Below are 69,643 nucleotides of genomic sequence, written 5' to 3'. Positions count from 1 at the left end.
GTCTCTGCCCAACCAGTTTCTCACACCCTTATAGCCAACTTAACTCACTTGCCCCTTTTTTTGACTTTTGCATTCCTAAAACTAAATTTACATTAGAAATGCAGACTTTGAGTTGGAACAGACAAAAGCAGTTCTGCTAGGTAGTGGTTAAGGAGGAAAGAGAGCAGAGAATTACAGTTAGAGAGGAGACAGTGAGGAAATGGCCTGATACTTAAATGGTTCCTGCCAGCCAAGATGGAGCCATGGGGCAAGTGCAGGTTCCAGCTCAAGTGCTCCTGCAAAAATTTTCAGAGAACTTTCGGTTGAATATGATTTGAGGAGGATTTCCATCCATGCCCTGAAGGCAGAGACTTCTTTAGCACAGGGGCAGCAAAAGAGACAGTAATGGAAACATCTCTGCCGGGATGTGAGGAAGGAAAGTGCTGGAGAACAAGTTAGAGCAAGGGTGTAAACACAGTGAAGCTGGACAAAAGGGGAAGGAAAAAGGACTCAGGGGCAGCCTGGCCCAAGTGGCAGGAACATCTGATGATTTCACTTGATGTTGATACAGTCTGGAGGAGTGAGATGAGAAAACTTCTCTTGAATGGGTTCATTCCATCATTACTTTTGTTCTGGCCTGAGCTGGTTACATCCTTTATTGTATCCATGGGGGAATCAGGAGGGATAGGGTGAATCAGGGGAGTGTATGGAGATGAGACTGGTGAGTTAAGGAAGGCCTTTATAAGAACTCATTCCTTTACATTTTTATCTAAATGTGTCATTTAACTGTAAGCCTATATTTAATTTGTACAAATAAAGCCATGGGTGTCCTGCTGTTCCTGCTGGAAGATGTTCACAAAACAATAGCTGGACTTGGGGAAAGACATAAAGGTATGGTGGAATATAAATGTGTTGTGCATCAGCCTTGCTGAGCTGCAGCTCCTGCAAAGATGAGGTAATTCACCAACGTTCCTATGGAGAAAAATACTTCAGCAGTGCCTCTTACCTGCTTTTCACTCCAAGCACTGACTGGTTTGTATATGTACAGCTGGTTATAGGGGAAAGAAACTTCACTGAATCCTTAATTGCTGATCGTGAGCTTTTGCCTATGGAAAATATTTCTGCAAATAAATTTCTGCAGCAAAAATCCCATAATAAGATGTTGTTTTAAACTGTCCTGTATGGGAAGCAGTGTGTCCTAGTGATATTAGATTCCTTCTTCACATAAAAATACATCTTAGAGTCTCCTGAGCACCAAATCTTGTTGCTGGACACACTGTTAGAGGGAGCTTGCTTGGGCACTGAGTGTGGTGCACTCCTCAGGAGCTGCAGACATCACTGTGACTGCATCCTTATTAGGGCTGGGAATACCCAAAGGACAGGGATTATCTGAGTGGTTTTGTCAAGGGAGATAAACATCAACATTGAAAATGAGGATTTACTGACAGCAGTGTGTTTTTATGGAGGTTTTTCTTGTCCCTTGACTTTGTTTTTATGCTCACAGATGTCATCCAAGGACTGCTCTCTGTAACAAGTTGAATTTCTATTGTTGTTTGGTTTATGTTGGTACCTCAGATTAAAGTTGGGGAGCCAGTGGGTTGTGCTGGCAGTGAGTCTCACTTTGAAAAGAGAAAGATGGCAAATGTTTTTTTAAACTGCATTATAAAAATCTTCTTTACCCTTCAGGATGGATTCCCCATTCGAATAAAGGCTGTTAACATAATAAATGAGCCTCGCATATTCAAAGGCATTTTTGCAATCATCAAGCCTTTTCTGAAGGAAAAGATTGCAAACAGGGTAAGGTGTGATTTTAATATCAGTATTAATGTTTGTAAGTTCCTTGCATGGCCATTCTTAAAAAAAAAGAAAAATTATAATACTTGACAGTTAGAAAAATATTGATGCCATTTTACTTTCTACTTTAATTTTCAAAAATATGCCTGTTGGGAAAATTCTCTGTGAGACAGAAACTTTGAGGAACTCAACACTGGCAAAATATTAAAATGGAACTTGAGTACATGTGCTCTGTATCCAGGACATCATCCCTGGTTGGATTATTTGGGCCAGTAGCACTTTGTTCATGAGGTGGTGTCACTGGAAAATTCTGCTGCCCCTTCCTTGCTCTTTTCCCTTATGCAAAGGTCCTGTGAGGCACAAGTGTCCTCTCCACAGGACTGGTTACCAAGGATGATTTTTTTCCCACAAGGATAAGTATCTTCAATCCCATGAGCAAACTTGGGGATGAACTGAATCTGGAACCTCAGCCCAAGCACATGTGAGGTCTCTTGTTGGGATTTAATCTGCACAAGGTGTGGATTGTCTCAAGACACTGGTGTGTCTGACTGCATTTGCCCACTGTTCTGTGCTGCCATCTGCCCATGAACACATCACTTCTTAAAGCTGCTCTTCAGCTCAAAATAAGCTTGTTAGCTGACTGTTCAGCAGTTTGCTGTAAAGTGTTTGATGTGCAATTTTAAAGCTCTTTTGCTTTCTCCTTTCAGTTTTTTCTTCATGGCTGTGATCTGAATTCCCTTCACCAAAACATTCCTCCAGTGATCCTTCCTGAAGAGTATGGTGGCACTGCAGGCAAGCTGGACATCTCTGCCTGGAATGAGCTGCTGCTGGCCTCTGAAGAGGACTTTGTGCATGATTTCTCAGAGCTGGTGCTCCCCTGTGACAGCTCTCCCCACGACCTGCTAGTGAGTGGGGATGCTGATGAAAAGCAGTGTGATGATTCCCTGCGAGGGATGAAACCTCAGCTCTATTACTGTTACTAACAAACCACTGGAGGGAAGTTTTCCAGCACAGTTAAGATCTGCTCTGCTAGGTGATGTTGTGAACTCTGCCTTACTCCTAAACCTGCAGTTTAGGGACAGACTGCTGAGGCACTTTACACTGTAGAACCAAAGGAAGCTGGAGAGGGCACAATGGGGGCAGGGCAGAGTTCGGGGAGGGTAGAAGCAAAGAGCACAAGTTATGCAGAAGACTTGAGGCTCATCAAACTCTATGTGAATGGTGCAAACTGGCCTATTCTTTCCAATGATAAAGGGAAAAAATTATTGCAGGTAGGTAAGCTTGACAATTTCTTGTCCCCCCCCCCCACAGGTGATAAGTGAGGATGATTTAGGAGCTTTGTGATCATCTGGTCCCTTCCCCTTCTGCAAACACCAGTAATCCAAGACACAAAAATGGCTTTTGAACCCTTCAAAATATAATTCTGTAGTGAAGATTGCTTAAAACCATAGAAGTCTAACTTGGCCTGTCCTCTGTCACGTGGTTCAGATTGTGAGTCGGTGTTTCTGAAATATCTCAGTGAATATTTGTTCAAATTAATACAGAACAAAATTTATTCATGAATACCTGTATGTAGGTCTTATCTTAAACTTCCTCACAGTTGGAAGAACTGTGACTGATGCATTAAACTGCCATAATATCCATACCAAGGTTTAGACAGCAGGTGCAATCTTCATTTCCAGATCATTTACTAAGGCTTTTGATTGGACAGGAGCTTCAAATAATGAGGTTCAGGACCAAATAAAAGAAAGCTGTGTCAGCCACCTTCCCACATTGCTAGTTCTTTTCTGGTTGAGATAAGGAATTGGATAAGTACCTCATACCCAGGATGTGTGAGGAGGTTTTGTAGCAATTGCCATGTGATATATAGAAGGCAATACTTCATTAAGACAGCAAGGTCCTGCTTTAGCTTGTTACTTTGGGCTGATTTTGAGTTCAAAGTCTGTGAAACCAAATGCAGACAGGCTTTTTAAAAGCACATTCTTAAATTTCCTGATATTGTAGCATTTTGTTCACTGTGCTTGTCAGCTCTTCTGTGAAGTGTTACAACTTAGTTTACAACTTTGTTGACCTCTTTTGTCTTTGGTTGTCATGTTCCTGTATGAAGTTAGACTTGAATCATCTCTGTGATATTTACCCATAACTTGTATGCCTGTGCTTCTAGGTCTTTGTCTAGAGACAGAACTAACATTGATGTCAAACCCCAGGGTAAGATACCTGTGTCTAAATAAGCTGTTCCCACTCCCCAAGTTCATTTTGTTTAATGGTCTTGAATTAGAACCTAACTCTCAGCACACTCTTTGCACACATTCTTCTGCACTGTTATGGTGTGGAGATGGGAAACCTCACTAGGACGAGGAAAGCACAGTCTGTTACGTCAAGGTGAAATAATTCACTATGTGGTGGAAAAGAACATCCCTTCTGATTGGGAACTTATCACTAGAGCACTTTCTCTGGATGAAATCTTGATTTAGTGCCAAATGTGATTATAGGCACCAGTTATATTTCTGTAAATATAAAACTAAATTATCTTGAGGATCTCAGACATTCATTTTTCAAAGTGCCAAACTCTGTTTTGAATGTCTTTCTTCCTCTCAGCCCCCTTGCAGCATGACTGCACTGCCAAAAGGAGGCTCCTCTACAACTGTGATGACTGACCTGGCAGCAGATCTCCTCCTGGAACTAAGGGTTGGCAAATGCCACACCTGTCATCCCAACATTATAAAAAGAGACTGGGTACTGAAAAGGGGTAAAACAATGAAGCTTTTTTTTTCTTTCCTGGGTAGCAGTTCAGAATCTGTAGGAGCAGAAAACTCATCACATGAACAGTTGTAGATTAAAGGTGGGAAGAGATTAATTTTCCTTACGTTTCTTACATTTAGAAGTCAATTGTAACTCCTCTTTGGTAACTACTACCTTTAGTGCAGGGAAAAAACAAACTGCCATTTTCATCTACTTAAATAAGGTAAAAGAGTACTGCTAAGCAGCTCCTCCTTTGTGACCAGAATATGCTGTGTTTTGCAGAAGTTAATTCAGTTTTTTGCCACCTAGAAGCCAGTAGCACACAGCACCAGGACTTGGACAGATAAGTGGCTGCCCACACTGCTAAACTGCTAGAACAGAGAGAGTGGTGCCTCTGTTGTTTTAGTGCCTCTTAATTCCAGTCACAAGGTACAACTGAAAAAAACAGGATGGACCATTTTACCTATAAAGGCCTGACTGATTAGACTTTCCTTAATTGTGTTGCTGGGTTAGAAGAGGGGGTATACTGATTCTAGGAACCCTTATATAAGTACTAGAGGGGGAGACTGGATGTTCAAAATTCAATTTAATGTCCTTCAAAAAGAAATAAATCTAGTGGTGTTCAGCAGAAGGCTGAGGAACCTCTACTAAACACCCTTTTCCAGGCTTTTACATTTTCTTGCATGCCTTAAATAGTATGCAGACTAGATCCACCCTCTTCTTTCCTCTGCTCACTAATAAAGAATATGATTCAAACATAATAAATGAGGTTATATGGTTGTGCTGGGTTTGGCTGGGATAGAATTTTCTTCACAGGAGTCAGTGTGGCAGCCATGGTGCTGGCTGAGGTTAGAGCACCACAATTTCCAGTGCTGAAAAGTGCCAGTCTTGTGGCAGAGCTACTGCAGAACTTCTTCTTCTTAAAGCTAGTCCTGGGCAGTGGATGTCAGGATGCTGAATTAAGCCAGGTTTTATCAAGCATCTGTTATTTCTAATTTGCTGTTCCTTGGCTTTAGAACTCAGCCAGGAATTGCAGCTTCACTGAGCTGTGTTTCTAACCCTGAAGTCACTCTGACCAGTGCTTGGCATGTCTTACAGAAAGCACAGCTCTGGCTTCTGTGTGTGCCTGGCTACAGAGCTGGGAATGTTCTTTGAGCTTTAGCACTCAATAGCAAAGAAATGAGTTTGTTCTCAGAATTTCTCATGTCAGCATTTGGAAAATAAACATTTGTTGTCAAGTATAGCATCTCCTTAGCTGCAAGTGAAGAGGATAGCTAGAAAAGCTTACAGGATGGGGTTGTCTTTTTTTGCTTAGGGATTGCTTGGGTTTTTTTACAGCTCAACAACTACTTTGGTCCTTCTTCCCACTTGAAATAACTTTATTTTCCAAGGTTGGATGCCTTTCCCAGTACATCAGCCATCCCTGCCAATTCCAAAATGTTATAAGGAAGGATACTTGAACTGCATTGGCAGTAGGGGGCACAAAAGGTAGCTGCAAACTGTACATAAAAGTACTTGAATTTATACTCTTGCAAATGGGTGTTAGGAGGTATTTTCAGGAACTGGCTGAAGTATCGTTTTTGTTACATCTCATTTTGGCATGAGTTATTCATTGTGTTATTCAACTACTAATTTTGCCTTCTGTTAGAATTCTGGTAGGGCTTAGAGGTGTTGGGTAGTTAAGTGTACATCTTATTTTGATAAAATTTATTTTTATATTGCATTTTATAAAACAAAGTCGTCAAAAATGTGTATGTTTATGATGCATGACTGGGTGATTAAACACAATGTAACAGCTTCTCATTTGATATTTTCAATACCTTTGTCTCGGGTCATGTTGGGATATTTTACTGTAAATGTCAATAACACACAAGTTCCACACTTACAGTTGCTACTACACATAATCACCTGAGCACTACATTAGCAAAAGATGTTGCTTTCTGTTGGAGAGGTAGAAATTTACTTGAACTGAGCAACTTCAAGTAACAGGATTTGACACTGACAGCCTCATGGGGAAGATACTGTTTGTTTCAAAAGAAAGATGTCACTTAGTATTTACTGCATAGAGCAAACACCCAGTCACCCCCAGCTGGACAGGGCAGCAGCTGATCACTGCAGGTGCTGTTTTCCACTAGAGAAGGAACTGCTATTTCTTAACACTTCACCAGAGCTGGGCCACTTTCAGTAGTTAGTCTGCTTTATTCAAATGAGTTTACAGTGCAAATGCCTTAGAGCCAATAATAATAATTCCATGCCTGTTACTTTTATTAAACATATTGGACAACTGAAATCAATCATTAAGCTCTATTTTCCAACATAATCATAAAGTTGATTAAGCTACTCATACACTTACCACTCTATTTGGCAAACAATCTAAAAAAGAAGTTACCATAGAAATTGCCTCTTAAAAAGAATTAAGAGTTAACCAGTTTTTCGACTTCAGTTCTCATCTTTTGGTGAGGAATAAGGGTGCTTTTTGCCACAACACAAAGTTAAGTCATTTAAATAAACTTTTCATGTAAATAAACTTTAGCAGTGGAATGTAGAAATCAAGCAGCATGGCTTACACTTCCAGAAACTGAAGCATGAGCGTAGTAGTGCATTATGCTGATTATAATTGTTCTTTAAAATATATTACTTCATATTTAACTAAATGATAACTTCTATTCAGTAGAAGGTTGTGGCTTTTGGACAGAATAGATAATTTCTTTTGTGCTTTGACAGCACAGCTGTAGTGAATTTTAAAAATGCAGTAGTAAGATAACCCTGGGAACGGTTAAAATAGAAAGATAACTGATAATTTTGATGCTGCATCAAGCATTATGCAATATGTAACTATCCAACTGCATTTTAATACCAACATAAGAAACAGTAACTAAAGCAATAAATGAACATTTTGGCTTTTAGCAAAGAGTTCCTCACTTTTGTAAGTTTAGACAGGTGCAGGAACTTAATTGAAGTCTCTATTAGTAAGGACAAGAGGAGCCACTAAGGTCCAGAGATAGAGAAGCAGACAAACCCAGCTGGAGGTTATCTTCACCCACACGGCTGGCCACTTACTTGTCATGGTTTTGAAATCTGCATCAGGGCTAAAAAGTAAAGAAGTCCATTAGTAGTGACAGAAAGCACCTCCCAGTATTCCTTGGTACCTCTCATAGGAATCTGAAGTGAGGGCAATCCTTTGGGACACTCCAGTGCAAGGCCCTTTGTGAGAACATAGTGAGACAACTAAACCAGCAGTTTCCTGTTGCTCCTTCACAGGCTCTTGGAACCCAGTTTTCAGTCCTGCCTGCCCATGCTGATGTGCTGCTGTTCAAGGAAGTATTTGCATGAGCTGTGCAATAGACTCCTGGTGGCTTCTGATCTCTAAGTGTATTTGCTAATTAATAAGTATTAAGAATTAATACTGTCCTGGGGGCAGTGGTTTGAGCTGCAGCAGCAGAGGGTATGTCCACGTGTTTCCAACAGATGTAGGAAATCATATCCTTGATAAGCAGCACATCTGGCTGTCCCTGCACATGTTTCCCAGGATGAAGAGCCACTACCAGCAGGCTGGCTTCTAATAAACTTTGCAGGAGACCACCTGAAACCAGTTCCATGGGTATCCTTCCTGCTACTCATCCAGCTGAAGAATGGCAGCCACAATTTCTGCCCTTTCAGCTCTGAAGTAGTGCCTTGGAACCACAGCTGCTCCCTGTGCTGTGCTCACATTTTAGTTCAGCAACACTAAACTGAGAAGGCACAACTCTAATGCAACTGGCACAGGGACAGCACCTTCACCAGCTTGGCAGGAGTAGGTGGCACAAAAGGTGTCCCCACAGGGCAGGAGTTTCCTATCTACATGGAAACACTGGCACACAGAACCCATCGCTTCCCACCTGGCTCTTACCTGTACCAGTTTGTCAGTGTCATCATGATGTAGAGAGAGGCAAGGAAGAGCATGAAGTGGAAGAAGGTGTAGCTGTACTGAACCCCATCCTTCTCATTGTCCGTGACACGGCGCACTTCTCCATCCTCGGCAGCCCCGCTGCCTGTGCCCGCCGTCTCCTCCAGGATGGCAGTGTCACTGCCAGACAGCGTCAGCTTGTTCACCTGGCTGTTACTTGAAGAGCGGATGCTGCAGCGGAAAGAGAGACCTGGTTAACAACTCCTTTTACAGTCAGGTATGTTTGCTAGCAAAGCAAGCAATGGACCACACAATGAATGTCTAAGACTAGCGAATAATATTTTTTAAAATCCATTTGGAAGCCTCCAATTGTTTTTATCCAAGCTTTTGTTAACTTAAACAGCATTCCTAGTCCCAGATCATAGAAAGCTGTGGTTTGGAAGGAACCCTAAAGATTATCCCGTTCTAACCCACCTACTGTGGGCAGGGACACATTAGACCCTAGACCAAGGACAACAGACCAAGTTGCTCAGAGCTCCATCCAGCCTGGCCTTGAACACTTACAGGGATGGAGCAGCCACAGGTTCTCTGGACAAACATTCCAGTGCCTCACCATCCTCACAGTGAAGTTTTTCCTAATATCTAATCTAAACTTACTCTTCCAGTTTTAATCCGTGTCCTTGTAAAAGTCTCTCTCCATGTTCCTTGTAGGCTCCCTTCAGACACTGAAAAGGCACAATTAGGTCATCCCAAAGCCTTCCTTTCTGCAGGCTGAACAAACCCAGTTCTCCCAGCCTTTCCTCACAGGAGAGGTCCATCCCTCTAATCATCTTGTAACACACGTTGTTCTATCGATTTGGCTTACAAGGCTTATCCTCATGCACAAAGCAAAAGCAGTTTATGAGCCACATTTGGCCTTGGGCCTGAGACAGCAGCTGGATGTGAATAAATGCAGGTACACCTGGACCCAGATCCAAACCAAAGAGGCAGACAAATCCCAATTCTTTATCACTGGTTATCCGTGCAGATCCTACCTGGAATACAAGAGGCACAGGACAAAGATAACCAGTCCAACAACACTCTGGGCATCCCACCACTGCAGGGACTTGGGTGGAGCAGGAGTGGCAGGTGGGACAGTGGCATTGGCTGGAACAGCTGTGGGTGCAGCTATCTGGGTGATGATGTTGAGCAGACTTGGGTTACAGTTTCTTTCTGAAAGGAATTTTAAGGCAGATTAGAGGGATGAGCTTTGCCAGCATGTAGCTAAGAAAAGATGACAGGTAAACGTGCAATTTTTCATTCCCTTTAACTGCTGATCTCTTCAATTCTCCAGAGGCAGAAATTGCCTGCAATATTTTTCCTGCCTGTGAGCTAGACAAGGGCATAATAAATAAATAACATCAGAATGCCCTGACACTGTTTCTTTTTCCCCTCTTACAAACACCCCAGTTTAGTTCTGCAAAGAGGCAGTTTGATGGTTTTGGTCAAGTCAGCTTTTCAGCCTCACTGGATTTGATCTGGACAGATCAGCAATTCCCACAGAGTGATCTGTAATAACCATCAGCAGCTTCTGCTTTGACACCAAAATATGTGACTGGAGACAGCGTGTTCCTTACCAGGCTCATTGGACATGGCTGCCCAAGTGAGGTACATGGTGTAGAGTGTGATGACAGAGGACTGGAGGAGGCCAGAGCGAGGCTGATGTTCCTGTTTCAAAGCAGAAGAGCCAGGTCAAAAGGGCAAGTTTTACCTAGAGTTGTATAGTTTTACCACTGCCACAGAAGAAACAATTACTAGCATGAAAACTATTGCTGTAGAACAAAGCTCAATGCATTTCTATGTTCAAAAGACTGGAAGAAACTCCTTAGAGTCATTTAATTTATGCAAAAAGCAACTCAAACACAGAAGGAATAAGCAAACCAAATCCATTTTTTTTTTGTGCCCAAGACTCAGTTATGGGCTCTTACTGAGTTCATCTCAACCTTTTCAAACTATTTTGTAGATGTGAATCTAGCATGTGATTTGAGCAATCTCAGTTCAGAATCGAGTAACATGCAATTTTCCCCTTATGTTAAACAAGCTAACCCCTAATTTCAAAGCCACAGTATTGAGCAAATAAATCTCCAGCTATTTTCCTACTCCCTAACAGATTTCTCTGCTTTGCTAGGGCCTTCACCACTAAAACCATGCCAGCAGTCTGCCACATGGAAACAAAGTCCAAAACCATGTTAGCTCAAAAAAGCCTCTCTTCAGAAAATATGTCACTATGTAGTGCAATGGTTTCAGAGGAAGATTTATTTTTTTTTAAGTTCCTAACTAGCATAGCTTTTATAGCCAAGTTTTAAAGTTCTTATGTCTGACTGAACTGGTACTACATCCTTCTCACTTCCCTGCTTGGTATGTCAGAAGGAAAGAACAGATAAAAGTAATACCTGAACTTTTGGAAGGATAGAAACGATGGAGACAACAATGCACAAGATCATGTTAAAGCTTATGAAGAACTTGTTCTCAGTGCAGTCATCAGGCTTCGTGTAGAAAACGTAGAAGAGAACGACAAAAATCAGGGACAAGGCATAGAACAAGCTTGTACAGGACAACAGAGCTGGAGGAAAAATAAATTTACATTACACATATAGTTTTAATAGTCCATCTAAAGTGGCTTAATGTCCAGCTAACACTGGAATAAGACAGGTTTGCTTCCTCACCTGGCAGTCTGAGTCACAAAACCAGACTAGCTGACTGAATTTTTGTAAGGTCTGGATATATTTCTGCTTGGGGTCACTAAGCAGCACAGCTCAGAGAAAGGCCAGTGCTGCCATCAGGGGAACAGGACTTGCCTTTCAGCAGCAGTTTAATTAGTTTAACTGGTATCAGGCCACAGTGGCATAATGAGAGAGTGCTTTTTGCACACTTCTCATGCACATTTATGTGCCCTGGATTCCTGTGCTCGAGGTCACCCATTCTCATTTCCACTCTGTAAGAAGCTACAAAATGCTGCTGTAGCATTCTTAGCTATGAGCCAAGAACCACAACAATTAGCACTTTGTAATTAATGGCCAGCTGGGGAGCAGGCACCAAGGCACACTTGGTGTGGTACTGCAGCCACTGTCACAGACACAACTGAGTTCCTGGGGACACAGCAGGGGAGGGGCAGAGCAAAGCTCAGGTTTGAAGAGAACCAGGCTCCTGGTTTATTAGGACTGTCAGATGTGCTACTCACAGGCCTAAAATATTCTGCATTGTAATGAACAAGAAAAAGGAAACCCTGCTGCTATTAATTCCGGGTGTTAACAGCAGTGACTCAGGGACAACATGGAGTTTAATTCTAGCTATGTCTGCAAACCAGTAAATGATATTCTGAAGGGTACTGGCCAGTACAAACAAATCCCTTTACAGGTTAAGATTCTTACCTGCATACCAGCATTTAGAATTCCCCTCTTCCATTTTCTCAACCCAGCTCTCATTCCAAGAGTGAGCAAAATCCACAAGTAGAACCAACTGGATAAGAATGAAGCAGAAGGCTCCAGAAACACCAATCCAAAACCAAGCTAGAAAAGGGTGCAGGAGGAAAAAAGGTTAGCTTTCATCATGTGCATGCTACCTCCATTTAAAAACAAAAAAGCTCCCAATTATACTACAGACAAATAATGAAAAAAACTGAAACTAGAAAATCAGATGCTGTTCATCACTTTGGCCTCAATCTGGCAGGAGCATGGGAATGTTTACCCCAACATGTATTCAGAATGAAGGCAACATCTAGCATGTGGCATCTTTGTGTACATAAGTGCCATCATGCCATGTTTCTTGGAGGGTCAACAACCCTGAAGCTCCTCTGATGTGACCAGACAGTAGAAGTTTCCCCCACAGATTTTTCAGAGACTCTAGTGAAGTATTTAGCACTTGTCAGTGTCCTGAGCTGCCCCCAGTCCAGTGCCAGAAGACTCAGCTCAGTAGTGACTGTCTCATGAAGTAGAAAATTATTAATAACCAAAACTTAGGCAGTTGAAAAGGGATTTCTTATTGCCATAACTTCAGCTGGTCACCAAAATGCTGGATGAACCAAGGTATTCCAAGAAAGATGAGCAGAAACTGCATCTTCTACAAGAGAACTTTCACTGTTGCCTAATAAATCTGTGAAAATGTTTGAGCTTATACAAGTCAGATTTCCATGATGAACATTAACTGTACCTCTTGTGAAAGGCCCTTCAGGGATATAAAATGCTCCAACCATGATAGCCACAATAGCAGCTATTTTGAAGAACCAAAACCTTTAAAAGAAGATAGAAGTCATAAATATTAGTCTTATTCTACACACAGTTCACACACAGTAATCATGTGCTACATGATCTGTAAGCAGCTTGGTCCTGCTCCAACCAAGGCTTTGGATCATATGATCCTGTTGACTGGGGAGGTTGAGGACTTCCCACTACTGGAAGTATTCAAGGCCAGGCCTGGATGGAGCTTTGAGCATCCTGGTCTAGTGGAAGGTTGGAGGGTTGGAAGTGGATGATCTTAAGGTCTCTTCTAACTCAAACCATTCTATATTTTTATGATTTTATGCTCTCCAAAGGTCCCTTTCCAATTAAATTACTCTAAACGATTCAGTCATCTAGCCCAAAACTAACTCAATTAAATCAGGCAACTGGAAATCAGAAACCAGTTTCTGCTGGTTCAGTCAGACTGGCCTTGAGAATGACCCAATGAGTGCCAGAGGCTGCACAAGGTTGGAGATATAAACTAGCTGCAATCTGACATCTCTATGGAAACACAGAGCACTGCCCTTTTGGCTACCCCACCTCAGAGTAGCCCCCTCAACCAGGACACTGAACCTCTTACATAAATAGGAAGTTTTTAAGGAAACCAAAGCACTACCCTGTATTGGGTCCAAAAGAAACCCGTCCTTGTATGCATAGAGGAATTTCCCCAGTGTTCAGCAGAGAAGCTGGAGGGAGGAAAGCAGCTGAAGGGCAGCCAGCTGGCTCACACATACCCATTGTGAATGGAGGCTCTGGGGTCGTTGCTTGTTTTCACTTCAATCATGAACAGGGAGAGGAGGAAGAAGAACACAGCCATGGCAAAGCTGACCCGATAGACAGCTCTGTATCCCACAAACACATCACAGCTGACAAACCCATCCAAGTGGGGGATCTGAGTGTGAAGCCCATCATCACAAAATCCAGGTATCTGGGTAAAGACACATTTCATTGGGAATTTACATCTATATTTGCAATTACATTTTCTAAGTTCTGTAACTTAGAAAGGCTTTCAGTCAAAAAACTTATGAGAGATCAGAGAACAAAAGACCTTGTGCTCACACCTCATTATCATCTGTCTCTCCCCATGTCAACACTTTTCACCCAGGAAGGCTAAGATACCACAGGCCCCTGATAACAACTGACTGTCTCCAGGTCTGGTCAGATTTCAGAGACCAGGCATGTACTAAAAAAGGAACATTTGCTGAATTTGCTGTTTCCACCAGAAGCCATTCAGTACATGCAGCATCTTAACCCAGGAACAAGGACACTCGGGTGTTTGTGTCTCACGCATAATCCATTCCAAGAAAAGAAAATCAATAGTCACTGGCACAAGTAATGACATTTAAAACAGCCAGAAGGAGGTTTTTTGCCCTCCATACCTTTTTCAGCTGCTCTTCCATGCCTGGTGCCAGCATAATGCAGGCAAGCACAGTACTGAGGAGGAGGAGGAAGGCATAGATAAGACGTGTCACTGTCGAATTCTTGCTGTTGGGGCAACATCGGCACAGTAAACACGAGGCACCGCTGCACAGACAGGGAATCTGAAGGGCAGAGACAGGAATAGTAAGGGCATTCCCCTCGCAGCTGACACCGGCGCATTAGGCGACAGCGAGAGGAAAACCCGAACCCCATTTAGAGACACTCCACTCCGGAGCGCACAGATAAATCGCTAATCGGCCTTTCTGACTGACAGCGTGTTTGCGAACAGCCGGAGATAACCGGGTTTATCGGCCTTGGGCTGCCCCCGGGGCCTCCCCAGGGCGGGCCCGTCCGCCGGGCCCCGCGGCTCCGGGAAGGGCACGGACGGCTCCAGCCGGGCACCGCTCCGCTCCGAGGGGCTGCAGCTCCGGCGGGACCGGGACCGCGCCCGCGGGGACTCAGAGCGCTCCCCCGCCCCTGGGCCGACCCGAACCGCCAGCGGAGGCACCGCACCGGGCAGGGCCGGCTCCCCAGGATAACAGGAGAGGTTGGGGATGTGAAGGGGCAGGTTTGGGGTAGGAGGGGAGCCCCGCACTCACCCAGCTGGCCACTGAGCAGAGCCCCAGCACGGCCCCCATGGCGCCGCCGCCGCCCCTCCGCCGCTTCCTGCTTCCGCCCAGAGCCCGCGGCCTCAGGGGGCGGTGTCAGCCCGAGCCGCCGCCATCGCTCATTGGCTGCTTTCCAGCCCGGCGGCGGCCGCCAGCCAATGAGAAGGCGCGATACAGCCGGGCGCCAGGGGGAGGCGCGGGAGGGTGGGCGTGGGCAGGGCGATGTTGTTTATAACACTTGTTCCGTCTTCGCCGAGGGAAGGGAGGACGTTGATTGGTCAAAAGATCAATGAGTGGGCGGTTCCTACAGCGTGACAGCCAATGAGTGACGCCGCGAGGGAGCCCGGCTGCTGTTCCATCCCCGCCCGCGGCCGCTGGGGGCGCTCGCCGTGCCCGGGCGCGCGGCCGTTGCCATGGCAGCAGCGCGGGCACCGGGGCGGCACCGGGGCGGCACCGGGCCCTGCCCGGCATTGTGGCAGAGCGCACCGCCTTTCCCGTCCCCGGGGATCCCGCAGGACGCTCGTGGGCCGGGTGACGCCGAGCGGGGTGTGACCCGGCGCGGTGACAGGCGTCAGGGCCGTGCGAGTGACACCGCGCCACCGCTGACCTCACCGGCGGCACCGCCACCAGCGGGATGCCGGAGCAAGCGGGCGGGCAGCCTTCTGCCACTTGATGTACATCTGTCCGGATCGTGCTGCGAGCAATGACAGTGGCCCAGGGGCTGGCGACACCGCTGTCACCTGCCCTGCCGGGGGCCGGCGGCCTGCTCAGCCTCTGGAAGCTGTTTGACCGGGGCACAGTGTGTAACTCATTCCCCTCCTGAGCGATACCAGACACGAGTGCTTGTGCCCCACAACTCCCACCACACACAATGCTCCAGGCTGGAAGAGATCCATCAGGATCATCGGGACCAGCTGGCAGCCGTGCATGGGAGCACCCCGAGAGTCCCACCGTGTGCCCGGGAGTGTGGTCAGACACTCCCTGAGCTCCGGCAGGCTTGGGGCCCTGACCACTGCCTTGGGGAGCCTGTTCCAGCCTGTCCTTCAACCTTCGGATGAAGAACCTTTTCCTAATATTACTTTGCTTTTCCTTTATGACTTGTTGAGCACTGAAGGGTGTCCATTAATTTTGCCTGTGTGGTTAAACCAAACTCTGGGTGGAAGTGAGAAAGCTTAGGAGCTTTTCAGAGGTGGAATTTCTCAAGGAGACACTTCTGCAGCAGCTCACCTGCCTCAGTTCGTACTTGGAAGGTGCACAGCTGCAAAAGCTGCAGATGGCTCCTTTAACGTGGAAGAAGAGGAAGGTGGAGGAGCCAGGTGAAAGGAGATGTTGTTTCACAGCTGCACAGGGTCCTCCCTGCTCTGGATTCCCAGCACACTGCACAGGTTGCAGCCTGGAGGAGTTGGAGAGGGATAGCTGAATGATTTCACTCCTCCTCACAAAAGTCTGGGAGCAAATGAAATGGATGAGAGTTGGCTGTGATGATGTAACAGCACAAGGATTTGACAAAAGTTTGCACAGAGGTTTAGGAAAGCAGTTTGCATTGGTTTTACTTGTCATTAGTGTTGCAAAATATCACAGGACAGGGTCAGAACTGACCAGCTCAGGTTACAGGATATTTTCTGGCTGTAGCAGTTCCAGCTGTTGCACATCACTTTACACTTTGTCAGACCCTTCACACAGTCCCTGTCCAAAAAACCTGCTTCCATCACAGAAAGGCACTAATAATCAAAATGACAGCTTTACTGCCATCTAAAATTGCCAAGAAATGACAAAGAGCATCCAGTAAACCTGCCACTTATTTTCCACAGCAGTTTTAACACTCAGAATATATGAACACTGTGTTAGCAGTATCATCTCTTGCAATCAGCCTTATTCATGAGGACATACAGGCTTCTTTCAGAAAGAGGTCATTCCATAAATCATTGGAACTGTGATGCTTTCAGATAATAGATGAGCCTTTACTTTATTGCTAATGTATTTTTATTACCCTTCTGGTTGTGCCAGCTGGATCTCTGGGAAAGCTTTTGCCATATCCCTGCTCCTTCACTGTTTGTTCCAATGAATATACGCAGAATAAAGGCACAATCACAAGTTCTGTGTTCCCAGTGATTCTGGGCAAATAATTCAAATATATTGGAATACTGTGTATTACTAATGCAGTGATGAATCTTATCTAAATCTTAAACCTGCAAGTGTTTTCTTCTTGAGAAATTTATGATACAAATTGTTTTTTTAAGTACTGGTGATCCTCCACTGGGTTATGCTGGGCAGAGACAAGGGATGCAGATAAAAAGCTTTTTCCTTCCACTGTCCACATCACAAGAGATTTCCAAGTGCTCCTTTTACTTCCCAGCATAAACCCCTCTGATTCTGCATCACATCACCTAAACCCCTACATGTTTAACAGGAGATAAGGATGAAGTCAGCCTAGGGACTGTCAGCTCTGGGAACAAGACAGGATATGGCAGGAGGTTATCCTGGTTTGTACAAAAATACCCTGCTCTGGTTTGTTAATCAGCTCTGACAGCAGAAAGAAATGGTGCATCCCTTCTGTATCTGTACATTACATCCCATACATATGTCAGTTGAAATGCCTAGAATAAACCCCTTGGAATTAGGTAATATTTAAAGGAAATGTGTCAGATTTAGTCATTTGAAGGCAGTTCTCTGCAGTTCCTTTGTGCAACTGAGCTCATAAAAAAATGTCACTCAAGCTTGTGCGTTAGTGCTATTCTTGTTACTCTCAAGGGTCTCCTTTCTGTGATAACAAAAATGCAGAATTTTTCCTGATGTTCCCCTGAGTATTTGAGGGCTCCTGCTTTGCATGGGCTGTGTTTTTGCAGGTAATAGATCACACAGACACATTATAATTCAATACTCCTTTAACCATCTGGAATCTTTTAATCAGGCAATGGGACCTGCAAATTGGAATGGCTATGCCAAACTGCCTGTAAAAATTTAAAAATTGTTTCTACAGTAGCATTGGCTTGACTCACATGCAGGTATAAACATCTTACTGTCTCTGGCCTGCATAAACTTCCAAATTTAGATGTATCAGCATCACCTTTCTAATATAATCCTCCTAATTATTTGACTTCTGCAAAGTTTAAACTACATTTACATCTGTGCTTTGATCTGAGCTCCAGAGCATAAAGAATTTTGCAGTTTTCTTGGGACAACTGCTTTTCCAGCTGTTTAGTCCAGAATCTAAGTTGAGCTCTGCCCAACCATTCAGATTTTAACCAGTGCTTTGAGAACATCTGTCAAAGCCCTCATCCATGAGGAGGTAAGTCATGAGCTGATGGGCAAAATACTGCTGTGGCTGGCACCGCCAGTGCGTTTAATTAGTCTTTAAACGTTCAGAGTTAACAGCTTCTACAAAATCACCATGTACCAGCAGGGTAGGAAGTCCTGCCAAGTATAAATATTGTTAAGTTTGTGGATGGCTTTCAGTGGTGTGTGATCTCACTGTGTGTACAGGGGCTCGCTCAGCGCTGCTGTGCAGAGACCAGGGCCAGCTCTCTGCTGCCATTCCCTGGGGACACACAGGTGAGGGGTGCCAGTGGCCTGGCTCATCTCTGCACACAGCCTGCCTTCACACTCACCCCCTCCTGATGTGACACCAAGAAAAATCAACCCAGTCCATGCCCTTGAGCTGATTTCTCTGCAGTCCCTTGCTCATGATTTTATAAATCTTTTCTCCCCCTGACTGTGTGCTCTGTGACTGTATTAGCACCTGCCTCTGCACTTCTTAGGCTCTCTATTTTCCTATCATGTCATGGATACGTGAGTCATCTTATTTGTGATCTGCTGAGCTGAGTGAGAGTCATAGTAGAGTTGTGTGCTTCAAGGCCATTAGTAACGCAGCTAAAACTTGCATAATATATTCTTCTGTGTCTAAATCCCTGAGAGATTGAGTAACTGTTTTCTTTTTCACCCCAAGTGACTATGCAACAGGATGAGTCATTGCTGTTATGATAGAAGAATTGTAATCTCTGTGTCTTTCCAGTTCTGTTTGGCCAGAAATTTCTTTTATAGGACACCTTTGTTCAATCTTCTCTAAGTCTTTATGTGTCACCAGAGACCTTTTCACTCTCTTCAGTTCACTTAAGATCATGTGCTCTGGTCTGGAAACTACATTAGTTTAGGTTATTGGTGAAACAGATGGAGAAAAATGTTCACCTTAATCTAATACCATGGAATGATATTACTGAGTTCTTTCATCTCATTATTTATGGAAGCATTAAAGAAACTTAAATGTATTGAAAAGTATTTAAATAAAATTAAATAAAAGCTTATATAAAAAAAACCCATCCATAACAATAAGACAAACAGAGATAGATTGGAGGGAATATTTTGCACAAAAGATCTGCAGTGACATCTGTGAATGAACCATGGAAGGCACTAGCAACAGATGGCTGGTGAAAAGGAGGAGGGAGTGAAGAGTTTCATGACAGGTGAATGTGGTGCCCTGTAAACAACACAGGGTGCTCAGACAGGGCCCCCAGGGGTGCAGGATCTGACCCAGACAGGGCTGGCACTGTCATCACTGATATCAGCTGCTTGTACCTGTCCCAGGAGGAGCCTTGGAGGCAGAGGCATTGCTGGAGCTGGCACCTTCCCCATCCCAGCCCAGCAGAGCCAACACCAAGCCCTGCTCCCTGACAGAGCTGGTCTGGGCTCACCTCTGCTGCTGGAACACCCCAGGCTGTGCAGGGCATTGAGCACCACGCTTTTAAGTAGCCACTTCAAGAGTGGGCCACAAAGTGAGCCAGTCTTCCACTTGAGCATTGCCAAAGCACACTTATGAATGTTGCAGAGTTTATAGTTTCAAATGGTTTCATGCCTTTTCCTTACTTGATATATTATCTTTTTATTAAGGCAGGATTTATTTCCCCTCTCTCTGTGACCCCATCTCTCCCCTGAGAGCCTGCACTGAAATCCAGCTGGCCAGCCTTTGTGTATCAGCAGAGCAGCTTCTAGTGAAACAACAGTGGGAGGAAAAGTCAGGAATTTCTTGATTTAATCCTGCCTTGAGCAGCAACAAGTTGTGTGGCTTTAGGTGAGCTACCAGTCTATGTGAGTCAATATGTAATGTGAGAAAATGAGCATATCCCAGAGTCATGGCAGACTCTGTTCATTCATCTTTAAATGCAGCTTAAAACCCAATGAGTGCCTGACCCATTTTTTTTCTTGCACTAAAAAGAACACTACAGAATCATACTGGCCATGATAATTTCTCTTAGCTGGAGACTTTTTTCCACTTCTTTTCCACTGTCCCCCCCACTGCTGCTTTCCAAGATGCTCTGAAGCCAGTGAAATAGTTCTTTCTCATAAATCTTTTAAATCATGTAAATCCTCCCAGCATACCAGCTGACATTTCAGATGTTGCATTTTTGCATTTGTGCCAGGAAGCTTTGAGCATGTTACAGTTGCTTATGTTGTTATATTTTTTTAAAGGAGCCAAAACAGTTCCTTCCTCTTGAGTCTCCAGCAGAGACTGTTTCTCCTTGAGAAAGGAGTTCACATGATCATATAGATGCGTCAGATAAATCCCTTCCCACGTTTGATATTTGCTAAGTTGAATGATTGTTATTCCAAAGCCATAGCTGGGATGGTTGTGTGATTTAACATCTCCAGAGCAATTTTTTCTTCTATTCACAAGCTTTAAAGAAATAGTCTAAAAACAAAAACCTTCAACTTAGAAAGACTCAGTAATTGAACACTCTCAGCCATGTTATCTTCACAAATATTTCTCCCTGTTTGTTTGTTTAAAGTTGGCCAAGAGTTCCAGAAATACTTTTAAGATAACCAAAATGGGTATCCAGCTCAGACAGGAACTCTGTATTTAGAAACTCTGAAATACGACTGGGGGGTGGCTGTGCTGTTAACTCTTTTCTGGTTGTCCTGAACCTCCGTGGCATTGGGGAATGACTCATGACATTCTTTATCTAACTGTTTTTCCCATCCTAGATGACTTAGAAGAAAAAACACGCTGGGGAAGTCTAATAATACAATGCCATGCTAGTCACATCTCTGGGGTCAGTAGGGCTGTTGCCCAAGAGGGTGTAAATCAAGAGGTTTGCAGAAGGCAGCACAGGGCAAGAACTAACAAGGCTCAGCATTCACAGCATCCACGTGCACTGGGGGCAGAAACAGCCACAATCTTAATCCTGGAAGGGAAGGAAGGGGAAGAACTGAGGGCTGAGTGTTGGTTTATCAGGGGATCTTACAACCAGCTTCCTGCTGCAGAACACACTTGAGAAAACTGAGCTGCAAATGCACGCAGTCGTTTTGAAGTGCAGGTTAAGTGTGTCGTGTTCCTGCGAAGCCGAGCGTGTCCATAGGAAACAAAAGCAGGTCACCGTGCTCAGCGTGACGTACTCAGGTGCTTCAGTGGCAGAAGCAGAGTCATTTCCCCCTGTTACAAATAATAGTTCAGTTCTGAATTGGTTGGCTTTTTTGAGGTGATGGCAGAAATTTCTTCAGACTCTACAGAACAACTTAAAATATTTAATTAAAATGTGTGCTGGTATAACTGGATTTCTTACCTTGTTTTCCCAGGCTTGTGCAGAACCCAATGCCTGGACAGGCACACAGTACAATTCTTCTGGGTATTTTCTTTACAAAGCTCTTTTTTTTTTTCAAACATGCATTTTGTATCATTACAGTCTTCAAACAATTTAATGCAAGATCCATCGAAGCAATGCCCCTGTGTGTTTCAGTATGCCACACTAACAGTGGGTTCTGGCTGAGAAGAACTGAGCTCTCCCTCCAGCCAGTGAAGGTGGACAGACAGGATGAATTTCTCTCTGATACCTGATCTACCACCGTTCCCTTAGTCCTGGCCTCTATTTACTGTCACGGGAACTTTCATGTCTTATTTTTAGATGAGCTTTTGTGGTTTTAAAATTAAAGTCTGATTGTAGCTGGGTATTAATTTCAGTGAAAAAAATAACGTGGAAAACCTGACACATGCTGGTCAGCAAGAAACACACTTGAAGAAAATTACCTGTAGGGTTTCAAATTTACTTAGTGTTTTATGGTTAGGCACCAGCTGATGTGAAGATGTTGCTTAACTGAAGAGTCATTATTTACCATTAATAAAACTGATACCATGACAAATTCCTTATGGCGTAGATGTGCTATCATATCTTGGCAACGGTAGCAGAAGAAATTATTCTGCCTGGCTTGCAGGCTTGTCTTCATTGTAAAAAGAAAAATAATGAGGCTGTAATTACCCAGCTTGGAACTAAACGAACCCAACTGAAAGTGCTGAATGATTAAAGATGACTCCTAACTGCTTCCCAACTGTGGCTTGTTTGGATACCATCACTGACAGTGCCAGCTCCTGCCTCTCCCTGGGCTGGATCCGTGGCCAGCAGGCACAGCTCGGTTGTTTGGACTGTGCTGGTGTCCCAGTTTGGAGCACCGTGGAACAAATAGTGGTAAATATTCCACAAGCCTTGCCAAAAATGACCTGTTTGCATGAGGAAGTCAGCATGCAGCAAATTGGGATGAAACTCAGAGCACACAAACCCCTCTATATAGTTTCTTGGGGTAAAGAACCTGATCAGGTAATGGTTTACTTTAAAATAATAATTATTTTGCAGGTGGGATCACACACTTCTCCCTCCAACATCCAACATTTCAATATCAAATCTATCATGTTTCTCTAATTTTGCATCTTAATTTTATCTAATAAACCAGTAGATTCAATAGTCTGATTTTTTTCTCTTGTACAAATAAATATGGGAAAAGCAAGTTTTTTATTCTATTAATTCTAGTTCTCAGTTTCATACAATTTCTTGTTAACCAGTAACACAACATCTAGCAGACTTACTTCCCAGATTGGTTTAGATACTGAAAAGCTGGTGACTTTTTATCTTCAGGACAGAAGTGGAGAGGTAGGGATGAACTTCCCCTGCAATGAAGAGGCATAAAAGAATGTTTCCAGATGCCCAGCTGGCTATGTTCTTGTTCAACTCATCCTTGAAGACAGCTGAGATTTAATTATATTATTAATGATAAATTACAGTGCCTGGAGACTTGGATAAATAATAACTAAAAGGGCCTCTTAGCCACAATAAAGTAGATTTTCCTTCCTGGTTGCCCAGTTTGAGCCCTCGTTCCTGCAGGAAAGCAGGTAGTGCTACAGTGGAGCACACACCTCTTGTCTGACCTGTGAGATCTCCTGCTGGTTGCCATAGAGATGGAGAGATGAGGCCCTTTTGTGTGTGAGTTCTGCTCTGCAGGTGCCTGTTTGGTACCACGTCCCCCTTGTCAGCAGCTCAGCCCTGGGACCCACGTGCTGTGGGACACGTGCAGGTGTCCAGTGTGGTGTGGAGACTTCTCCCTGGAACCCTCCTGTGCAGGATGGGCAGCACATCAGAGTGGGTTCAAAGGGAGAAATGTATCTGTCCATACAGAAATAACAGCACAGCTGGCACGCTGATGGCTTGCTGCACACCTGGCAGGTCACATCCCTGCCACCACCGTTGTGTGAGGCAGGAGCCATTGGGCACCACAGCAATTTGGGCAGAGGGTTCTTTGGGTGGTGATTGGCATTTACTTCTCACTCAGAGGGCAAGGAACCAGCCCCATACACAGATTTTACATCAAATACAACTGAAAGTTTCTGGCCAAGACAGCCTGGATGGTTGCTTTTATTAAAGGGTCTTCTGCAAGACCTTCCTGAGACATCTAACTCGGGACTGTGTGGAGCTAAGGTTTTAACATATAACTCAAGAAAGCTGATGCCTATTTAAATGCTATTGCTAGATTACTCTTGCAATGGATAATCAGAATAAAGACCCTTGATGTTTATCAGGCCAAGTTTTACAAAGCTGAAAACAATTGCTCGAGAGATGTTATAAAAAGAAATTATTTAATCCACAGAAGTGAGTGGCAACAGGGGTCTGTATGAAAACATTTAACTTTGTCTCCAAAAAGTCATAATCCTTCCTAAAACACCTGTCCAAGAAAACCCAGCCCAGCTTTGGGAGAAAGTAAGAATCTGAAACAAACATAGTGAACTATATAGTGAAGTAAGAGAGTAAGAAGAACCCTTTAAAAACTGGAAATCCTGGAATAACCATAAGGGAATAATCATGACATAAACAGTAGCTCATAAAACACTTCTCAGAGCAGCAGAGAGTGAGATTTGCCATGATTAGGTGAGGAAGGTCTGTCTGCTGGCACAGAGCCATTGGGCCATCCATCTGTGATGGCCATGGAGGAGCTGCCAGTAACAGAGCAGACAAGGTTAATGCTCTGGGCTGGGTGAAAATCTGTCTCTCTAGCGGTCATTTAGCTGTCTGTCCTTCCACCAGGCACCTGCCAGAAGGAGATGATAGTACAAGTACCTCTTTAACTTTGTCTGTCTTGGCTATTTAAAGGAATAAGACTTCTGAGGCTGGGACTTTGCTTTAGGATCTACTGCTTCAGTAGGGAAGGAGCAGGGATCTCAGATTGAGACACTGATGTCACTCACTGAGAACTGATGGCTCTGCCTCCTGGCAATTCCCATGCCCCACAGCATCCTGCATTCCTCCCAGGAGCCAGCACTGTGCCCACAGCTGGCAGGGAAGAACAGGGCTCCCTCAGCCACTGTGCTCACCCTGGGGTGGCAGAGCCTTCTCTGGGCCACCCTATATGCAGGGCAGCCCTGTCACCACATCTTACACCTCCCTGCATCAGCCACTGTGCACCTGGGCAACACCTGAAACCCAGGGCATGTTGCCAGCACGGTGCTGGGAGCAGAGGGCTGTGTGCAGGGCCCGAGTGAAATGCTCCCAGGTTACCAGGCAAACCCTGATTTTATTTCATTTACACTGTTGACACAAACAGAATATTTTGTTCTCTGACCAGAACACAGAGCTCTTCTCATGGAACACCCTGAATTCCTCCTGCTCTCAGACAAAGTCACAGTGATGCTGCACCTCCCTAATCTCAGGGTCTGTGGCCTCGGGGAGAGCTAGAATGGATAAATGGCCCCATGTCTAAGGGCATGAGATAGCACAGGACACAGGAGCAGCCTTGCTGGGCTCATCCTGGCTGTTGCAGTGGTCAGCTGCTTCACAAGAAGGCATCTGGCTACACATACTCCCTTAATCAACCAACATGGAAAGCAAGGAAATTTAACGAGAGGTTAGGCTGAGGTTTTTCCCCACCATAGGTAGAGTGTGAGTGTACATGGTGAAGCCTGAGGGTTGCAGTCCTCAGACTCTCACAGAGGATTAATACCACCAGTTATATCCCTCACTATTCCTGAGCAGAAGTCCTCTTTGCAGACTTTGTGGAATAAAGTCATATAAAAGCCCATTTAGCTGAGAGCACAGGTTCAAATCAAAATATTTACTTGTCTGCTGCACATGGGCAACAGGAATCTTTGTGTGCTTGCCAACCACCAGTGAACAATCAGCTGTTGGCTGGGTGGCTCTGGCACGTATTAAACACTGACAGGGATGACTGTTTGCTTCTCATTTATCAGCAAACCCCTTTGCTCTTCAAAGGGGAGAAGCACAGCTGCCAACCCAGCCTGCTCCTTGATTTCTTCCAGCTACATTCTCTGTCAGAATCAGAGACAAAGGGAAGAAGTAGCTGTGTTTGTGGACCTCAGGACATCTCCTGCTTCCTTGGCAGTAACACCTGAGCAGTCAGTCATGATCAGCTTAAGCAATACTTCTCCTACTGCACCTTCTCATCCTGACAATCATTTTTAGATTTTTCTCTATATCTGACCCTTGCTAGCAAGCAGGATGAACCTATTTAATTATTACTTGTATGTTCTTCCCCCCTCTGAACACATCCTGAGGCAACAGAGACATTATTCACCCTATGTCCCAGACAAGAAAGCTTTTACCACAAGGGATGATTTTCTGATGAAGCATGTGCTGGATGTGTGACCTTTGTGGGTTTACACTGGAGAAGTTTCTGGAGTCCTTTAGACAAACAAACCCCTGAGCAAGCAGGATTTGTGCGTGTTTTGTAGCCTTTGTGCCCTGAAGCCGCTGCCACACTCGCTCCCATCAGCAGCAGGCAAAGTTCTCCTTGTGGAGAGCGTGTGAGGGACTCTGGAATGGGCTGTGGGACCCCTCAGGAAAAACGAGGTGTAGACAGTCTGTCCTTGGGACTCTGGCTTGCCATGAGAGCCGAGCTGGAGATCTGCTTGTGTTCGCTGCAGCTGCAAAGAGGTAATTGTCAAGTGACTTCTTTCTTTTGCTGTCAAGTGACTTCTTTTGCAAGAGCCTTTGGACAGAAGAGATTTTGCAGAAATGAAAGATGAGAGGGTGCATGTCCATGATGGGCTTCCAGCAAAGCCCTGGAACTACGCTTTGGGGACTATCAAAAACAAAATTCATTTATTTTCTGAACTGAAAACATTCTCCAGGGAAAAATGAAAAGAAAAAGTTTGGGCTGAGACTCCCACATATGTAACTGGGACAAACCTTTTGGAGGTGTTTGGCACAGAGGCAGAGGAGATAAGGTCAGTGGAAAGATGTGGCCGGGAAGGGGGAAGGGATGAGCTCGTGGAGTGAAATTGCCCAGAAGCAAAGCACAGCCACTCACTTTCCAATGAAAAGCTTTATCATCTCTGCACAGATTAGTGCAGCTAAAAATAGCTTCAGCTCAAAGTAAACAGTTTTTTGAGTGTGCTCTGCCCTGCTGGAATGCCAGCCCCGCACAGAGCCACCATGCCAGCAGCCACAGCCGTGTCCCCACGGTCCCAGTGCCGAGAGGGGCTCCCCACAGCCCTGCTCAGCTCCTCAGCCCTGGAGGGGGGTCACTAATGAGTTTAGCCTCATTACAAGCTTTTGTGTGTCTCACTTGTTGAACCTTTCTGGATGAGCAACTTCTATAAAAACAAAATGGGTCTGAACACCAGGTAATCCATTCAGACATCCCAACACCCACTCTCTCTTCCCTAATCAACAGCAAACTGTGTCCCTCCCTTGACAGCGAGAAGAGTGGCTTGTCACTAAAGCTGCTTTTACTTGTTGGTTTCTCTTGTCATAAATCTCCAAGTGAAGCTGTTATTTGATGGCTTAAGATATCCACTCTTGCCTTGGGGAGCCCAGCACATCAGTGAAATATGTTCTGTGGGTTTTTTTTCGGATCAAAAGTAGTTTATTTAGAGTATTTATTTTATGGGAGGAAGTCTGGAAAAAAAAACAGGTTGTCCCATTTTTTCCATGTGTATCTTGTGCCATTCCACATTTCCTTGCAATCTCGATGACATCAAGTGACACAGAGACCTCAGTGCCTGGGAAATGCAGGGGGAAGCTGCTGTTACGTGAGGAGGCTGCGTGTGCATCAGCGGCTGCCACAGCGCTGCTCTAACCCTGGCAGCACGGGCTTCTCGGGGAAACGAGGCTTAGGCTGCAAAAACATTCAGGTCAGAGGCAGGTCATATCCTTCTGGAGTGACAGCCTGTCTCCTTGGGCTCCAGAGCTTCCCAGAGTGTCCTTTGTGCTGGTGGCTTTCCTTGCTGGGGCAGGCAGCGTGCAGTCCAGCACGGCAGTGCTGCCTCAGGGCTGGCCTTCTTTACATTGCACCCCTGGGGATACTCTCACCTCATTTTGACATTTGCCCTCTAAGACATTTGCTGTGGGTTTGTCTCTCTTCCAGCTAAAGGTTGACAGTCAACCTGCAGGGCAGCTTCTTGCTGTTCCTTGAGCCGTGCTCTCCTATCCCATGTGGCACCGAAGGTGGCACCCACAGCATGGGCTGCCAGCCAGCACAAGTCCATCCTTTCCCTGGGGCACTGCTCTCTGCATCCCATTCTGTGGCACAGAACTAAAAAATTCACAGTTCACTGCAGACCAGCTGCAAGGTCAAAAGCAGCAGAGCCAAACCTCCAGTTGTCCAGAGTGGTAATGGCACCACCATCGATCCTGGACTACGCAGGACGGCTCGGTGTGAGGCAGATGGACACCACAACCTCACCAGAGACAAATGTGTGAGGAAAGTAAATCACTACAGGCTGATTGTGGCTGCAGCTGAGTCAGTCAGCTCAAGGCTGTGGCAGCATCTGTCACACACAGATCTGTCTCTAACATCTGCCCGTCACCTCTGGATGAATGTCTTATGGTGGACAAAGCAACAGGACAAGAGATGGTGAGCATGAGTATCAGCTAGAAGTTAGGGTGTGTCATTGTAAAATGTCAGCTTTTGCTTAAGAACAGGAAGGCTGAATACATTGGATGCCATGCACTTTTATTTTAATACATTAAGATTTCAGGCAAACTTTTTGTCATCTTGGGACTGCCACCCCTTCTCCTGCTTGTGAAAACAAAATGCAACCTGTAGAAAAACTGAAACTGCATTTTTTTACTTAAAAAGAGTTTTGATGGAAAATGTTTGACTAGTCCCTGTAGGAATGGTGTTAGATGAGAAAGCCACTGTAAGGAGTGTGTGCAGAAAAGGATGGACTTTGTGGTAGGTGCTTTGGGGGGCTTGTTTCCAGGGCCACACACAGGATTGGGAGATTTGAGCAAGACAAGACTTGTCTTAATTTAGAGGATTATATTTAGGAGCTCATACCCTGAGCTCCTGGCTTTCCAAAGGACTTGGCTGTTGCCATTGTTCTTTGTTGTCTGTTCTGTAATGTACTGGCCACATTCTGCCAAGGAGATGCCTGGGTAACTGGTGTAGCACTTGCATCCATTCCAGACTTGGCCTCTAAACCCTGCAGTGCAAGTGTTAGAGTGAAGCTATAACCTTCTGGATCCTTTTCAAATGTAAGCTGGAGTAAAGGGAAAGCTGCAGCCTTGGCCAGACCAGCTCAGCAGTCTCCTGAGGCTGTGCTGGCCCTCGGCACAGCAGAGCCCTCCTCCCTCCCTGGCATCTCCTGATGACAGGCAGGGCATTGTGGTGAATCCCTTACTGCAACACACAGCAATGTGTGACCCAAAACAGCTGGAGAGAGATGGGTTCTGCCAGGTAATGCATCTCAGGAAATCAAGTGGGCTTCCTGGGACTGCTTTTGGACTAAAACTGAGTTGAGTCAGGAGGCTGCTGAAGGTCGGTTTAGGGATGCACTGAGCATGGGTGTGTTTTGCTCTATTGAGGTCCACTCCCCTTCATCTGTGCCTCAGTATTGTCATCAGGGTTTCCTGTGCTGCTTGCTGCTGTTGGTGTTTTTATCTCTTCCTTTGATTCTGTGGTAGCAACCACAACGTTTTTGGGCACTCACAGATTGTGGCTAGAGGTGGTGATGGCAGCAGAGGTGGAAAAAGTCCAAGTGTGCAGGGTGGTGCCAGGGTGGGAGGAGAGGCTGGTGCTCTTCACCTGGCACTGAGTGACTCTGGGTCCCATCTGTCATGGGAGAGCTGCAGGAATGCAGAGATGCTGCTTCTGTGCCTGTCTGGTGCTCAGCAAGGGTTGGGAAAGTGCTCCTGGCCCACACCACTCCCTTTGCATGCAACCTGAAACAGAAACTCATCTAGCTCGAGTGGGGACTGGATCCATTCCTTGGCTAACACCCTTTGTGCTCCCCAGTTGAGCTGGGAGGACTTGAGTGTTCTGACAGCAGGGATGGAGCAAATCTTTCACTCTGTCAGCAAAGCCATTCCCAGCACTGAGCCCCAGCGCTCAGGCAGGAGCAGGCAGCACCAGGTACATTCCTGTGTGCTCACACACCTTCCCTCCACACTGCTGGGGCTGGGCTGGAGGACAACTGCAAACACCTTGATTGTTTGATTTCAGCCAGCCAGTGGGGTCTGATGGGACACCAGGAGGTGATGCCAGCCAGAGGGACATTCCTCAGTCCGTGTGGTACCGAGAACATCCAGAATTTCCTCTTCTTCTGTAGTGTCCTCAAGCTCACTGAGAGCTCCCAGGGTGTGCTTCACACAGCAGGGTGGCTACAAAGGCGTGTGTTTTAAATGGGTGCTGCCTTTGCACCTTCCCCCTTAAATCCAGGTGCTGTCACCAGCTAGCTCTGCATTTCACCCCCAAATACAGCTGGCACACAGGGGCAGATGAGCTGAAGTACTCCTGGGTTTTACTCCATGGGAGGCAGTGGAGCAAGAAGCACTCCAAAACAACACAAAACTGAGGTTTTCTTGGAAGGCACTTCTACAGTGCTACACCTGGTGGGACAGTTCAGGCTGCACGGGGTGTGATGGTGTCTCTGGCCAGGCCCTGATGGAGAGGATGCAGATGGGACGTGGGATGTGCCGGAGAAACCTGGGGGAGCAGGCAGGAGGGAGCAGAATCCTCAGCGCTGAGCATGGAAGGGAGGATGCTCGGGCACACGCAGCTGCCGGGGGATGGGGTTACAAGCCGAAGCTAAACAAAGATCCCTGTGAAAAGGAAACGGATCCCTCCTGCCGACTGTAAGGTAGGAGCCGAGCGGGAGCTGCTTGACATCATCGGGCAGAGCATTGGATTACAGCAGGCAGGGACTGACTCGAGGGGAGGAGAACACGCCCCTTGGCCCCACAAGTGCAACTTCATTTAGCGGCTCCCAGCAGAAGGAAACTGCAAGTCTGAAAGTGGCTGCGAGGCTCCCGGCCGGCTTGGCCGCTCGCCACAGCGGGCAGAGGCTGCGGGAGGGTGAGATCCGAGCCAGCCCAGAGCCCTTCCCCGGCGGCGGCACCGGGAGCCCAGGAGCGGCTGTGAGTGGGGCTGGGAGTGGGGCTGGGAGTGGGGCTGGGAGTGGAGATGTAAGGCTGGGAGTGGGGCTCTAAATGGGGCTGTGAGGCTGTGAGTGGGGCTGTAAGTGGGGCTGTAAGTGGAGATGTAAGGCTGTGAGTGGGGCTGTAAGGGGGGCTGGGAGTGAGGCTGGGAGTGGGGCTGTAAATGGGGCTGTGAGTGGAGCTGTAAGTGCGGCTGTGAGGCTGTGAGTGGGGCTGTAAATGGGGCTGTAAGGGGGGCTGTAAATGGGGCTGTGCTCGCTGCGGTGGGGCCGAGGGGCTGGGGCAGGGGGTGACCGGGTGACAAGGACACCTGCCCGGGAGTGCAGCCAGGAGTTCTCCGCCTGCCCACGGCCGCGCCACGAGGCTGGGGTTTGTTCGGAGATTCGGTGAACTTTTACCCACCCCACTGCCAGCAGCGAGGGGCTGGCTGCCGGCAAACCGTGGGCTAAAAAAGCAGAGCTGATTCCCGGTTTTTCTGCTGTTGGGAGAGAGGAGCCGCTCGCAGGCTGAGGATGGCAGGGAGGTGCCGGCTGTTCCGCTCGGGAAATAACGCGGTTCAGCGCTCGCCGCGAACGGGGAGCAGGGAGAGCAGGCAGGGGATGGAAATCACAGAGGACCGTGGATCAGTGACCCCCGCGGGGATTTCTGGCCTCATTTCCAACATGTGTCGGTATATTCTGAGCGGTGTGCCGGAGGGAATCCCTTCCAGCACGGGAATGGGACGGGCTGGGGATCCGTCCCTGGGGATGGCAGAGCCGTGGGGCTGCCCGGGGCTCCTCTCCGAGCTGCGGGCACCAGCAGGCTCCGACACTTGCTGGCATCCGGCTTTCCAAGCAAATGTTTGAAAAGGCAAAGACTCGGGATAAAAAAAGAACTGCTGTGCGGTGGTATTCTCAGGAGGCTTTGCAGATTCCTCCACCTCGAAGCTGTGTGTCTTTCCTCTCTCTGGATTCCCCTAAGCAGCTGGTAGCGAGCCGTGGTGGGGAGCTTTCACATGCATGTAATGCCTCGGCCCCGAAGGCGTGTTTGGGAAATTTCCCTTTGCTTGGAAGGGGTAAATGCAGATCAGGAGCCAAGTATAGCTGTGAAGCCAGAGGCAATGCCCTGCGTGGCTGTGCTGAGGAGCAGGACAGGCTGGGCTCAGCGGGAATGCTGCTGCCCTGTGAGGGTGAAGGGGGATTTTGAGAGGGATGGCTGAGGGTCTCCGGTGGTGACAGCCCCTCGAGCTCTGGGCTGTTTGCTCGGCGTGCCTGGCTTGGTTCCTGAGGGGCAGCACTTGGCTTCAGAGCCTCGTGGCTGGAAAGAGCCACCCTGCCAATGTGTGGCCACTCAGCTAAGAAATTGGCACCTTTCAGCTCCAGCTAGGGATGGTGTTCAAGAAAGAAGGATCCATGAAGAGGTCCTCAATGGCTGTATTTCTTTATAATGCAGATGTAGGTTAAATGGCCATTTATAAACGTGGATATACCAATAGAGCTTAATGTACCTTGGGCACAGAATGCAGCACTGAGTCCTTCAGACAGAGTTCCACAGGGATGGGAGCACCCCATGCCATCGTTTTGGGGAATACTTTCCCCAGAGTGCAGACTCAGATGCCTCAGAGATCTGGAGACCATTAGCTACAGTACAGAGGCAGCTTGGTCACGAAGAGATGAAACCCAGGAATGTTCACAGCTGTGCATCTTCCAACCACCCGGCACCTCTGTACCCAGTGGCTGATTCTGAGGGGTGTACAGGCTCACGATGAGCCAGCATGGGGAGTTTTGCTTTATCCTCTCATTCCAAAGAAAAATCAAGGTACTTTTGATCCCACTCAGAAGAATACCCACAGGCACACAACCTTGCCACCCAAAATAACTATGGAAGATGTTTTCCAAGCTGCTAACATTTCCTGATCTCCCACATTTCAGAGCCAGTTCCTGCAGCACACTACTGTGCATTAATGCCTCCAGCCCATCTGGGCACCCAAGCACCAGCATCATTCCTATTTTACATGGGGCTCACACAAAGCAGGTGATTTCTCTGGGCTCACACAGTTCTCTGGCAGAATGGGGAATTAATCTACAAAGCCATAAGGAAGAGCAGAAGCTTCAACCTGACTTTTTGTTTGCCTGTGTCACCCTGTTTTTATTGCTCCTGTTTTGACATTCCAATTGTTTCTTCAGACCCTTAGGGGTTTCTTTAATGTCACCAGAGGTGTTTATATGGACTGATCTGGAAAAATTTCCATCACAACACCCATTTTAGAGAGGATGAGAGGGGAAAAAGCGAACTGCTTCTGGTTGTCTTTTGCTCATGACTAGAAAAAGACGAGTCATGAGGGAAGCTGCTCCCCAAGCTTGCCAGCAGCAGCCGGGGAGAAGGGAAGGTTCAGGTGTTCCATGGCCCTCATCCCAAGCTCCTCGTGGTGGCAGTTAGGGAGGTTGGGATCGCTCCAGACCTTGCCTGGAACCTGCAGCACAAGCAGGAAGAGCAGCAGTTGGACTATGAACTGCCCTGGGCCCCACTTCAAAACTCTCACTCTCCAGCCTCAGGGAATATGTACTTTACACCACTCATTTCTGGTTTCCACAGCGAGTTCCCCAGCACTTCCCTTCCCAGGAGAGCCCAGAGAGGCTGAGTGCTCTTTGCACAGCTCCTCCATGCAGGCACATTGCTGCTCACAGGGCCTGCCTGGGGAACTCCCTGCCTGCTGAAATGCCATTTCTGTTGATATTTGCAGTGATGTAATAAGCCAAACATATCCCCACCAGAGCGTCACCAACTTTACTGGAGTTACTGTTTCCACAAAGTGTAATTAATCTCTGGTGCTCATTGCCATGAGATAGCGGTGGAGCAAAGAGCTCCGAAGGCATTTTAATGGATATCAGGTAGTTATCTTGGAAACAAAACAATCCTGGGTATGATTAAGAGGATATTGCTTTGTAAGGATTGTAACACCTCCTAATTCAGAGTCATTAGTGACTTATGAAAAGCATTCCATTACAATTAGAGGTTTTCTTGTACCTCTGAAGCCGGGGATGCCAGCTGCTGCTGGAGACAGGGCACTAAATGAGGCAGTCTGGCTGCTCTGGGAGGACCAGGCTGCTGCCCTGATCAGCCACACATGCAGCCTGTTGTTTACCCAGCAGCCAAGAGACACAAGAACAACCTTCTCTCTGCTGCCATCATCTTGCTTGAAACCAGGGAGGATTTCCTCTCTGGATCAAAGCAGCACCACAGCAGCTGTTGTGTAGAATAGCCTTGAATTCTGCCAAAAAAACATTCTGGGGTGTTGGTTTTTTTTTGGAGCATACATTCATTTTGAATCAATGCTGAGTGAACTAAGGTTGTTTCATGTGTTTGCTCCTTTTTGGGTAACAGGTGATCAGCATGGAGGGAATCTGAACCTCAAACATGTGCAGTTGTGCACACTGAATAGGACAAGAGAAAATGGTCTTAAGTTGCACCAGGGAAGATTTTAGGTTGAATATTAGGAAAAATTTCTTCACCAAGAGGGTTGTCAAACACTGAAATAGGCTGCCCAGGGAAGCAATGGAGTCACTGTCCCTGGAGATACTAAAAAAAATGTGTGGATGTGGCACTTGGGGACATGGCTTAGTGGTGGCATTGACAACCTTAAAGATCTTTTTCAGTCTAAATTATTTTATAATTCTATGCTAATGCCCTTGTAATTCATTCCTGATGGGGTATGGATGCTCATCTAACCAATGAACATTTCCACTAGGGTCCCAGAATAATCCATGGCACCCTGATGTGTTCCAGGACTAAACCACAGAACAAAGTGTTCTTTAACAGGTCACTGTAGCCCTTCCTTGGTGCCACCATTCCATGTGCCACCGTTAAAGTTCCAAAGTTCTAAAGTTCCAAACAGCCTGGCCTTTGTGCTGGGGGACCTCTGGAGCTCTGCCCATCATGCTGGGAGCAGCAGGACCAGGTGAGCCAGGAGAGAATGAGCCTTTGTGGATAGAGCAAGAGGGTCAGCTTCAAATCTGCGGACTCCAGATGCCCAAGCAAGGGCTATGGGGAGAAACATCTAGGTAGGGTTGTTTCCAGCCTGCAGGGTTGGAAAGCCAATACCAGCTGCTAAGGAGATTTTGTCTCCAAAATCAGCTGTTTTTTGAGAGAAAGTTGGGGTTTCCCACCATGTCCCATCACGAGCAGGGCTGCTCAGTGATAACTTCTGCTTCAGAGCATCATTGCTCCAGTTTACTTTAAGCCTCTCTTGGCAGTGGCCCACGTGTTTTGAGATATTTTGCAACACTGCTCAAGTGCTGGAGGTTTAACTATTTGGGCAGTGTAACACACAAGCCAAGGCAGGAAGGCAAAGGAGGAAAATAAAGACTTGTGGATTTCCAAAGCTGTGTTTCTTCCTTCCTGCTTTTGTTTGCTTGTGTGGTGCCCAAAAGGGCAATGGATATTCCCAGAGTTGTGGGAATACTGTTTCTTTTCCGGTTCAGTGTTTCCAGTAAGCACTTCGCTATAAATGGGGTTAAGACTAACAAAAGTTTATTGTTAAATCCCTGTGTCTTTGTTTAGCTCCTGTCATGATCATAATTAGCATTTTCCACTTCTGCAAGCCTGTCATCTGCAGAGCTGAAAGTGCTTTAAAATATTTGAAGCATCTAACAGGGGGAGGGAGTATTAATAGCTCCATTTAACAGATGGGCAAACTGACACATAAAAGCAGCAAGTGCCCTGTCCTTGAAGCAGGGCCAGAGCCAGCAAGTAGTCGGCTCCAACTACAAAGTTTTGAAAGTGGGTCAAAAAAATAAAGAGGAAGGCTGTAGATCTGTCCCAGTTTGGAAAATGATGGGAAATAGTTCTAGTAGCAGTGGTACTCAGCCCAGATGGACCAGACAGATGAATTTCTGGATGAGCTACTGCTTATATGGTTAAGTGGCTCATCTCTTGATTTCTGTTCTGCTAACATTTGTCCCTGGGACAAAGGGAAAAACACAGTCCACAATGTTCCAAAATAGTCAGAAAGCTGAAACAGCTGCTAAAATAAGCAAGTGTCCTGTTGGCTGGGCTCTGCAGGTCAGGGGATTGCAAAGCACCCACAGATGTTGAGGCCACAGAGGAAATGTCTTTGGGCAGGGCTTGGGGACAGCAGGAGGAGGCTCAGCTGTGCACAAACAGCAGAGACCCAAGGAGCTGGACACAGACCCAGCAAAGCAGCCAGAACCAGATTAAACTTCCCCTTCCACCTCAGAGAAGCTGATATGGGAGTTTCGCTTCTTTAAAGGGCATCAGAGCTGCAAACACCAATATTCATTTATAGTCTGGAGGCAGCTGCTGGTCCCTGCAGTGCAGGTCAGGACATGAGTTGTCTCAGTTCTCCCAGCACCTGTGGGAGGGCAAAGAAAGAAGAAAAACCAAAGAGGACTTCTCTGTGCAGCCCAGCTGGACTTTCCATGTGCTCTAACACAACAGTCTAAGTCTATTATCCATGCACAAACCCTCCTGAGGAGGTGCCATATGAACACAACATCCCACCAAGCCAGGCTCCATGTGAATCTGCTGGGAAGCCCCTGCCACCCCTCTGCTATCCTGGTCACAGAGAGTGGGAAGAGCAGCTGAGCTTTATGCTTCCCAAAACAAGCACAGATAATGTTTTCTTACTTTTTTTTTTCCTTCTTCTTTCCCAGAAGCTGTTGTCCTGCTGTGCATGAAGCGTGTTTGAAGTCATGTCCAGAAGGAAAGTGCTCTAAATCAGGTAGGGACTCACACTATGGCTGATAAAGCTTTTATTCACAGGGAAATATTGCAAACAGAAATGAGTTTTTTCCTTCCTGTAGCATCGAGTCACTTGACCTCCCTCTGTATTCTGAACTACTAGATGCTAGAAGGCTGCTAAGAGGAGAAATAATACCAACAATTCCACCATAATGACTTTCCTGCTGTATTATCCACAGCCATGTCCTTGTAGCAAGCCACATTCCAGCTGGGGCTCCAAGCAGCCCCATTGCCAGCTGTGCCCTATGGCCTCTCCCTGGCCATGTGCTCTGCAAATCCTGCTGAAGGCTGCCCACATGCAGGAATGCTGTTTGCCTCTACAGAGCAATGTAAGAGTTCTGTTCTGCATGTAGAGTCAGCCCAGCAAGATCCAGGGAACCTCCAAAGCTCAACCCTTCATGGCTCCTGCAGAAATGGCAAATCCTCTCTGTGGCTCCTGCACTCAGAGCAGCCCCTCTGTGCTCAGATCAGGTCACTGCTTTCCCTTGTTCCTGTGCTGTCCCTTGCACAGAGCTTCCAGGGTTGTTTTGTGTGAGCTGTGCAGTGCAGGATCTCAGGACTCTCTGGTGCACACAGACATCCCTCCTCTCACAGTTCTCTCAGAGCACCTCCTCTCTTGCATCCAGCATTTTCCCTACATGTGCTGGAGACACCCCATGTCCTTCTATGCCCAGGCTGCAGACCATGAAATACCTGGCAATTGATTTTATTAGGAGCTTTCCCTTTCCTGAGACTACAGCTGGCAACAATCACTGAGCATTCCCAGTGCTGCAGGCACATCTCAAGCACCACTTCAGCCCAGGTTTAGATGTCACATCCCTGGGGACTTAGGCAGAAAGATTTACCCTTCCAGCAGGAAGGATCAGGAGCTGCTGTCACCTGACACAGATATAAGGAAATGTTTCATCTGTCACAAAAACCTTCAGCAAGGGAGGTGTGCAGTGCTTTCCCTGCCCAGACAGGGGCCAGCCAAAGGGGATCCCGATTCCTTTGGGCAGCAGGAGCCAGGGTGGGGTCCCAGCAGTGCCTGTCTGTGCAGTGGGGCAGACACACAGGGCAGCCAGCTCCAGGGAACACAGCTAAGCCTGGGTTTGCTAATCAGCTTCATTCTGTACAGACACTCTTATGAGGTGCCCTGGTTATTTTTAGGCACCACTGGGAGCTGCCAGAGCTCTTGCACCTCAGCCTTTCTCCCAGTCCCTTACACTGCTGTGAGTGAGGAAGACTCTTTGGATGCTGGATGCAAATTCCTCTGGGATTCTGCAAGTCTCACTGAGGCAGAGCCAAGGCAGGTGGCTCTCAGCTTCAGGCACCCTGTGCTAAGCAGATCTTCCCCAGGCAAAGCCTCCTGAGGCAGCAGCAGCCAAACCTGCCCAGTTACAGCCCTCACAACTGCTCTTCCAAGCTCAGCTCCCCTCCCCAGTCACACTTCCCCACAGCAGCAGAGCTCAGCTCCTCAGATGACAAAGAAGAGCTGGACTAAATAGCTCTATTTCATTTTAGGCATAAAAATGAGGCCTCATCCATGCTTACCTCTGTCCTTGTAGAAAGGTCTCCCTCAACCCAGAAACCACCGAAGGCTGCTGTGGCTTTGCCTTCCTCTTATGTGTGACAAGGGCAGCTGTGCTAGAAAACAGCCCCAGCTACATCTCCTCAGTGCTTGTTTGACTTGTCCTTGCCCAGGGAAGCCTGCAAGGTATTGGGGAGCTTGTGCTGGGGTGGAGCATCCCTGGGCAGGAATTCAAGTGGGGTTTTAGAAGGTGATGTTCACTTGGAGGTCAGTGCCCCAGTGTGATCAGCTCTTCTGAGCTGTGGGGCCACGGGGGATTCTCCAGCCTTTGAGGTGGAATCCAACTGGACTTTTCTTTAAGAACAATCTGGAGGAAGGCAGGAACCCAGGCCAGAAGGGGATCCCCATTGCACAGGGATTTACCCCATGGCCCGGGTGTGATAGGGTGACCACATATCACAAGTGGGGGAATCCATGGGATGTGCCTGCCACAGCAGCTCTGGGACTTCTGTAGCTGAAGGGTCACTGCTCTGTGCTTTGTCTGCTTTGTAACTTCAGGCACTAGCAGATCTTCCACACAGTTGTTTGTGCAAAAATATGTTGACCCATAAAGGCAACTAAGTATAAAGTTGTGAGAAAATAAAAGTAATGGAGAAGGGACTCATAGAGACTCCTAAAGGCTTTGAAAGGGTCCCTGCAGGGGACAGGGGGTCCTGTGGCTGCTCTGGGTGAACAGCAGGGATTTGGCTCTCTTCCCTCTGCCCCAGAGCTGTGTCCATCCAGTGAGAACCTGCCTTGAGGGGGTGAGAAATGGGCAGGGAGAAAGGTGCCAGCCTGCCATGTCCTGAGGGCCTGCTGGGGCTGAGCCTTGTCCCTGCTGTCAGCCATCCCTCACAGGGACGTGTGTCTGTCAGAGCTGGGGGCAAAGCAGAGTGCCCTGGTTCATTAGCACCTTGGAGCTGAGAGATGGGAAAAACAAGCTCGACCTGGGAACAAAACAAAAATACAACTGCTGTCACGGCAACTGTCTCCAGATGCACAAAGAGACCAATTATTTCCATTAATCAACTTAGCTAGAAGCTGCAGAAGAGGCTTAAGCTCGGTAGTGAGGGGAGGGAGGAGCAGAGGGGCTCCATCTTCCTGTGATTCTTCTGTGGTGGAGGATTTTTGGAGCAGATTCTCAGCACCTGTGCCTTGTGGGGACTGACAGAGGGGTGCTGCCTGCCCCAGGCACGGGGATGGAGGCTGGCAGCACTGCATGGCCAGAGCTGGGCACTGGGCTGCCTTCCTGGTGGGTGGATGGATGGATGGATGGATGGATGGATGGATGGATGGATGGATGGATGGATGGATGGATGGATGGATGAATGGATGGATGGATGGATGGATGGATGGATGGATGGATGGACAGACAGACAGGCAGCTCTCTCCCACCATCATCCTGATGCTAACAGGAGGCCACTGGGGCTGAGCAATGCCCTCCTGCCTCCCTCAAGCTCCTGCTCTCCCCTGGGGATCAGAGCAGAGCACACAAGGACTTGCCCTACCCCATTGCTGAGGGTCAGCTGTGATTTTGAAATCCAGCTGCAGCATTTCTTACGTCAGTGGGGAGCCAGGCAGTGGCTGTGAGGATGTGGGACAGCAGGAGGTGCCTTGGGACACTGGGGGGCTGTGGGGATGTTCTGAAGGCCAGAAGGGAGGGGAAGGAGACTGGGGAGCTTGGCAGAGCTAAATACAAAGTTTGTGAAGTCACAGAAGAGTCAGTCTAAGCCTAATCTTAAACATGGGGCTTAGCAATTGGTTATCAGTTCTACAGGCATTAAATGATCTTTATACTGTAAAACCAGGCCAAATGAAAAGAAGGGATCTATTTGTGGACACTGAACCTCAGCTGTAGCTGCTCTCCTCCTAAAGGAATTAAAATTTTCCAGCAAGTCATAGAGAATGCTGGAAGCTCTGTTCCTGCAGAACCATTGCAGTGTCTGGAGTAGCTGTGATGTCTCTCCTGGCCGAATTTATCATATTTAGTTAAGAGCCTGAGGGTGCAGAGTTTATTACAAGGAATCCCACAACAAAAACCTTCCATAAATACAGATGTGCCAGACCCAGCTTGATGTCTCTTCCTCACTGAAGCCTGGTGAGGGCTGAAGGCTTTTCTGTGCTATTCTCTCCTGGACAGAAGCTGCTCATGAGGTGCACACATGTGCCCTGGCAGGAATTCAGGCTTCTGCCCTGCTCCTGCCTGTTTTCTCACCAAACCAGGACATTCAGAGCTCAGCAGTTAGGATCACAACAGTTCAGGCCAGTAAGACCCATCACCCCCACTTTGTGGAGAACACAGAGCCAGCAGGACAGCAGGGGAGCTCTGTGCCTGGTGCAGACCCTGCCACCAGCCTTACACAGCTCTCAACAGGAGCATCTTCATCCTCAGCTGCATCTTCAGCTCAGTTTCTGGCCATGGATCTGAGCTCTAGTGCATGGGGGCCCTGAGACACAGCAAGGCCTTTATGGCACAATCACAAAATACCCCAATAACACCATTACAGAGCCTTTCTTTGATGCACAACCCCTCATGCATGTTCCCAGACAAGACCCAGTGGAAAATTTGCTGAAATTCCAGCTGGACATTGTCAGATAGTTGGTGGAAACCCCCTGACCTCAAGTGCTGGCTTCAGCCCTGTGGGATATTTTTTCTGCTCTCTGGATGTGACTGTCCCAGCAGGAAACCTCACAGGGAGCACAGAAATCCCGGTGCTTCCATCTTTGTGCTCTACCAGGCCCCCCTCTTCAGTAAACCATCCTACACTGTAAATATTTTAAAAGCCCAGCAGGGCTGTTGAGTATGTTTTGCTGTTGTTATGGATCCAGCCCCAGCAGGAGAGGTCTAATAATAGTCCCTGTACCCTGGAATGAAAGGGCAAGGGGCACTGCACAATATGGAGAGCTCCGAGGTGACTGCACCGCTTTGTGCCTTGGTGGTGGGATGTGATGCTTGAGCGGAAAAAGGGGTCAGATCCCCGTTCCCCAGCAGAACTTTGGGATTTCACCCCAGAAACATGGCAAGGTTTTGTTCAGCTTCGGGGGTTTACAACTCCAGAAGTTTGGGGAGTGCTAAATTCACCGGTTAAACCCACCAAGCCGGAGGGAGAGCGTGTCCTGGGCTGGGATGTGGGATGAGGGAACCATCTCCAACCAAAACCTGCAGCTCTTGGTCCCAACTGGCAATGGACAGCCTGAGGCCAAAGTTGGGCTGCAGCACCTCGGGACAGGACTCTGCCAGAGCTCCTGAAGCTGGGAATTCCTGCAGCAGGCACAGGGAAGGCTGAGGTACAGGGCTCCCTGCCTCAGGCATCAACACGGAGGGCAGCGCTGTGCTGGCTGCCTGAAGGGACAAGGATGTCCTAGCAGGGGTCTGATCCACCTCCTGCCTCAGGGATCTGTGCAGAGAACAAGGGGAGGAGGAGGAGAAGGCTGGGAAAGGTGAGAGGTTAAGGGGCAGAGCAGGAGGCACAAAGCAGGCAGGGGGAGAAATGGCTGAGTTCAGGCCAGCCTGCTGATAGCCAGCACCAGCACCCAAAAATAGCCCTTCCTAGCCATAAAAAGTTTAACCTAGACAAGGGACAGATGCAGTATCATGTGGAGGGTTTCCTTGAAACTGGAGTCAGGGCTGGGTGTGATGGTGGCATCCACCGATCCCAGGGATCAGCCCTGGGCACTGGCTGGGGTGGCAGAGGCTGGGCAGAGCCCTGTGCTGAGGGTGACCTGCCAGGTGTGCCCAGGTCACTTCTGTGCCACTCCTACGTTGTTTGCTGTAGTCCCTGGTGTGTGTACTGAGAAGCAGACAAGGGGGACAGTGGAATTAAATGCAGGTTTGTCAGTGGATGGGTCATGGAGCTGAGCCACAAAAAATGCCTCAGCTTATTCTACCAAAAGGGAGAGGAAACATAAAACCTTTTAATTTCTTAGCACCCACCTTCTAAGTGGGCAAAACTCAGCCCCAGAATGAGTAGGGCTGGTTTAGCTGCAGCCCCCAGAGTGGAGCCAGCTGCTCTGTCAGCTGCTGGGTGATTTCCCTGGAAAATGCCAGCAAGCCCAGTCACAATCCAACAGCAAAACCACTCAGGAAACCAAGTCCCCACCAGCAAAGCCAAGACTATTACAGCTCAGATTCTTTAGTACTCACAAGACACTACAGAAAAATAAGTCCAAAGCAAATAGCAGGCTTGGCAGATCCAGGGACAGGAGCTGAGGCAGCTCTGGGGATATACCTGGTGTCAGTGGCAGCTTGTGAGGGGCTTCTTCACTTGTGGCCAGCTGCCCTGGGACAGGCAGCACCATGTCCCCATGGCACAGGGGACGGCCTCCCTCCAAGCAGCAAATTTTTTGAGGAATGTGCAACAGGCAGCAGATCCCAGCTTCCCAGCCCCATCCCTGTGCTGAGGGCACAGGGACTGTCTCTGTTACCACCAGCAGCAGAGAGGAAAGGGAGGGCAGGAAAGGACCCTCTGGGGACCAGCTGAGTCACCTCTGTGAAGCACCCTGGAAACCTTTGTGCACTGTGTGTGTGTGCCCTGGGGTTATTCCTGCAACAGGAGGCCCATCACCCTGCCCACGGGAGAATGAAAAACCAAAGGTGGAGAGCCAGCAGGTGATGCACCTCCCTTTGCACCCCTGCCACCCCTAAGAGACTGTCCACAGTGACACTGAACTATGTAGGCAAGAGGGAAGGTGGCTCCTTTGCAGTCCCTGGAAGATGTTAAAAGCAGTTACCGACTGCAAACCCACAGAACTGTGGGTTCTGTGCCTGGAAATATGGAATGCTGTTTGAAAAATCAGGTTTTCCTATCACAACCGAGGCAACTGCTCCCACCACCCTCTCAGCCCAACAACTTCCCGGAGGTGGAGGCTGGAATCTCTCTGTCAGCTGGGAGGGATCTGCCTGCAAGGTTTTTGAGAGCCACCCACCTTGAAAATCCCGGAGGAATTGCTCAAATATGAAAGCTTCGCTGTTAAATCTGCCTGTCTCCAGCTCTTTGCATGGAAAGCCAAAGGCAGGAACCCTCCCAGCCACGGAAATAAATAAATCACATGCGCCATCTCCCGGCCACCAAGTCAGGACCCAGACCTACACACTTGCTGCATTCTTCTTTTTAATCAGGATCCCATCCTGTTCCCGTGTGAGAGGAAAAAATTACTTGGCACAGCACTTCCATCAAGGGACACCGGGAAAATGCTGCATCCCAGAGGCTGGCTCCTGCTCCCCAGTTGGGGGAAACCTGGTGCTCCTGCCCCTGGTACGAGGGCAGCAGGACTCCAGAGCATATCAGCTCTGGAATGGCCTCAGTGATTGGAAATGGACCTGGGCTTGTCGGGCTCACTCCTAGGGGAGCCTCCCGAGTCCATATGACACCTCTGGCAGCTGTAGAAGGTCAGCAGTGTCTGGGCTCCAGTGACCTGTGAGAAGTTGTCTGGGGATGATGGATGCTTGTCCTGTCCTGGAGAAAAGGCACTTTGCTCGCTGAGCTCATCCAGACACTGCATCCAGAGTAGGTGCCTTATCCCAGGAAGGGCATACCAGGGATGGAAGGAGGGAAGGTGAGGAAAAACATCTGGGGCATTTCTTCCTGGGGCAAAGGATGCAGCTTTTCCCAGGGCTCATTTAACAGCAGCTAGATGGGTGCCAAGTCTGGAGAGGAGGCAGGCGTTCACAAGACTTGTTGGCTTTGGGGAAACAGGATCTCCTGCAAGATCTGTGTGGGCCAAGCCCCATGTCCCAGCAGTGAGCTGGTGCCAGCACTCCCTGAGCTGGCATCCACACTGGGAGAGGAGTCCCTGGGACTACCAAAACATGCTGGGTTTCCATGGGGTTTTGGTTACTGCACCCAACTCAGCTTGGGAACAGAGAGAATCTAACCTCTTCTATCCCAGTTACTGCATCTTCACCTGCATATCCTTTCCACTGCCGTAACACTGGGGATTAGAGTGAGGAGTGTGATTCCTGTTCAGGCTGGTGCCTGAATCTACCAACAGATTTCCCTGGCAGAGAAATCAATATCAAGCAGGATTTGTAAAGGAAGCTGAGCAAACTCCTCTGTGGGTCATTAACTCCAAGGCACAAAAGCGAGTGAATGTGCATTAAATGTGCATGGATTTGTTTTCACTGCACACGAGCGTTTCTAATCGGGACCTGCTCCAAGCACTGCCAGCAATCAGCAGGGCTAAAGGCACATTTTACAGTGATCAGAATCACAGATAAGGCAGCAATTAATCTCTTGATTCCACACAGAAAAACAAACTAAGTGCCAAACAGAGTGTGCAGTGACAGGAACTGAGAGCTCCAGGTTTCCCATGCAGGGGCAGTGTGTGCTTGCCAGCTCTGTGCCCAGGAGTCAGGATGCCCACAACACCACACTCTGTGTGCTGTGCAAGCGCTGGCAAGGGAAACCAGCAGCAGAAATTAAAACCCAGCAACTTAAGGATTCATCAGCTGAACTCAGAGCTGGCTCACAGCAGAGCTCACATGTGACAAGTGGCCGCTGCAAGCCTTTCTTCGTGCTGTGCACTTGGCACTGGCACAAGTCTGGAGTGAAGGGATCCAAATGTCTCACAGAAGGGCTGATTTTCACATGGTAAAGCGTTTATCTCACAGCAGTCCAGCCCAACGCTTCTTCAGTGACACCCAACAGCCAGAGGAGGCCAGTACTGCTCCAAGCCCTGTACCTATAAAATATTCCCTGCTCCCACAACTTTCCAATGGGTATCCATCATTTCCCATTACAAATTCAGGTTGGATCACCACCCCATCCCCCAAGCAGAGAGCCAAATTTGGCCTGTGTTCAAAGCTCCCGAGGCATTTTGAGGAGGAAGCAGGGCTTTCTGTAATGCCTTTTCTGTAGGGAAAAGCTGCTGCAAGCAAGCTTGTGCACCTAAAGGAGAAAGCTGGAAACTCAAAGGAGAGACAAATGCCGTGCCTGCCTTTGCAGTGGGAAGGCAGGACAAGTCAGGCATCTGGGATGGATCCTTCCTGCCTACCTGCCCTCACCTGGCACCGTGGGTCACCCAGCGTGGTGGGTCTCCCCACATGTTGCCCCACATGAGGGAGGTGATACCTGACATTCCAGTACCTGCTGTCAGAGGAGCTGGAGCAGTCACAGGGGCTGTTTTCTGTAATGTTACCCCACAGAGTAACCTGACCTGGAGGGAGCTGTGACTCGAGCCACACCGAGCATCCTGGGCCTCACAGCTGTGTTTTCTCCGCAGCATTTTGCAAGTGAATAGAGATGCAATGGAGGTAGAGTCCAGCACCTACACCGACTTCATTTCCTGCGACCGGGCTGGCCGGAGGAACGCTGTCCATGACATCCAGCGAGAGGCAACCACCATCAGCATGCGCAAGCTGACCGAGGACATGGGTGACCTCGCTGTTGAGGGAGCAGGTGAGCTGCCCTGCACACACCCAGCCCAGCAGCTCCTGGCACAGCCCGGGAGGGCAGGCACAAAAGGGCAGCACAAATGGCCAGTGCTGTCTCCAGGATCATCACACTGATGCTCAGGAGGGACATCCCATTCCTCACTGCTTCAGTCAGTGTCCTCATGCTCATGGATGCTCAGGTAGTGGGAGAGTCTCCAGGTCAAGGGGTGCTTGCAGAGAGCAGAATGATCCCTGGTTCCTGGCACAGGAGCACTGAACACTCCAGCCCTGGCCCTTTGTTCACTGGTGCTTAAACAATACTGCTTTACTGACCAAGACCCTTCCCAGAGCAAGTTACACATCAGTTATACCTTAGGCTTTATAAAAATCATGTATTGGGCAGGCTGTGGTTTTTTTTTTCTTTGTTGGTTGGTTGTAAAAAAATCAACCTTTGAGCAGTTCAGCAGTATTTCAAATAACAACAGAAATAATTTTAACATTAACAGCCATCTCCAAATCCTCCCTTTCAGCCCAAATGTGGCAGCAGTGTCACCCTGCTCAGTTCAGCTGGCCAGCTGGCTGCGAGGAGCCTGAATCCTCTGTCCAAACTTGCCACTCTCATTTCACTAACGAGCAACACAACACAATCATTGCAGAAGGGAAACTCACATTTTCCCCTTGCTTTCTTAATCCTCTAGCCTACAACCTGTAACTATAAAGACACTTTAAAATACATTCATTACCCCAACTGTACTTCTTTCAGCATGACCAGACCAGCATGTGTCTGTCCACCCATCCATAGTAAGTACAAATTAGAGCTGCTCTACCAGAGTGCTGCTCAGGCGGCTGCCAGGCTGTCAGGAGGGCAGTTCTGGAGCACTTGAAAGTTGGGTGAATGCACATCCTTACCCTGAGGCTCCCTCCCAGCATTGCCAGGCGTGTTGAGAAGTGTTTGTACTCCAGGAATGTGAAGGCAGAACCCAATACTCTTAATCATAGAATCATAAAAAATGGTTTGGTTTGGAAGGGACCTTAAAAACCACCTGCCATGGGCAGGGACACCTTCCACTAGACCTCACAGTCTAATCCAGCCTGGCCTTGAACACTCCCATGGATGAGGCCAAGTGTCTGGTCCCAGGAGGGGAGTGATAGGTCTTCAGGTGAACATCTTTCATCTTTCTGGATGAAATCAGCTGTAGCAATCACTGATGGCTTGTGTCCTCACCAGGGTGTAACTGTGTTTTCTCCCCAATCCTCTCTTCTGCAGAAAGCCAAAGAGATGCCAGTTCTTCTGACAACGACCCTGGAGCAAGACCAAAGGGGCAGGAAAGCAGCCCGTCCCCATGAGAGCAAAACGGGGGTGGGATGGGCAGGAGGAGGGCCTTGCTGTGAACATTAAACAAGAATTGGTTGAATCTGTGGACAAAAGCCAACCTGGAACAGCAAGTCGTCTGTCAAATGCCTCTGCTGGAACCGTGCTTGTGTAGAGAGACACAAGACACTTGCAAGGACTGGCACCTCCAAAAGACTTCTGCCCCCATCCCTAATGGTTTAGAGCAACACTGCCGTGGCTGTAGTGATATGAGCCATTCTCGAGATGCCTTAGCTGCAATTTTCTCTTAGGGGAAAAACAGTTTCAGTAATAATAGACACACCACATTTTCCTGTCCAAGGTACCTTCCTCCTTTGTAGATTTAGACTATTATTTATTCTGTTTCCATAGATTAGAAATTTAGATTATTGTTTTTTCTAAGCCTCACCCTCATCTGCATCTTAGACCTGGCCTCTGGATTGTCCACATGGCCCCTCGTCAGGGTGGGCAGCAGGGAAAGGACCCGACCTGTCCTGCTGCCCTCATGTCAACACCACTCACCTGTGCTGCTGCTGCTGCTGCTTAGCATCAGGAAAGGACCAAAGCACAGCTCTGTGGGGATGAGCCCCACCTGGAGACCCAGCAGCACCAGCCACAGGCATCTCTTTCTCTGGGCTTTAACACTTCAAGGTGTTCTTAAGGGGAGGGGAGGAACATTTTGCTGGTTTGACTGTTGACATTCAGGCTTAACTTTGCAAGCTGTTAGCTGAGATGATCTCTGGTAGGATCTCACACCCTTCTCTTTAAGGAGACATGTTTTGTGTTAAAGATGGTTTGATAAAACTACAGAAGCTGTTGGAATAAATGACATAGCCTTCAACTCCTGAGGGTGTTTTTTTCTGCCTGGATGTTTCTTCCTTTGTTTTGCCTTTGGCTGTGGGGTGATTTCATAGGGAGACACGGAGCTGTGCAAGATTTCCCTAAGTCTGGGTCTGTGAAACCCGTGGGTTTGCAGCTCACAGATGGAGGCAGATGTAGATAGGCACAGATTATAAAAGTCTGCCCCCACTTTCCCAGGTTTATTGCCCAGGCACCAGCAGGATTGGTGCCAGTGGGAAGAGGTGTTTTCCCTCTGCAGCACAGAACTGCAGGAGCATTGCTGGTGTTTCACTGATCCCAGTGGAGCAGCCTGACTGGGACTGAGCACCAGCACAAGGACAGGGCAGAGCTGACCTGAGAAACTCTCCACTGGTGGTGACACAAGGGCAAGCATCTCCCTGACAGCCTAAGGATGAACTGAATGAACTGAGATTTATCAGCTAAAACAAGGCCATAAATCAGCAGAGAAGTGGCTGCCAGGCGGAGGGAGAATTGTTTGTGAGAAGTGATGTCCATGGGGTGAGCACAGAGGTTTCCACAGCTCCAGCCCCCACAGGAAATGAGGATTTGGCAGGCAGGCAGTGGCCGTGGATGCTGAGCAAAAGGCTCCTGGAGTGGCTGGGTATCATTGCAGAGTTCTGCCTGGACAGCAGCCAAGAGCCTGCTCCCACTTCCCGTGCCCGGGGGCAAACCAGCAGGTAGCTCCTGGACCTGGCTGACTGCACAGTTGTGTCTTTAAGCCCCATTTCCAGCTCTTCTTACCAAAGAACAACAATTTTGGCTCATGCTGACACACACACAGAGCTGAAAGGCAGTGCAGAAAGACTGAGCACCACACAAGAACTCCAAGAGTCAAATGGGGGCTAATCTTAGCTCTCCCTTGTCAGAAAATATCTGTTTCAGAATTATATTTAGGCAGAGGACTAGGGACCTGTTGGCCAGCTTCTCTCAGGGGATGGGTGAGAGGCATCATGTTCCCCCTGAAAGTGGCAGCCAGCTCAGCCACTGTCACTGAAAGACCAAGGGCATTGCCTTAATCCAGCCACATCCTGATCTGCAAAGCTGCTGGACACAGGGATGCTCCAAGCCCTTCTTTTCAGCTGAACAAAAAACCTGCCCACACTCATGGTGTAGCCCAGCAGCCCAGAATGCCCCCCTTGGCTCTGAACATCAACCAAAAACCCAGAAGACAGGGAAAAAAAGTGACTATTTTTGATAAACACCTGGAAAAGTGAGAGTACCCCATGATGGCATTGCTGCTCTAGCAGTGGTGTGCACCCCTTGGATTAGTGAAGGGAAAAGCACAGGGGAGTTTGGAACAAGCTGCAGCCATAAATCCAAGTTGGCTGTTTGGCAAGGGAGCAGGCTTCCCTCTGGCTGCCAAAGTGCTCCAACCTGGAACCAGGAGAAGGCAGCAACTGAGCTACCAAAGCCCCCATCACACCCATCAATTAACCCCTGTGTTCTAGCAGGGGTTGAGACATGCCAGTCTGAACAGTCAGCCCTGAACAGAAAAGCACAAGGATTTCATTTTTAATATAAATTTGTTATTTTATTAAACAGGATTAACAATCAACTGTCCAGAATCCAAACAAGCAACTCTTCTTCAGAAATTATTTTTGGAGAAAAATGACCCCAAAAAGGCCTGTTTCTTGCCACAATCATGTCCCTTAAAGTGATACTTTATCTTTCGCTTTATAAAAGTAAGAAAATCACTCTCTCATCTTCATTTACCTATCTATGCACCACATACTTCAGAGACAAGTATTTTACTCTGAAGACCAATATGGAAGCCCAGAAAGAATGGAAATAGTCCCAGCACACCATCACTGCTGGCTGAGACTGGACCAGCCCATGGTCTGTCCGTGGCAATGGTGACCATGGCTCCTGGTCAAAGGCAACTTTTTGGTACAGTATCTTTGGAGTGAGCTTCTTGGCAAAGCCCTGGGATGCTAAAGCACACCACACACTCAGGTAAGAAAACAATGGTCTCTTCTCTGGATGCACAGCTCTATTGCTTATTGAGTAAAAACACTATAATGCCATAAAATCATTAAGGAATTTTTGGTGAGTTTCTCTGTATAAATTCCCCACCAAATTGAAGATCTGACTTCTAGCCAGTGTCATAATTGAGTAAGAAAAGCAGACAGATGGGCCCCAAGTCAATGTGTGACATGGGGTCCAAGTTAATTTACTTATTCAGCCTTAAGAGTGCTTAATGATTGCATCAAATCAGAAGGAGGGCAGAATTGTTAAACCAGGCAATCAATCACGTTTTTTCCAAGTCCTAAACAAAGGTAAGAGGAAGATCAAACTGCAGTTCACAGGAGTTCTCCAAGATGAGTAAAAAAGTGGGAAAAATCCCAGAAGGCAGATTTTGGCCCAAAGTGGTAAAATTATGTTCCAACTTCCTATGTGTGTGTGAGCACGGTCATGGCCTGAGCCCAAGGTGTGCACCTCTGCAGCAGTGACATGGGGAGAGGCCTGACACAGGGGAGTTCTTGTCCTAGAAAGGATGCCAAAAAAATTGTATTTTGTTTTGAATGCCCTTCGGACTTGTGCATGGGCAGGAGCACCAGCTTGCAGCTTGTTAGTACAAGACTAACCCTGGGTAAATATAGCTGTGACCAAACCCTCCCACTCACAGGGACAAGAATAAAGCCTCTGTGTCTGAAAAGGCTACTCTCTCCCTGCTAGCACTAGCACATCTCTTCCCTGGAAAGGTGAAGATTAACCCAGGCCACAGCCAGAGTTGAAAGTGGTTATTTCAGCACTGCAGGCAAGGGCCAGGCAGGTCAGTGGGGCAGGACAGGTAAAACAGGGAAACAGCAGGGGAAAAAAATGTAGGGGAGGTTTTTCTGTTTGCATTTGCAGTACAGAAACACCAGCAGATGGAGAAGGGAGTCAGGCCAGCAGGCAGAGCCAGTCTGCTTGCACAACAGCAGGACAGGAAGCTGGATATCCATTCAGGAGAGAGTTTGTGGGGTACAAGTAGGTGTATGTGATAGTCTGATTCTGATGGGCACTGTAAGGGTCAACACAGGGCTGCCAGGAATAGAGACTGACTCTGGGCACCTCCTGCCAGTGCTCCCTCTGGCACAGAGCAGTCAGGCACTCCTGCAGGAGGGCCCTGCTCCACGCTGGCTCCCAGGGACAGGTCACGATGCGTTGGGGACCATCCCATAGGCTTCGTACAGCTTGTTGAGCAGCTCCTGCTTTTCCTTCTCGGGTAAGAAGCTGGACTGGGCTGCATTGATGTTCTGAGGAGGCAGAGGGGGAACACAGGAACATTAAGACATATCAGACATGAACACATAGTTGTGCACATCCCAGCACCTGGCTCTGAGCAGCAGCAGGTGAGAGAGAGTATAAAGTTTCTGCTCTCAGATTCATTTCCATGGCCTTATTTTATGCCAACTGCTCTGGCTCATCACTAGCAGCAGTCCCAGGAGAAATGAGACCAGCACAAAGCAAAGGTCTTTAAATACTCTGGAATTTTTGGGATATGTACTTTGAGTCTGAACCTACTTTCCTGCTTACAAGGCCAGAGCAGAATTTTTGGGTTTCCATTAAAAACTCTTAAAGCTCATGAAGAAAAACCAGCAGGTTGTTCTGGGCTGCACTGAGACACCAGCAGAACACCCAGCCAAGGCCAACTTACGACTCTCTTGAACTCCTCTTCAGTGAATCCCATGTGTTCCTTCACAATGCCATAGTCCTTGTCAATGGTGGAGTTGAAGATGAGGGGGTCATCTGTGTTTAGAGAATAGTTGGCACGATCCTTCTTAAACCTGTAATGAAATCAGGTTGAACTGATGGGCAGAACACTGGGTGTGATACTGTGCAGTTCTCAGGGTGAAATGCAGAAAAGCAAATACCTCGGGGCTGCCTCTGCAGCTGGCACTGCTGGAGAAAAGCACACAAGGTTCAGCTTGTCCCCCACATGACCCTGCACTGACCTGCCAGCAGTGGCTGGGGTGCAGCATCTCATGCCCCATAACTCAGAGCAGGGCAGGAGGGACAGGACAGCCTCCCCAAGGGACCCCCACACCCCTCCAGCTGCACCAGGCTCTCCCGTGCCAAAGGGCATGGATGTGCCACATTGTCCTACAAAATTAGATGTGCCTTAGCTTTGCAAAGCAATAAACGAGCTGTAATCAACCCAAATCCTGGTTATTTGAGATTTCACATAATTGAGAAGTCTTACTGTATTACAGGGTGTTTGGTGAAGTCCGGAGAACATGCTCCAGTGAGATAACTGGACCAAGGGCAGACCTGTTTGGGGAGTTAAGCATGAAAAAGCAGAATCAACCACATGGATCTAAACCCCAGCTGTGGACACAGATAGCTCTGCACACTGGTAATGTCAGATTAGAGCTCTGTTCAGAGCTGCCCCTCAGCACTACCCTGACAGACCATGGACATGTCCCAGGATGTGAGGAGCCCACAGCCCACATGACAGTGGCAGGGGCCAGTGGGATGTTACCCATGGCCATTCAGTCACCAGCCCAGTGCCAATCACAGTAAGAAAACCACTTGCATTAAGTACCTATTCCTTCTATTGGTTGGATATGGCCATTCTGGGGAAAAGCAAAAGAAATCCTTACATGCACTCTAACTCCCAGGCATTTCCTCTAACCAGACTTGCTCTGGTACAGCAGCCTGATTTGTGGAAGGACAAGCCTTAAGGCCTGAGGTGCATAAATCAGTGAATAAGGTCTCCAGAATGTATCCTTGGCCACACAAGGATCCTTTCTTTCTGCTACATCCCTCCCACAAGCTGCAGTGCACACCAGTGCTCCCAGCAGCACATCCCAGCACAGACAGGCTTATCCCCAGTGTTTTTCCTGTGGAGCTTTGGGCATCTGGGTTAAACACATCATTGTACACGTGGTCAGCATTTGGGTGTCAGGTCCTGTCCCTGGCTGCAGCACAGCCCGAGTGAGGGCGTTTTCCACTCAGCAGCTACCTGGTTGTCACACTCCCACCACATGTCCTTACCTCAAAATGCATCTTTGTTTTCAGCAGCTCCTTGTAGAGCTCAGGGTCCTCCACGACATGGTATCCATGGCCAACGCGCTCAGCCTTCAGGACATAAACTGCCTAGAGAGCACAGGAAAACTCCTCAGAGCCCCTGAGCACAGCTCAGCCCCTGCCTGCCCAGAGCCCCCCATCCCACTGCAGGTACAACCCACACCACCGAGCTGGCTCCTGGGATGGCCTTTTGCAGCCATCAGGTCAGACCTCTGTCCATGTCCCCAGTGTTCACTTTGCTGTGGATATGGGGAGGACTTGGACACCTGTCTCCCCAGTGCAGGACACGTCACACCCCTGTCCCTGTCTGCCCTGAGTCAGGAACCCCTCGTACCTCCTTGACCATGGCAGCCGGGCCGGCCTCTCCGGCATGGACGGTGCGATGAATCCCACATCTCTCAGCTTCCTGCAAAACAAGGGAGAACATGTTCCTGTCCCATCACCTGCAGCAAGGTCAGCAGGCTCAGGGGCTGGCACTGCTCTTGGGGGCACAGCAAGGCTCCTGTGCCAAGAACCCACAGATCACAAGCCTTGCACTCCAAGGGCTGCATGAGCTCAGTAATGTCACGTAGAGAGACACTTAAAAATCCTGGTTATCTTCCACTGGACCCCAGCCAGGCTCTTCATAGACTTCTAATACTGGGTGAGTTGACTGCTGCCTCCTCTCCAGACAGCAGCAAGTTCTGAGCTCCTCTTCCTCCACCCACTTGCCTTTCTGCATGAAATTTGTAGCAGTTCCATGCTTTGGAACTTTTATATTTTTGGTGGCTGCAGCCAGGTGGGAGGGTGCAGAAGGACCCCAGGGCAGAGATGAAGAAATGCTCTGACACTGAGCACCTCCCTCCTGCAAGGGGCTGGTGCTGGAGGCAGCCCAGCCATAAGGACCCTGTGAGTGCAGATTTGGGTACAGCTCCATGATCATACTGAAAATTTCCTCGCCAGGGGGTCACAGGCTGCCTGGACTTTGGGAACCCATGGAGCCTGCAGGGAAGCCTGGCTCCTGCTTTGCTGGAGAAGGGCCAGCCAGCTGGCAGCAGGCAGGCTGCAAGCCCCATCTTGCAAGCAGACATTCTTCACAGACAGTCCTTCAGGGATTTGCACTCAAGAGTTTTCCAGTTACTTAATACAGATGGGAGGGGGGTTTGCTTCAGCATCTCAGAGCCTGAGTGAGCCCCTGGCACAGAGACAAGATGCATCCTTCAGACAGAGGAGACTAGACCTGGATAATACTGCTGGTCCACCAGGGCAGGACAAGACTGCCTTCCCATCAGTCAATGAACTGCTGTTGCTGTGTTATTGTTTATAATCACCCTGTTCACTCAGCACAGCAGGGCAGGGCAGCCTTGTATCAGCTCCCATTGATGGGGTGAAGGCCCCAAGGAAGCCCCATGTACTTTCAGACCTGAGCACTGCTTGCAAACCACCACCCTTTTTGTCAGTGATGGTGCACAACCTCCTCCCCCACTGATGGTGGGGACTAACCACCCCAAATTTTCCCCAGCAGAGAGGAGTGAGGTTTTCCTTTTTCTTCAGGCCACTGCAAAGGCTGAGGTTTGGTGAGAGCCTGGGATCAGGCTCCTGAAGCCATTCCAGTGTTTGCATTTGAGATGATCAGATAAAAGCCCTGCAAATGTGCAGCTTCTCCTCTGTCCCTCGGGTGATTTCTGCCAGACTGGAAAGGCCAGTCTCTTCCACCCTTGGCTGTGGTTTCACCAAGCCCCAGGAGCCAACAGCAGTGGGGTGGGGGTTGATTTGAGCTCTATGTCACTCCTCTCATGCTCAGTGCTACAGGGTAGCATGCCAAGCCCATGTTTTAGCAATGATGCCTGCCATTAATCATTTAGGAAATATAAACAAATACTTCTGCTATTTAACTGAATGTTTTTAATAGCTGCAATGAATCCTTAAGCTGCCCCAGCTGTTTGCAATTTGAACAGTGTCCCTTCACACACATCCCCTCAATACATATTTTTCTTGTAATTTCTTTTTAAAAACTTATTCCACAAACCTCATAAGCCTTCTTATGCTCAGAGTAATCCTCCACCTTCAGGGTCTCATCTCCAGCCAGGTCGACAGCCACCACAGAATCGTTTTGATACTTCTTGCAGAGCTCCACCACCTCTGGAGACCAGCCTGGAAGAGGCAGCACCAGGATTCAGGAGGAAGCATTCTTAAGGGTCATACCTTCAGCATTTTTCTAAACAAATCCTGATCCTATAACTAGAAGGCTAGAGCTATTTTCTTTAGTCTTTCCCAAAAGTTGATGACCAAAAAAGAAAGCTAGCAAGGTCCATCATCTCTGCGATCTTCAGACAAATAAAAGCTGTCAACTGATCAGTCTGTTGTCAATGAAAGGGAAATCAAAGGCATTTACCAGCTATAAAACTGCTCTCATCATGTTTTTCTGCTCACTTAAAGTAGGGGGGAAAATTAATTAAAAAGCTTCCAAGCAGTGGTGACTGCTGCAGCTGGCTCGAGGTAAGATGAGCTGCACTGCCTTGGGGCTGTAATATGGTGTGTTGGAGAAATCCCTCAACTCCTGAGCTTTCATCCCTTCCCTGGCTAGGCAAGGTGAGGGTAAAGGCAAGAACTGTCCCACCAGATGAGCTGTGTCAGGGCTGAGAGGACTCTCTGGGGGGCCCTGTACTACACCCATCTGTTGTAGGGCATCCTTGACTCTCCCAAAGATTCTACTCCTGGTGGGAAGGAGCTGAAGTTTGAGCTATTTACCATCCTTGAGAAAGAGACTAACAAGTGGCCAACAACTGCTTCAGAGTTCTCTCTGATCAGGATAGATAACCTCTGGGAAAGAAACTGCATCTACCAGCTCACATAGCACTTAACCTTAGCAGAAAGGCCAAGAAACAGAGATAAACAGTAGTGTTAATAATTAACAGGCACCTGCTGTGTACAGACTATCCCCAAATCATATCAACACACCAGGACGATGTGTGCATCTGGGGTTTTTTTCCACCATTTTCCAACTTGCTGGGTTAGAGTCATTGTTTTATTAACAAGTTTAATATGAGTTAGCTCTGACTGGTATCTCTGCCTTTCTCTCAACAGTTCATTAATTACAGGGTGGCTTCTCACTGTGCAGTACATCCTGAATGCACTGCTAAAGACTCTTTATCAAGCATGTCATTGGCTCTGGGTATGAGCTGGTGCCCTGGGACACAGGTATGAGAATACCTGGTTGCACAAGCAATCCCTCCTGCAGCGAAGTGCAGGCTGCACATGCCCTTGGATGCTCCTGCCACCTCCTGCCTTTACCTTGTGCATTGGCAGGGACTGTAACTGCAGATCAGTGACTGTGCCTTACATCTCTCCAGCTTCTACAAAGAAAAACATTTTTTCCCTAGAAACCAGAAATGTAAGGATAAAGTTTTCAAAGTGTTGTTTGGTGTTGACTGTGCAGGCAGGAAAAAAAAAAAAAAAAGAAAAAACCTCCTCAAATCTCCCACCTTCCAATAATATAATTTTGCAAATTTCTAGACACAAATTAACATGTACGCACTAGGAGAAATCTTTCCACCATCTACCCTACTAAGCCTACATAAAATTGGTGTGAGATATGAAGATACTCAGAATAAAATCTTCACATAAAACAGCTGCTGTCACACAGCCTCTCTCTGGCTGCATTCTTCCCTAGAGGAAGATCTTTGCAAAACTCAGCAGCCCATTGAAATGCTGGAAATTGGGTTTTCTTCCTATTCTGGGTCACAGCACCTGTTACCAACAAAGTTTTTTGTCAGAGCTGCTGATTTCATAAAAGACATTTTATATATGTGCCTTAAGTATATCTGACTTGTGTTTTCAGCTTAAGCCAGCAGAGACTGGCTGCTGCCAATGGATTCTCTGGCTGCCCCATGACCCAGGCTAAGGACCTGAGCAGGTCATGTAGGACCATGAGCAGGGAAGTGTGACATGTCATGCCTGGTCCTCCTTCCACGACCATTTGCTCTCAGACCTCCAGTCACTCATGGCAGATGCAAGTGCTCACTGTGCCAATGGCATTTACTGGCCCAAGGTGAGCTCTAGCTTTGGCCAGGGAGCAGAGATCACAGCTCCCCCAGGAGAGGACAGAGGAGCCCCTTTTGTCCCTCTAGCAAGACCCTTCAGATACTGGTTACACCCCGCTCCTGCATCCAGCAGACCTTTGCCCAACAGTGAAAGGAGCAGAGGACCCCCAGAATCTCCTCAGCACTGTCTGGTCCTGCATCAGACCCACAGATCAGGGCTGTCCCCACGTTTCTGCAGGGCCCCAGACCCAGGGATGTCCCCCCACCACGCATCAGGGAAGGGGAGCAGAGCAGCAGGGGAGCTGCAATACATTACTTGGCATATGGCGCATGCAGCATAGAATAGACCTGGCTTTGATGTGGAAATCCCTTTCTCCATCCTTCAGTCCCTGATTTACGAGCTGAACAACTTCGTCTGGAGTGAGGTCTCCCCTGCAGGGAAGAAAAGCCATCAGCAAGAGGCCAGGACTTGCCAGGGAGGCAGGCAGGAGCCACAGGTCCAGCCCAGCATCCCCTGGGAGTTCAGGCTGCCCCAGGTCCCATGTGCCCAACAAGAGCACCCAGAGCCCAAGAGGACCTTTCACACCCACTACCAGATACCAGGCACTGAAGCAGGTACAGGCGACATTAAGACTTAGAAAGGCCTTGTGGAACTGGGTGCCCATCCTGCCTGAGCAGAGGAACCCCTTCTTTGCCAGAGCATCTCATTAGGGCACACAGTTCTCTGCAGCCAGGCAGGGGCAAGCCCAGGGCTCAGCACCTACCACAGAACACTTTGGAGGGGCCCCAGAGCCCAGCATTGATTTAATGAGAGGCCCATATCACAGAGGGGATGACATGAAAGGAAGGGATCAGACCACCAGTCCCCTCCAACACCACCCATCATCGCTGCCAGCTCAATTCCCATTTTGTGGTCAGGCAGTCCATATGTAAACATTTCTTTCCCTCTCACAGGGAAGGGCTTCAGCCAGAAGGTTGAGCACAGCTGCTCTGCACATGCAGAACTCAGTGCCCAGAGCAAGGGACATTAAAACACTGCAGCACACAGAGGTATCTAGGATGAAAAACCCTACCAATGGGAGAGGGAGGTGGAAGCATGCTGGCTCTCGTTGCATGGGAGGAGAAAGGTTTGTTACAGCAGCTTTTGAATGCACAGGGGCTGACTGGCATGGGATGCCTTCTCCATGCCCAACCAGCCACCCAGCAGCTCCCCAGCACAGCAGGATCACTCACTCATTTTGTCCCCAGGGCATGGGAGCCACACCAGAGTTTGCCAGGAGGTGAGGGCTGTACCGGACCTCCACGTAGGTGACTCCTTCCTTTGCTTTTGTTTCCACAAACTCGTAGGCAATTCTCTTCACCGCCTCACGGTCACCCCTGCAGGGATGGCAGTGGGTCCTGTCACCCTCAGGGCCCACAGGGGACCTCCAAGGCTGAGCCAAGGGATCCAGCCAAAGATGGAGGGGGAAAAAGCAAATAGCAGGGTACTTACGCAATGGCAGGCATGTAGTAATTAAATTTCTCTAGAAACTTGGGAAGTGTCAGTGGTTTGTCATAGCTGACATACTTCATGAGCTCCTCAACTGTATTCCCAGGGAGAGGGATGCCTCTTTTCCTGGAAACGAAGTCACATGTTACCAACAGAGAAGGGTATTGCATTTTTAATCAGCCCATTTTATACATCAGTTGTATCCAAAGCTGGCAGCATCAACCACCATTTCCTCACAGGGAAGATACAGCACACACTGTCCTTCCAAAACCTCCTCATGGACAGAGCCCTGAATCTCAGCAGAGAGGAAGGTGATCCAAAACACAGGCAAAGCACAAACAAACCAAAATACAAGCCCAGGCTGACCCAGCAGGAACACAGCCAGGGCACATTTGAAGCTTAAGAAGGAGTTCATCTAAAGGGGCTCTGGATTATTTCTTGGCACATCCTAGACCTAGCAGCAGAATTGCCAAAATTCTTAAGAAACGTTAATTACCACTTATGCAGGCTCAAAGGACTGAAAAATCAAGGAGACGCTCCAGGGCCTGGGATCACACAGGCAGAAGTGTCGTGGCTCATGGGTTTAGTGCCAGCAACTCCTGCTTCCTGAGCCCAGCATCCTGGTGGCATCTTCTGTGACAGGAACACCTCCCACACAGGAACAAACAGCAACAACTGCTCTCACTGAAGGGACAGACTCACTAATGCCCACATAAATGCTTCTAAGAGGGAAGAGGCCATTTTTCCCTGGAGCAGCTGGAATACTGAGTTGGTGAAGGTGTTCCTGGTGTGGCCACAGCTCTGATCAAGGAGGCTGCCAGCCAAGGGTGCTGCAGCTTCCCGGGCAGGCTTTGCCATCCCCCCACCCTCTGGTACCCTGCACAAGCCAAAACAAATTTGGAATGATAACCAGACATTTGTTTTTAATCCTCTTTCCTGCCACAATGAATTACAGCTGATTAATAGAAGAATTCTGCTAATAGAGACAAAACACCACAGACAGCTTTAGTGCTGCAATGCCATCCCAATGAGCCATGCAGGGACACAGTCCAAAGGACCCAGCTCCTGGGCTTGGTAAACATTGCTCCTTTCCCACTCAGCCAGGAAGGAAACCAGCCCCACACTCAGGCCTCACATCCAATCTGCACAGATTAAGTTGCTGGCACTCAGCAGGGAACAGTCATCGCTGCCAAGGCATCGGTTTTCCTCCCTGCCTTGCCCTTTCCATGGCACTGACAACATCAGTCTCTGCTCCAGGAACTGACCTGCACCTTCCTCCACCTGCCCCAGGAAAGTTTCCTACAGCAAAGCCACCTCCCTGACCTCTTTCATGTCCTTCCTGAGGCAGTGCCTTCATGCAGGTATCAGTGGCAGTGCTTTGGGATGATCCACACTGAAATCACGCCTCTGCATGAGGAGATCTGGTGGATCATGCCAGCCTGGCTTCTGGAGCTACTGCTGCCCCATCCAACCCTCCTTGTAGGTGGGATTCTTCTTGAAGCAAAGTGTCCAGATGGGATCATATTTGTCCTCACTGCCACCTTGGTGTCCTTCCTAGACTCCCTCCAGCCATGGGCAGCACCATGCCCACCATCACACCACAGAAAGGGTGTCTCCTGGGGACACCTCGTCCCCATGAGGGGTCTGTCACACCTCTGAGCCCTTTAGCTGAGCAGGAATGATGCAAAGACTGACCCAGACCTGATAGAATTGGAGACAAAGTTTATAGGAACAGCTGAGCTCAGCAGTGCACTGCCCAAGGGGGCTTGTGCATCCCAGTAGCTTAGAGTTCTGTGTACATGGTCAAACACCACCTAGCAAAATTATTTCCAGCTCTTTACCTTTAAAAATAGACCACAAACAGCTTTCTGTGCCCAGGGTGAGATTATTAAGGCAGTCAGTCCCCTATAGCCTTCTGCACTGCCCCACTGGATTGTGTGTGAGTGCAAGTTTTAGAGCCCATGAATAGCACAGCCTTGCTCACCCGAGGGCTGGCAGCTCAGGGGGATGCCAGGACTGTTTAAAAATAAGAGGGAATTCAGCACACACTCAGGCAATGAAGGTTTCTGCCCTAAGCAAGGATCCTGGCACAGGATCCCCAGACAGTCAGTCCCTCCTGGGTTTCAGGGCTCCTATAATCTCCTAGGGGACTACACTGGCATTTTCTCTTTGCAGGCAGTGGGGCCCAGAAGAGCCCCAGGGAGTCAGCACCAACTTCTTCTGTTCATATGGACCTGTATTCCAGCCCTGCAGCTCACCAGCAGGAACCCTGAGTGAGCTCACCATGACAGCATACAGCAAAAAATGGGATAGACAGCCCTGACCACCCTTCTTTCTCTAACTACACAGCAAAAAGTATGGCCAGGCCCTGCAGAAAAAGCTACTTCAGAAAGAATATTTCTCCCTAGGACTGCACTGCCTTGGAATCTGCTGGGCTCACAAGATGCTAGAACCACTTCTCATACTCCTCAGAACTGACTTCCTCCCCAAAAATATCAGAGCTGTGCCTAAGAGCTGTTTCCCAAAATCCTTACTCTTGCCATCTTCTTGATGTGAGGGTATCAGTGACAGCTGGAAGAAAACTTGTTTATTTTGCTTACAAATGTGGAGCCAGGCCCTTGCACAGGTTAACCATTCACCCCGTGCTTCCCACAAAATCTACACTGAAGGAAGATGCACGTGGGCTCTGTCAAGGAAACAACCTCTCTCTAAGTCACTGCCAAGTGCTTCCCTGGGTCACCCTCACACCAGCGTGACTCCTTGACTGCTGCCACCAGGCAGACAGCCTGGGATTCAAACGCACGTGGCAGCAGGGCAGGCAAGGGCACCCAAGCTGGTTTTTCCTCCCAAACTGTGGAACAGCACCACCACCAAGACAACACTCCCAGCCTGCTGTCATTCCACTTGGTTTTGCGATTAGGAATGTGGAAAAAGAAAGGAGAATACAGCACCTCTGCTGTGTCCTGGGTACACTTCAAAGGCAAGCAGTTCTTTATGAGACATCCTCTGGACTTTTCTCATAGTGGCTCCTCTGAGCTTGCCCACAAACCCACAACCACCTCAGTCACATTCCTGCTACATGGGAAGCCCCAGTGTCTTTTGGGGTGTGCTCAGTGTCCTCACACTGTGCAGTCAGGTCTGGGCAGGGACAGAACCAGCACCAGCCAGGTTTGCTGCCGGCAGGAACTCCCCTGCCCCAGATCTGCAGAAGCAGAAGGGAGGATGCCTTTGAACTGCAGATCCCAAGAGCTTCCTTCCTCCCACAACTCACTTGCCAAAGTACAAGATGGTCTCTGGTCTGATGGCTCCATCCAGGTGGACGTGAAGCTCTACCTGCAATAAGAGAAATGGGTCAGGTACTCTTGAGCTGCAACAATAAATTCAGAGAGAAGTAACTGGTGCTCACATGGGTATAAATGTAGCCAATACAGAGACAAAGTCACAACCAGGAGGTACATACACATTTTTAAAATATAATCTTTATAGAGTTTATTTTTCAATATCTAAGTATTGTCTAAATATTTTGTTATGGCTTCTGCAGCTCACACATTTAATGAATCTTTAGGAATTTATCCTGTTTCCAGTAATTTTTAGGAACTGCCCTATACTTATTTAAAGTGCAGGAAGAGTGAAAAAAGTAAACACCTTCACTTTCCAGCTTGCTTCCTCCTTGAAATCACAGGCAGCTAACACTAATTAATTTGCTAAGAGTCATTACACAAAAACTTTGACTTCACTTCCAAGAATCAGCTCCTGATGGGTTGTTAATTACATGGTATTATCAAGGCTTACAGGCTCTCTAATCCTGCACAAGGGGTCAGTCCCACAGCACAAAGGTGCTGTAAAAACTTATAACAAGTTGCCCCATAGAAATAACAAGGTTTAAAAATAAAACACTTAATTTTTTACTCATTAAAAATGGGACTGAGGTAACTCAGGTCTTTTCACTCTAAAGCCCTATTTCCCCATTATTGCTGAAACATTGGATTTTGGATAAGGAGACACAGAAAAGCAAAAGCAGGTTTTTTCCATTAGCCAGCTGGGGATTTTGGAGGAACATGACAAATATGATTTGGAAGTCGAACTGGGAAGGAAAACATTAGCTGTAAAATGTTTCAGCTAGATATCCATCTTTCCAGAACTGTTTTCTTTTAAGTAACAGAATAGCTTACAAAATACATATTTGATTTTATTGTATTTTTAAATGAAACTGTAGATTAGAAACTTAATACACAAAGTTCTTTTTAATTATAACATCGTGGACATTTAGTTATAACATCTATGCATTTTCCTGCACAGATGATAGCTGCAGGGTGCCAAGGGTAAGACTGGAGTAGGATTGAGAGGACTGGATATTTGCATGGATAACTAAACTACCCATGGTTACTAATTAAAACCCACAAACCCTCTGGCGTCAGGGTATGTATCAAACAATAACTACAAGGAGCTGGGAGAAAATTGAGTAAGTGGTGCCTGTAAGTGTCCAAGAGGTGAGCTCCTGGCACAGGGCTGGCAGTGCCCATCTCTGGGGCTTGCACTGATGCCCACAAGCTCACACCCACCCCCAACACACAGCCCTGCACACCTGCCCTGCAGGCAGAGGCACCTGACTCACTGCCAGGGCTTTCATTTGCCACTTCTGCTGCAAAAAGCACGGCAGGGACAGTGCTGGGGCTCAGGCTATCTCCACATGATGGCCATGAAGCTGCCACTGGAACACTGGTGGCACACAAAACGCAAGTGGGGCAGGCTCAGGATAGATCAAACTTCTGGTGGCAATCAGCTGGCCCAGGGCTCATGAATATGCCCACAGACGCCACTGATAGCAGACTGTAAAAACATATCCCTGCCACTTCTCCTGCCCTTAAGATACAATCTGAATCTACAGAGAGGAAGATTGAAAAAGGGCAAAACCTGATCTTTCCCCCCTCCTTGAGTTATGCAATCCTGCTTATGAGGACTAAATGTCCTGCAAAGCAGCAAATAAAATAGGAGGATACAAACATGGTTTGCATTGCCAGATGTGGACGCCTGGCATGTTTTCTACTCTTGAGCTCCAATTCCTATTTTAAAACCATGCAAGATCCATTCCTTGAGGTATTCAACAGCCCTTATGACTTTCTGGTGGAGAAACAGGCTTGAAATTTGCTCACATTGGATTTAAAAAACAAAGCAACCTGAACCTATTGAGATCTTCTCCCGCAAACACTTCTCAAGAGTTTCCTGCAAGAACACCCCAACATGACATTTCCATCAATGAGAAAGCAGATTCTGTGACATCCTTCATCTATGTACGTCACCTGCCACTTCTGCAGGGGAGATGCTTGTAAAGCAGCAAGTTCCTCTCCAATATCAGCAACAGGCTCTTTGTCCCATGCCAGCCCTTTTTTTGGGTCTGGACACTTAAACCAAGTGCTAAGAAACCCTTGTGCAATGCTGTTCAACCCAAAAAGTTTTGGATTTCCTCCAGACCAGTGCTTCAGGGCAGAGTTTTCTGCAGCTGTGAACTAATCTATGCTATTTAGATGGTCAAAGGACATTCAGGAGAAGCTGGAAAGGTGTGCCTACAGGGCTCCAGATAAGGATGCAATCAGCTGAGGCACAGCTCATCTGCCTCGGGCACCTTGCTCGAAAACCCTGAGGGCTTCCAGGTCCGTGGGAGGCTGCTCACTGCAGATTACATTTCGGCCCTCTTCCTGCTTGTTTGTTTCGGGTAAACAAAGCACAAGTCTTTTCCAGATACAAATGGGTGACACGACCTTGCCTTTAGCCAAGGAAAGTACCCAGATAAGGATGAAAGAGTTTTGTCTGAACTGTGGTTCCAGGGGACATGCCTGAGCAAGTAGAAATTAGGTGAATGCAGAAGCCCAGTGCTTCTTCCACAGCTCTCTCCTCCTTAGTACACAGCTCCATGTGCATGTGGTCTCCCACTCCAAACCCTCAGATTTATTTGTAGAGAAAGCATGAGCACACATATTATATTGGGATCTCAACACTTGGTGAAGAATCTGAGCAGCACCACAGGCTGCACCAGCACTGGACAGGAGCCTTCAACCATTCCAGGACCACTGACCATAGAATCACAGAAAGGTTTGGGCTGGAAAGGAGCTTAAAGGTCATTTAGTTCCAACCCCTGCTGCTGTGGGCAGGGATGCCACCCACTAGACCAGATGGATAACTTCCTTTCTCACATCCCAGCTGGAAGTGGTACCACCTGTTCTGATGAAGAACAGGAAGGCAGGTGAACTCTCCAACGCTTTCCTGAGGAAGGAGCTTTGTTCTTCTCCCAGGTACAGTGAGGACCCTCAAGCCCAGCTTTGTGCAGGAACCCTTCAGTCCCTCCTGCACCTCCACTGACCTTCCATCAGCGCACCAAAAACCCTGAGTGTAATGCAATAAAACTTTTAGTTTCACTCTAGACTTGTTGAAAGCCAGAGGGATGGGTTCAAAGAACGTTCAAAAGGCTGTAAATGGCGTGTCCTCAGCACAGACAGCCCCCAACAAGGCCATCAGAGCAAACAACTTCCAGTTTTATGCAAAAAAAACTTTAGCTCAACCATGGCACATGACTCATTAGTGCAGATATCAGCAAGTTGGTTCAGATTTTTAAAAAGGAGAAGTTTTAAGGGCTCTGGCTTGACTTCTATGAAAATATTTTCATGTTTTCTTTGAGACGTAATAAGCTTCAAAAATAAATTCAAACACAAAATGAAGGTACTCAAACAAGTATGTTCCATTCCAGGATCAAGTCTGATTATTTTCATTTTAGTGAAATTAAGGGGAAAAAGTTAACCACACATTCAAAGTATTTTCATCCACAGTCAACCCAACACAATTTCTTTATTATGGTTTGATCAGTGGACCATGGCAGAGCAGCTACCTGCTCAGCTTGCCCATTACATGGCATAAAAAGAGCCATTCAAGCTAAGGCACTTGAAGGATTTTCTGTGTTTGATAGTTTTAGGGTATTTTTCAAAAATATATACAATGACCAAAGCCAGTCCACCCCTTTTACTGTGATGTTTCCAGCAGATGTTAATAGATAATCAGGCAGCTGATAAAGTTGCATCATTTTAAAACCCTTAACAGTGACTTTGCCCAGGATTATTTGTCAGCCTCTTAAAAGGTGATAATTTAGGTTCATTCTAATAATCTCAATAGCTGAAAACCAGGGTAGCTACAGCTGTAATTTGTCAATTATTAGATAAGCGTGGCAAATCACTGCAAAAAACAATTAACTAGATTCCCCAGAGACTGGTTTTATGGAAGTGTGCTGTTAGGAACAAAATGTTCCTCATCTTAAGTTGATCTCAAATGCTCATTTAGAAGCAAGAGGTGAGAGTGGCTCAAGAGAGTTGTGAAGTGGAAATAGCACAGCATCATCCTCAAACCTGAGGACACCACAAATGCATTTGAGAGATGTATCTGTCACATGCTTTAAAGGGTGAGCCTTTAAAAGAGAAACATGGGAGACTACAAGTCCCACAGTGCTCCAATGCAGGAAATATTTGTGCTTTCTACACATCCATACAATAACTGATGGGTTTGGTGGCTGAGGAAGAGGAGGATGCTCCAGTGCTGAGCAGCCTTTAGTACCACCCTCCTGACACCAACTACTCATCCTCCACTGACACCAGTATGAGACTCCTGGTGACAGTAGCAGGTGATGCTGGCTGTGTGTCTTCACAGGTGATGGTTCCCATGGGGTGGCAGGGCCATGTGCCACCACAGACCTCGCACCCACACCTGGCTGGAGCAAGGCACTGCTTCAGAGAGGCAGAGTCCTGGCTCTTTGTGCAGCACCAAGACAACCTCTTACTGCCATCATGTTTGACAAGTGGACCTGGGAAGGTTATCCAAGAGCATCCCCATACTCTATTATTAAAGAATTGAGCACACAAGGTACCACTGTGTAAGGTATGGCTTGAGCTCAGTGCAGTCTCAGCAGCACCAGGCTCTGACCCATGCCAAGTCAGGGGTCAGGCTGTGCACAAAAAGTGGACAAGCCAAATCCAGCATCACTTCCCATCCTCACAAAAGGCAGGGAGAGTCTGCAGTACTACAGGGAGTGAGGCAGGAGGTCCATCCAAACCCCCTGGGTATAGCCAGCACAGACACCTTTGGTAGTACCCAGGTTGGGTCAGCATCCACTCTGAGAGGCTGCCACACACAGTGTTCCTCACAGGAACACCTGCCCCATGTCACCTGATGATTATCTTGCAAATGAGCTACACCAGCCGCTGGAGAGAGTGGGCCTGACCCCAGAAACCCCCATTCCCATTCTGCTCTCCACAACACAGCTCAAGGCACATGGGAGCTGCAGGAGGAGACAGCCACATGTCCTAAAGCCCCCAAGCTGGGGCTGGCCTACAAGAAGAGGGCAGTGAGCAAGGACACAGTCTTTGCTCTGGTTGTGGAACAGAAAGGGTGATGGTTGACATCAAAGGAACATCAACCTTTTCTGTTCTTTTATGGCCTATGATAAGCAGGGTTCAAAGTTGTCCTCCCACAGCTCCCTGTTCATCACTGTGGTCACTGGGAGTCAGCGAGTTCCTGAAAAATGCACAGGCAGCCCTGGCCCCACATTCAGCTGGGGCTGAAGCTGCTTCAGTTACCAGAAACATCTCTAAAACACAAAACTGATCATTCCCAATGGCAGAGGATCCAGAGGAATGAATAGGGCTCATTAACTGACTTCAGGCCCATTTTTTTTCCCCAAGCCTGACTTAGCAGGTTCACAGGACTGAAAGGGACTGCCTGAGTCATGAAAACCAATCTCATAATTGCCAATAGCCAGAAAACAGAAGCCTGATCTTAGCAGTCAAACCCTGCAGTTTTTCCTAGATCTTTCTCTTTGGTATCCCAGTCTCACACAAACTGAAAAAGTGGAAGCATGAAAGAAGAACTTCAGTTGCTTCTCTTGGCCAAAAGATTAAAATCACCAGGGTGAACCAACAGCCTTTTTTCTTAGTGGAGCTGATGAAGCACCACCATCTCCCAAAACTGAAGTGGACTTTAAAAGGCTTTAATCATTAGCAGCTGCCAATGCTCTCTGGATTTTGGTATCAAGCTTTGCCGGCTATTGCATGGATCAGCTTCCTAGAAAGGGAACCACAGTGATGGAATGAAACATCAATCAGACCTTTGCACACTGCCCTTTCCAAGTATGTGAGACTTTTCTGGTGCATACTCAACTGAGAGATAAATAGTTTGGAAGTGGGAGAGATGCAAACAGCAGCAAAACCCCCCAATCCTTTCACGGTTTTGGAGACAATCTTTTTCTCTGGAAATGCCACAAGCAGTTGCCACCACTCATGTTTTCCCAGAGCAGCACCACAACTCTCACATCACTTTTCTTGGTCTCCTCTATCTTGATTCCTACTTTCCCACAAGACCCCAACCTGGCAGACCTGCTCCCTGTACAGCACCTTACCCAGACCACAGCCTGAGAGCTGAGCCATCCTGCAGCACAGGCAGTGTCTTTCCATCAGATACAGGACTATTGCTAACCACAGCTGTTTCATCTTCTTCCTCATCTATTTTACAATCTGGATAATAAACACATTACTGTATGATGCTACTAGAGATGTAATATACAGAGCATGGAGAGAGCGAAAGACTGGTGCCTGCTGTCAGAGTGCTCCAAAGTGGTGTCATGGGTATCTGAGGGATGACTGAACCAATATGTAAAAAAAAAAAAAAACAAAAAACCAACAACAAAATCACAAAAAAACCCAACCAAAAGCACCCAAAATCAACAAAACCAACCCCCAGAACAAAGTATATATATAAAAAAAAATTCCACATGAGGAAACGCCTGTTTTAGCATGCTAGCACTCATCCCAACGACAGTGTTTGGGATGCAGGGCCCTTCAGAGCTTGCCCCTTCCCCAGCCAGGCCACCTGTGCATGCCCAGCCCGGCAGAGCCGCGTTCCCGGCCGGGCGATGGGACGATCCTGGACCCGCATCGCTCCGGCGATGTACGGGACACCCGGGACAGCCCGTGCCCGTCCCTGCGGGGAGCACCGGGCCAGGGCAGCGCAGCGCCCAGCGAGCCCCGGTCCCGGGGGACACATCCCCAGCGAGCGGCCCGCCCGTGCCCCGTTCCCAGCCGGCTGCAGCCCCGGAGTGAGGAGAGTTGCGGCCGCTGGGCTCCGGGGCGCGACCGGAGCGCGGCACCTCAGCCCCGGGCTCCGCACCTCAGCCCCGGGCTCGGCACCTCAGCCCCGGGCTCGGCACCTCAGCCCCGGGCTCCGCACCTCAGCCCCGGGCTCCGCACCTCAGCCCGGGGCTCCGCACCTCAGCCCGGGGCTCCGCACCTCACACCGGGGCACGCCCCGTTCCCGGCCCTGCGCCTCCGGCAGTGCTGCCAGCTCACCTTGGGTCCCCCGAAGATCCTCGGTGCCCGCTCCATGCCGCCGCTGCCGCCGCTCTGCCGCCGCCGCCCCACGGCCCCGCTCGGCCGGCCCCGCTCGGCCAGCCCCGCCCCGGCCCGGCCCGCCCCGTGCCCGCCGCGCCCGGAGCAGACACTCGGCGGCTGGGTGCTCTGAGGGAACGCTGGGGTGATTCCGCTGAGGGGGAACCCTGCGGGATTCCGCTGTGAGGGAACGCTGCTCTGATTCCGCTGTGAGGGAACGCTAGAGCTCCTCTCATTCCACCCACACTGCCGGGGGCAGGGAGCCCTGCCGCTATCCCAGCGTGCTCCAAGCCCCGTCCAGCCTGGCCTTGGACGCTTCCAGGGATCCAGGGGCAGCCACAGCGTCTCTGAGCAACCTGTGCCGCCCTCACCATTTTCACAGGAAAGAATTTCTCCCTCACGTTTAGTATAAATCGACCCTTCCTGCAATCCCACTCGCGTTTCCTTCAGGAGCTGAGGGCCCGGGTGGACCTGCTCCTCCAATGATCACACTGGCAGAAAATAGAACAGGAAAAAACGACAGCTCGGCCTGAAGAACAGGAAAGCAGTCTCCAGCTTTGATTGCAGTCTTAAGCCAATTCAACAATGTTTGTTTTAACCTTTCCTGCTCTCAAACCTGCTGCTCAGTGACTCACTTTATTTTGTCTGATGGCTTTTGGTCCACCATACATCTACTTGCAGCTCGGGCAAACTCACACTCAGCTTTTCATTTCTCATTTTCAGTGACCTGGCCATGTTTTATGCTGCTCCTCTGCATCCTGCTTTCCTCTCCCGTGGTGATGCACATGGCAGCCCACATTTGTGAAGAAAGCCACAATCACAGAATGGGAGCTCTGGAGATCATTTAGTCCAGCCTCCCTGCTAATAAAGTTTCACCTAGAGTAGGTTGCACAGGGTTGTGCCCAGGTTGTTTTTGAGTGTCTCCAGAAAAAGAGACTTTCAGAGAAGTTCTGTGTGCTCCTCTCTGCCTGGATTCCCTGATACTGGGGAGAGCAGAGTTTCAGTCACTCCAGACCTAGTGTCCCTATCTAGCTGAAGGCAAATTTGCCAAATGGAACCTTCCCTAGATCGACCCTTGGGGAACATCCCTGGGGCCCATATGCAGCCCTGGGTGAGATGAGCTCTGAGCTTCCCAGAAGGCACTGACCAGGTAGCTGGTATTTCCAAAATCACTGCAGAGACAAGGACCACAGTTTAGTTCTTCATGACAGGAGTTCACGTGCCCAGGTCATGAGGCCATGCCCAGACCACAGGCCGGGTCTGCAGGGAGCCTTGGAGACAAGTCACTATATCAATGAAAAATACTATTGTTACTTGCTCTGGTGCGTAAGCAGAGAAAGCGCTTGGGGCTGTAGTTGTGAACACTACCACAAATGGTTGCAAAATAAAGTTTCCTCATCTCCTTCCCCAGCTGTGTTTACTCCAGATGGACACTGTTTGTGGAAGCTGGCAGCAGGGGATTAGCTAGGCAGAGCTCTGCTTGTGGGGATGGGGAAGG

At 48.2% G+C, this 69,643-nt stretch overlaps 4 protein-coding genes across 5 annotated transcripts in view; 2 read left to right on the top strand and 2 right to left on the bottom strand.

Moving 5' to 3' along the window:
* The window catches only part of TTPAL (alpha tocopherol transfer protein like), a 9,109-nt gene extending 2,777 nt beyond the window's left edge, over positions 1 to 6,332 (top strand). The window contains exons 4-5 of the mRNA XM_015647657.3: positions 1,666 to 1,776; positions 2,481 to 6,332. Coding sequence (XP_015503143.1) covers positions 1,666 to 1,776; positions 2,481 to 2,756 — 387 coding nt within the window. The 3' untranslated portion in view covers positions 2,757 to 6,332. The remainder of the gene's footprint in view (positions 1 to 1,665; positions 1,777 to 2,480) is intronic.
* A 362-nt stretch (positions 6,333 to 6,694) lies between these two features.
* SERINC3 (serine incorporator 3) lies at positions 6,695 to 14,793 on the bottom strand. The gene is made up of 10 exons (XM_015647656.2): positions 14,676 to 14,793; positions 14,037 to 14,198; positions 13,392 to 13,585; positions 12,590 to 12,669; positions 11,812 to 11,949; positions 10,834 to 11,003; positions 10,018 to 10,108; positions 9,436 to 9,613; positions 8,405 to 8,632; positions 6,695 to 7,604 (listed from the first exon to the last, which is right to left on the bottom strand). The coding sequence occupies exons 1-10, from the start codon at positions 14,712 to 14,714 to the stop codon at positions 7,466 to 7,468; spliced, it is 1,419 nt and encodes a 472-aa protein (XP_015503142.1). The 5' UTR covers positions 14,715 to 14,793; the 3' UTR covers positions 6,695 to 7,465.
* A 15,147-nt stretch (positions 14,794 to 29,940) lies between these two features.
* Positions 29,941 to 47,199, top strand: PKIG (cAMP-dependent protein kinase inhibitor gamma). Of its 2 annotated transcripts, none has more exons than XM_015647843.3 (4): positions 29,941 to 30,033; positions 35,983 to 36,050; positions 44,841 to 45,016; positions 46,259 to 47,199. In XM_015647843.3, exons 3-4 carry the CDS (start codon positions 44,866 to 44,868, stop codon positions 46,336 to 46,338), a joined length of 231 nt encoding a protein of 76 aa, XP_015503329.1. In that variant the 5' UTR covers positions 29,941 to 30,033; positions 35,983 to 36,050; positions 44,841 to 44,865; the 3' UTR covers positions 46,339 to 47,199. The 2 variants fall into 2 exon arrangements, with proteins under 2 accessions (XP_015503329.1, XP_015503328.1); XM_015647842.3 differs by lacking the exon at positions 29,941 to 30,033 and adding an exon at positions 30,072 to 30,310.
* Positions 47,200 to 48,707: 1,508 nt separating this feature from the next.
* ADA (adenosine deaminase) lies at positions 48,708 to 68,183 on the bottom strand. Its single transcript, XM_015647061.1, has 11 exons — positions 68,107 to 68,183; positions 60,999 to 61,060; positions 57,731 to 57,853; positions 57,472 to 57,615; positions 56,555 to 56,670; positions 54,225 to 54,349; positions 52,551 to 52,622; positions 52,184 to 52,285; positions 51,390 to 51,457; positions 50,844 to 50,973; positions 48,708 to 50,442 (listed from the first exon to the last, which is right to left on the bottom strand). The coding sequence occupies exons 1-11, from the start codon at positions 68,140 to 68,142 to the stop codon at positions 50,341 to 50,343; spliced, it is 1,080 nt and encodes a 359-aa protein (XP_015502547.1). The 5' UTR covers positions 68,143 to 68,183; the 3' UTR covers positions 48,708 to 50,340.
* Between the last annotated feature and the right edge of the window lie 1,460 nt (positions 68,184 to 69,643).

The sequence above is a fragment of the Parus major genome, chromosome 20 (genome assembly GCF_001522545.3).
Source record: "Parus major isolate Abel chromosome 20, Parus_major1.1, whole genome shotgun sequence".
Classification (NCBI taxonomy): domain Eukaryota; kingdom Metazoa; phylum Chordata; class Aves; order Passeriformes; family Paridae; genus Parus; species Parus major.
The sequence above is the reverse complement of the archived record's forward strand: the minus strand, read 5'-3'. Positions and strand labels throughout refer to the sequence as shown.

Excerpts from the sequence above, each read along its gene's own strand:
- SERINC3 (XM_015647656.2), bottom strand. The coding sequence starts at position 14,714 with ATGGGGGCCGTGCTGGGGCTCTGCTCAGTGGCCAGCTGG. Across the intron at positions 14,199-14,675 it reads TCTGCTCAGTGGCCAGCTGG|ATTCCCTGTCTGTGCAGCGG; the intron begins GTGAGTGCGGGG and ends TCTGCCCTTCAG. Across the intron at positions 9,614-10,017 it reads AGCCATGTCCAATGAGCCTG|AAAGAAACTGTAACCCAAGT; the intron begins GTAAGGAACACG and ends AATTCCTTTCAG.
- PKIG (XM_015647843.3), top strand. The coding sequence starts at position 44,866 with ATGGAGGTAGAGTCCAGCACCTACACCGACTTCATTTCCTGCGACCGG. Across the intron at positions 45,017-46,258 it reads CCTCGCTGTTGAGGGAGCAG|AAAGCCAAAGAGATGCCAGT; the intron begins GTGAGCTGCCCT and ends TCTCTTCTGCAG.
- ADA (XM_015647061.1), bottom strand. The coding sequence starts at position 68,142 with ATGGAGCGGGCACCGAGGATCTTCGGGGGACCCAAG. Across the intron at positions 57,616-57,730 it reads TACTACATGCCTGCCATTGC|GGGTGACCGTGAGGCGGTGA; the intron begins GTAAGTACCCTG and ends CCATCCCTGCAG. Across the intron at positions 52,623-54,224 it reads AGCATAAGAAGGCTTATGAG|GAAGCTGAGAGATGTGGGAT; the intron begins GTTTGTGGAATA and ends CTTGTTTTGCAG.